Source organism: Maylandia zebra, linkage group LG2, assembly GCF_041146795.1.
Source record: "Maylandia zebra isolate NMK-2024a linkage group LG2, Mzebra_GT3a, whole genome shotgun sequence".
NCBI classification, from domain to species: Eukaryota; Metazoa; Chordata; class Actinopteri; order Cichliformes; family Cichlidae; genus Maylandia; species Maylandia zebra.
The window spans coordinates 6,147,551-6,219,639 of record NC_135168.1 but is presented as its reverse complement, the minus strand read 5'-3'; the positions used below and the strand labels follow the sequence as shown (position 1 = coordinate 6,219,639).

At 42.0% G+C, this 72,089-nt stretch overlaps 1 protein-coding gene, 1 long non-coding RNA gene and 1 pseudogene across 3 annotated transcripts in view; 2 read left to right on the top strand and 1 right to left on the bottom strand.

Moving 5' to 3' along the window:
• Nucleotides 1-6,236, top strand: part of LOC112433505 (uncharacterized) — a 37,612-nt gene extending 31,376 nt beyond the window's left edge. The window contains exons 13-14 of the mRNA XM_076876331.1: nt 5,554-6,080; nt 6,171-6,236. Of these exons, the coding sequence (XP_076732446.1) occupies nt 5,554-6,080; nt 6,171-6,236 (593 nt within the window). The remainder of the gene's footprint in view (nt 1-5,553; nt 6,081-6,170) is intronic.
• Nucleotides 6,237-14,605: 8,369 nt separating this feature from the next.
• LOC111501701 (general transcription factor II-I repeat domain-containing protein 2 pseudogene) lies at nt 14,606-18,861 on the bottom strand (annotated as a pseudogene).
• A 34,505-nt stretch (nt 18,862-53,366) lies between these two features.
• On the top strand, nt 53,367-68,689 carry LOC143420508 (uncharacterized). Of its 2 annotated transcripts, none has more exons than XR_013100338.1 (4): nt 53,367-53,502; nt 55,776-55,881; nt 64,660-66,180; nt 66,506-68,689. It is a non-coding gene; the product is annotated as an uncharacterized LOC143420508 (long non-coding RNA). The 2 variants fall into 2 exon arrangements; XR_013100344.1 differs by having other exon boundaries at nt 55,429-55,881.
• Nucleotides 68,690-72,089: the final 3,400 nt, after the last annotated feature.

Genomic DNA, 72,089 nt, shown 5'->3' with positions numbered 1-72,089 from the left:
ATTGATTCACAGTGTACAATTCTTTCTAATCTATTAACATCTTCCTCCAAATCCTGTTTCTGCTGTTTAATGACATATGTCTGAATACAGACAGTGGAAAAATGTCAGTTTTAGTTTTACTGGATCTCAGTGCAGCATTTGATACAGTTGACCACAACATATTACTCAAACGACTGGAGAACTGGACAGGTCTTTCAGGAACTGTACTAAACTGGTTCAAAACATACTTAGAAAACAGGAAATACTTTGTATCAATAGGTAACTTCACATCTGAGCAGACAAGTATCACATGTGGAGTTCCCCAAGGTTCCATCTTGGGACCCTTTCTGTTTAACATTTACATGCTCCCACTGGCACAGATTATAAAGAACAACAAAATAAACTGTCATAGCTATGCAGATGACACACAAATATATATCACAATGTCACCAGGAGACCAAGGCCCCGTACAATTTTCTCCAGCTAAACAAAAACAAAACTGAGGTAATAGTCTTTGGCGCCAAAGAAAAACGATTACAGGTCACCAGAGAACTTCAATCTATACATCTAAAAACCACAAACCAGGCGAGAAATGTGGGTGTAGTGATGGATGCAGACCTAAACTTAGAAAAACACATTAAGACAATAACAAAGTCAGCTTACTATCGCCTCAAGAATATTTCAAGGATAAAAGATCTGATGTCTCAACAGGACCTGGAAAAACTAGTCCATGCATTCATCTTTAGTAGGCTTGATTACTGTAACAGCATCTTTACAGGTCTACCTAAAACATCAGTCAGACAACTACAGCTCATTCAGAACTCTGCTGCTCGAGTCCTCACTAAGACCAAAAAAGTGGACCACATCAGTCCAGCTCTGAGGTCCTTACACTGGCTGCCTGTCCGTCAGAGGATAGACTTTAAAGTTCTGATGCTGGTCTATAAAGCTCTGAATGGTTTAGGACCAAAATACATCAGTGACCTCCTGACCCAGTATGAACCTTCCAGATCCCTCAGGTCATCTGGATCAGGTCTTTTATCAGTTCCCAGAGTCAGAACCAGACACGGAGAAGCTGCATTCAGCTTTTATGCTCCTTATATCTGGAACAAACTCCCAGAAAGCCTCAGATCAGCTGAAACACTCAGTTTATTTAAATCCAGGTTGAAGACTCACCTGTTCTCAGCTGCATTTGAATAAAGCACCAAATCCACACTTTAAGCTTAAATTTCAAAACTTACATTTAACTACTGATTTTATCTACTGTTCTGATCTGTTTTGATTTTATATACTGTTGTGTTTGTTTGTTTGTTTGTTTGCTTGTTTTAATCAATTTTAAATCATGCTTTTTATTTGTTTTTGTTTCTAATGTCTCTGTAAAGCACTTTGAATCACCTTGTTGTTGAATTGTGCTATACAAATAAACTTGCCTTGCCTTGCCATCAGAAGGGCTCAAACCTCCTGCTGTTTCTACTGGACCATAAATTCTACTTTATGATCATCTTCAAAAATAAAAACGTGAGTTTATTTGTGAACTCTGTGAAATGTGTCTGATGTTTAGTTTGAACCAATCCTGTGTCAGCCGCAGCCACATCATTGCCACACATACAAATGGGTGCGTTCCTGTTTAGACCTGCTGGCTGTCAATGGGCTTCATTCCATTTCAGACTGCCGGTGGTCGGCTGTGATCTAAACTCAACATGGCTCCTGTGTTAGAAGAGCCTCTGATTTTAAACTTTGCACATTTAATAGTTTCTTTCCAACACTGTGGAGCTACCAGCCCAGTATATGTAGCCCACAGTAGATGGAGTTATCAAGCTGGACTGACAAACATCAGGACTCATGTGATCCCTACATGTGGACCTTTCATAGATGGATCCAAGTGCAGATTCAACTCTGCATCACATTTGACTTCAGCTGTTACACACTTTCTAGCTGTGTCACTTCCTGCTTTTTGGATCAGATAGTTTATTCATGTCCACAAATGTTTGGCTGCATGTTTTTATCATCTATATTTCCAGTCTTCATACAGCCGATATTTCATGTGAACTCCAACCTGCCAGCTGCCATCATGTTTTCAGGGTTCATTCAGTGTTGAAATGTAGGACAAACAGCAGCACATGTTCTCTAAATGTTTGCTGCAGTCATTTTAAATGAAGCTGATACTACATGAGACATTTTCCATATTTACTGTCTTTGAACAGAGAATAATAAAGCCAGCAAACATATACAGGCTGTGCAAATACAAACTTCTGTGGTGCATTTGATGACCTGCAGAGGAGAACAAGTCGGGCTTTTCAGCCCTAACACAACCTCTTTGTTCTCAATACTACAAAACCTTCAAAGGCTGATATGCAAGTTTGCATGAATCACCAACACAGTTGTGTTTGTTTCTAGTATAATTATAAATAAGCTGGTCAAATATCTGCTGACTGATTAGATCCAGTATCTGTTACAGATGAACTGGATATCACAGCGCATGTTGTTAATCCGTCATATCAAACTAAACCGTGTTGCTGGTGTAAACATCCTCCAATAAAGTCAGATGAGGGCTAATGTTGCCAGGTAACGATGATGTCACACAGGATCTTCTGATCTTTAGCATCGTAGCGCTCGGAGTCTGATGTTGGCTCATGTGTTGTCACCAACATGACGTTCTACTAGTCAAGGCCTCACCTTAACCCACTGATGCTGATAACACAGACCCACTAATAGAACTGTTTTATCAGGGTTTGATGCAGCGTCAGCATTAATGTCACATTTAATCAGACCACATTTACATTACAAGCCCACTACAACCATATGGAACTCCAAAGTGTTCAAAATTAAATAAATAAATAAGTCATGATGAAATAAATAACTATGTGAATAAATAAGACACAGATATGTAATGTGAGAATGATATTGTGAAATAATTGAACACATTTTGAAAAAAAGCTCATTATTGTGAAATATATTGCATTCTGCTATATAAATTTACTTATTATTGTGAAATATTATTTCATGATCATTATTTTTCACAATAACAGAGATTATTCCTGAGGCATTTTATTTATTCCCAGCCATTTTTAATCCAAAATGTCCTTTTTTTTCCAAAGTCAGTCTTTATTTCAAAATCCCGTTTTTCCCAATGGCCTATTTATTTCATTATTATTACACATTATTTGACCACGAGCAATCTTTTCTGGTTTGACGCCGTCTTTGTAGCCAGAAACCAGCTCTCTCCTCGGCTTCCTCCACTACAAGCTTCCCCCACGCTGGTCTCCTCTGTCACTATAAAGGGGAGAGTCATGAGCTCCATCACCCTCACCTGTGCCGTCCAACGTCCCGCCACCAGCCTCCACTGCAGCAGGCCAGAGACCACACCCCTGCCACAATAAGTAAAAGTATATCCTTGCTGTACCCTTAATGCTAAATGTGCTAAATTAACCGCTGCCTTTGCCCCTTTGGGATTATTCTTATGTCACTGGGATGTTGACCTTTGACCTTCACATTAGAGAGATGGGCAGACATAATTAGTGTATGAAATTTAAAGTAACAGGTAATCAAGAGAGTGTAGCAAATGTAGTCAGGTTTATTACTCTGTATCACACATGAGTGCCCGAGGGAGGCGGGGCTGACTGGGGAGACACAGGAAACAGAGAGACAGGGCTGACTCGACATGAAACGATGAAACGTGGGACACGGGAACAGAAACTAAACACAGGCTGAAATGAACACTGAGGGAGGGAGAACTAAGATTACTGAGAGCCTGATAAATAAGAAGAACAAAAACCAAGAAAAACAAGAGTCAAAGAAAACCAAAAACACAAAGCATTGGGCCAGGACCCACTGCTGTGACATTTATATGTGATAAAAACATTAAAAACTGCTCAGATGTTGAAATCTTTCTACGTATACTTTAGGTTCAGCTCTCCAGCCTGGCATTTGGTTAAGCATGATTCAAACATTTGATTTTGTTTAACTGGTTTTAATTATAGTTACTTTTTGTGAACATTTGTTGCAGCATTTAAAAATACATCATTTATTTTCAAACTTTTATTTGATTTAGAGCATCATATTTGACCAACGTAAATGTTTTAATTTCATATAAAATAACTGAAGCAGTGAACTAAATATCTGAAATCTTTCCTTCCTTAAAAGTTATAATCCTACTTAAGTTATAGTGCAAACGCTTAAGCAACAAATATACTTGATGCTAATTAATTAATATTTCCCTTTGATGTTGCAACTATGCGGTCACTTCTGTCTTTAAACAAAATAATATTTTCCAGTTACAGAAATCATAAAGTCCAAACTACACTGAAAAAAATATGTTGTTGGATTTACTTAATTCAATGGTGGACATTTGTTGCACACAGATGTTTTGCTTTGGCAGCAACTTAAACAATTGAGTTAAATTAACACAATTTATTCAAGTTCAATAAGCCTGTGCAATTTGTGTTGATAAAATGTGACTTAAACATGTTTTGATGAAGTAATTTGAGCTCTTGGAATATTTTAATCCTTCACAATTTTCTCACTTTATCCCAACACCATTCAATAACTTTTACCCAATACTACTTGGTCACTTAAATACTACATGTTATCTTCAAATTACATTTTGCTATTATATTCTAGTATCAAATACACAATTTCCAAATGGAGGCCTAATAACAGATTATATTGTTCTCTTCCAAGATGGTTGCTGGCATCCACCAGTAACCTTTCAAAACAAAATGTCTAATTTCACTGCATTGACAGTAGGTAAAGAATTAAACTGACATTACTCCTCCACTGAATCTACATAAATCAACAGTTAAATAATGTCAGTTCTTCCGTGTTCTCTGGAATCAATCACAGCAAAGAAATTAGACTGTTTCTTTTGAAAAATGTTGGGAAAGAACAAATCAAGATCAAAAATCAAGGTTCAGTTAAACAACAATTATAACTAAACAATTTGAGATAATGTTAGTTTCCATTAACATTAAATTAGGTTACTGAATTGGCAAACACCTTCCTATCAACATTACCCATTTTACCCCAATAACTAAAGAAATTAGCACTTGCAGGTCAAAACCTTTATTCAAGAGATGCAAAAATAACATTGATACAGTGACTGTCAAAAATTACAGCACTGATCATACTGTGACATGTTGGTTCAAAACAGCACACTTAGAAATATTCAACGTTCTTTACTTCAACTGAATGAAACTGAAAACACCATTTCACACGACCCATATGGGATATTTAGACTGTATAACTGTTCACGCTACATCTCTTCACTAGTAAAAGAAAGAAAAAATACAAAGAGAAATTTAAAAATGCTGCCAAAGTGCTGCACAGAGCAAAAGGAAAAACAAACAACAACAAAAAAATGGCCCTGTCCTCATGGCAGTTGCAGTGTATATAAAAATGAGCCCTGCGATCTGTTCCTGGAATTGAGCTTCAAAAATGCAGCAGAACAAGTGTGAGATTTAAATGTCTTCTCACCTAGAGCTGATCACCTTGCATGCATAACAGTGAGCTTTCCTTGCAGGAGCAGTTTTGTCTTAGTTGTGAGCTTTTCTTGTACCGGACTCTGCGCCCCAATTTTAGTGTCAGACCACACCTTCAGAGTATTCCATCAGAACCAACCACGACGCAAGAGGAACACTGATGACGTGCAACCCCATGACCCAATCTGGGGCAGTGATGTACCAGCGGAGTTCAAGTTGTGGACCACCAGACAGAAGGTCCTGCACTCACTGTTCCCATGGGTCGGAACTGGAAAAAACACGTTAAGAATTGAGACTCTTGACTACCGATTTGGACTTTTCCTGAACAGCTCAACAAAGATAAATAAGGCTCAGAATGAGGAAATCGACGCGATCAGAATAGTGGTCATGCAACACAGGGTCGCCCTGGACATGATTCTCGCTGAGAGAGGGGGCCTCTGTGTCTTATTCAACACCACTTGTTGCACCTATATCCCGGACAACGTGCACTCCTTGACCATGACCACCGCCCTAGACAAGTTGCAACAACTGAGTAATGCGCAGCAACAAGACTATGTCACGAACAATGAGGACTGGCTGACCTGGCTGCTGAGTGGCAGCTGGAAGACCCTCGTGATAAAAGGACTCGTACTGATAGGAGTTCTGCTTCTATTATTGTGCTTGTTTTCTACATGTATCCTACCATGCATAAGATCCATGATTGACAAAATGGTACAGGCCACAGTAATTACCTATGTTGGACTGCCACTAGAAGATGAACCGGATGAAGAAGATTTAGTATAGAAACACACACACACATACTGAATGATGCTACAATTGAAAATGTTATAAGCAAGTGATTGTTGGCTGATAATAAAGTATGATTAAGTGAAAAATATTAACATCAGGAGGGGATGTTAAAGAAGAAACGCTTTTATGAGTTTTATGTTGCATTAAAGTATATGTTCATATTTTACTCTTAATAGGAAAAGAACAAAATGTACTACTCGCTCTGTTTATAGAAAGAGGAAGTTCACCCTATGACATTTATACGAACTTAGACACACACACACACACACATATATGCAAAATTAGAGGAAACTGCTATGCTTGTTTCACCCTGCTATAAATAATAAACGACTACTGCAGCTCGGTGTGAGTCCTCTCTGAGCCCTCACCCGTGCAGCACGTTAACTGTCTCCAAGTGTCTCAGTGTTGTTTATTCACCTGTTTGATAACTGTAAATCTCTGACAAGAGTTTATTTATATCATCTTCACGTGAACACATTCAAGAACATCACAGATGAAGAAACATTAAAAACTTCCACACTACATGAAGCAAGAAAAATAGTTTATTCCTTTATGTAGAAAAAACAGAAACATCAAACATCTCCAAGACTCTCTTTGAAAGAACTAAAAACCTTTGTTCTCATGGTCCAATCATGAGTGAACTCCCCGATGAAGCCTTGTGTGCTAAAACATGTCAGAGTTTTAAAGGTTAAACATGAGTTTCCAAAACGTTTTGCTGGAGAACAATGAACTATTTGACTGAGTTTCAATCATTTACAGACGAGCAAAACCAGGACAGAGAAAAAAGGACAAAACTGACTCAGTAAAACAACAGAAAAGAAGATCCCATGTAGATCTGTATTATGTAGAAGTTCAGCCCAGCAACCAGTTCAGTTCAACACAAGTTTAAATGATTCTATCTGAACTCTGTGGAGCCTGATCTCAAGCTTTTTGAGTCTGACACAGAAACCAGAGGATCTTTCTGTGTCTTCAGATTCACTGTGATCCAGTGATGGGAGTGATTTCAGCCCTGAGTGATCGCGCTGATGTTTGCACAGAGCAGACAATGAGGTGAATGTTTGGGCACATTGGTAACAGTGAAACAGTTTATTAGTAACGTGGGATCGTTTGTGTGCAGAGTATGAACTGAGATTCCTGAAGCTCTTGTCACACTGGTCACAGCTGTAGTTTCCTTCCATGTGTGCACGTTCATGAATGTTACGATGACCTGACTGTGAGAAGCTTCTGTCACAGTGTCTGCACTTGTGTGGTTTCTCTCCTGTGTGGACTCGTTTGTGTGATTTAAGGTCCCTTGCAGTGGTGAAGGATGACCCACACTGATCACAGAGGTGCTTTTTAACCCCACTGTGAATCAGTTCATGTTGTTTTAAATCTCTTGGTGTGGTGAAGCTTCTCCCACATTCTTTGCAGTATTTCAGTTTGTCTCCAGTGTGTCTACGTTGATGTACTTTTAGGGTCTTTTGCCGACTGAAAGTTTTTCCACAGAGGTCACAATGAAAGTCTTTCCCACCACCACAGTGATGACAGGGTTGAGAACTGGATCCATCTGTGTCGCTCTGCTTCTAAACAAAGACACAAAGACAGTGTAAGTCAGTCCTTCAACATTTGTATCCTGAACGTCGCCTGAAATAAAGAGCATCTCTGCAGACGTCCAACTACATTTGACTGTTTCAGTTAACACACTCAGTTTACTGGGCTGCAATAACTACAATACTACCACCATAATACTACAGTAATACTAAAATCATAACTGAAAGGAAAATCTGAATAATCACTCAGAGCTGCTTTTCCATGCAGTAGAATTGCTAACATGCTAACACAGTTTAATGAGCAGAGTTGTTCCAAACAGTCAGGCTAAAATGACAAGATAACAATATAAATACATACCTCACAGTAGCTGCACTTGTAGAGTCTCTTTCTGGTGTGGATCTGTTGGTGTTGTCTCAGGTGACGTGGAGATTTAAAAGTCTTCTCACACAGGTCACATTGATAAGGTCTCTCCTCAGTGTGGGTAAACATGTGTCGTTGTAAGTCTGTGTGAGTTATAAACTCTTTGCCACACTGTTCACAGCAGTACACATCATGTCTGTTGTGAATGCGTAGGTGTGTATTTTGGTGCCCTCTCTGGCTGAACGTTTTTCCACACAAGTCACAGCTGAACGGTCTCTCTCCAGTGTGGATGACCTGATGCTGTTTTAGTTTATCCCTCACAGTAAAACCCTTCCCACACTCGTCACAGCTGTATGGCTTAATTCCAGAGTGGGTAACTAGATGCCTCTGTAAGTTGCTACTTTGAGTAAAAGCTCTGCCACACTGATCACAGCTGTACGCTTTAACTCCACTGTGGATGAGTTGGTGTGTTTTTAGGTAACCCTTCCTGGAAAAAGACTTTCCACACAAGTCACAGCTGAACGGTCTCTCTCCAGTGTGGATGACCTGATGCTGTTTTAGTTTATCCCTCACAGTAAAACCCTTCCCACACTCGTCACAGCTGTATGCCTTAATTCCAGAGTGGGTAACTAGATGCCTCTGTAAGTGGCTACTGTGAGTAAAAGCTCTGCCACACTGATCACAGCTGTACGCTTTAACTCCACTGTGGATGAGTTGGTGTGTTTTTAGGTAACCCTTCAAGGAAAAAGACTTTCCACACAAGTCACAGCTGAACGGTCTCTCTCCAGTGTGGATGACCTGATGCTGTTTTAGTTTAGCCCTCACAGTAAAACCCTTCCCACACTCGTCACAGGTGTGTTTTTTCTCTCCCTTTCTTCTGTGAGGTTTGTCGGCCTCCTGAGAGCGCTGACTTCTGGCTCCATGTTGGTCCTGCAGTGACAGAGATACAAACAGAGGCAGTGAGTGAAATGCAGTCGTGGAACAAACTCAACCTTCAAACTCCATTAACACTAGTTTTAAACCTGAAGGTGGAGCGTGGCACCAAACACCTTAAAGGTCTCTTATCCCCACCTGCTGGTAGTTCTAACACATTACATCCAACCTGCTGTTAAAGATTGTTCATGACTGTTCAAACACTAAAATCATGCACACACACACACACACACACACACACACACACACACACACACACACACACACACACACACACACACACACACACACATTATTTTATAATTTAGATTATTTTGTTGTTTCCTATTACATATTTCTATAATTTGTATAGATTTATACAGAATTATTCAGTGATAATAAATCCTATGTTTGTTTATTCTAAAGGAACCCCGTTAGCTTCCACAACAGATGTTGCTCGTCTTCCGTCAAATACTCACATAAAATATTACACAATAAAGTGGATTCAAGATATCCACATAATTTCACTCTTACATCCACAGTGAGGTTTCACAATTGTTCAAATATAAGCAATCAATAATAATAATAATAATATCAATAACATTGAGGCACATTACACAAATTTCAAAAACAAATCATGTCTTACAATATTTACAACAACTAAAAGCTCTGTAAATCGGCTTTTAAGTGTTCATTGAAGTTTTGAATAATTCTCTAATTTTTTAAGGCAACTTATTCCACTTAAAAGTTGCTCTAAATGTAACAGTTTTACAAAACGTTACTTTTAACTCGAGCATTTACTAAATTGCAGCTTGTTGAAAACTGTGTAATATGATGATGTATTTCATCTGGATACTGCAGCTGAGCAGAATAAATGTGGTGTGTTTAACAGAATTGCTTTCTTTAGAACTACAAGTAAGCCATAGAATATTTTAGCCTGTACAGGAAGCCAAGAAAGGTTATTATGCATTTTATCAATATTAGTATAGTATGAACATCTTCACACTAATCTGGACGCCTTATTCTGGACTAACTGAAGTCTGTTAAGATCTGTCTTATTAGCTGCTGACCAAATGATTGAACAATACTCCAGATGAGACATTACTAGTGCATTAATGACATCTTTCATAATGAAGAAGTGATACACAAAGAGCATTTCATAGCCATAGCTATGCCTTGTCGGCAGAGTTATGTGACATTAGTGATGTTTGTACTTTCAGCGTTAACTTGGTTTTAAAGCCTTTAAAATATACGCCGTTCAATAGTCGACCTTCATCTGACAGAGAATGTGATGATTTTGTGGATAATTAAAGTCAGTCATATATCCACAAACACAACAAGCTGAAAGTCAGTGATGCTGCTCGGTTTGCAGTCCTGAACATCACGGCACAAGCAGGATTCACTGCACTGTTAATGTTAGCTGTGTTATATTGCTGCCTCTGTTCGGTGGTGTCGAGCCAAACGCACTTTAACGTGTGTTTGAACGAGCTGACGGTTCACTCGTTAAGCTGAAAGAAAGATGCTTTAATCACAGCAGTCACACATGTGTCCACTGCACCATCTGGAACTCTTCTTGTTTACACTCGTAATAACACAAACACTAAATCCTGCTTCTCTGGTGCTGTTGTGTAGCAGTGTGTACACCTGAGACTGTCACCTGTCTGTCTGTCCTGCACTCTCTCTCTGTTTCTTTCTCTCTGATTGTGGAATAAAAGTATGAACATGTGTTTATAAGTTACACTTGTGTTTGAATCCTGCAGCTTATCACACATTTGATTTCCATGTGTGACGACTGCAAGTGTCCAGAGTGAGGACAGACTGAGGGAGCCACTGCTGCACATCATCTGTGAGGCTTTGCAGCCCTGATGATCCACCAGGACAAACTCAGCAGTGTGTGAGGAAGAGGAGGAGGAAGAGCCAGCAGCAGCTGACAGATGGAGAGAATAGACAGACTGTTCCCTGTTTGTGAAGGACTGCTAGGAAAGTTTAACATAACTGTCTGTGCTGAATCAGTCTTATTAGGTAATGTTCAAATAATGTGATCATCCCAGTGTTTTCAGTGTGGGAGAAAGTACTCAGGGCCTTCAAGTTACACACTATGAAAGGCAGCAACAAGTTTAATGTTCAGAAACCTAAAGTCTGTATCAGCAGCAGAATGGAGCTAAAATAAATGTTGGTTTCAGTTCTATGAAGCTTTGAGTATTTTGGATCAGTAGCTGCTGTGTTTGTTGCATCATATTGCTGTAATTGTTTATATGCTTTATGTATATTTCAGTAAAATCATAATTCACGTCGGCAGTAATGACACCCGGTTACGCCAATCGGAGGTCACTATAATCAATATTGAATCTGTGTGCAACGTTGCCAAAACAATGTCGGACTCTGTAGTTTTCTCTGGTCCCCTCCCCAATCAGACCAGGAGTGACATGTTTAGCCGCATGTTCTCCTTAAATTGCTGGCTGTCTGATTGGTGTCCCAGAAACGATGTGGGCTTCATAGATAATTGGCAAACCTTCTGGAGGAAACCTGGTCTTGTTTGGAGAGACGGCATCCATCCCACTTTGGATGGAGCAGCTCTCATTTCTAGAAATATGGACAAATTTATTAAACCCCCCAAAATATGACTATCCAGAGTTGGGACCAGGAAGCAGAGTTGCAGTCTTACACGCCTCTCTGCAGCTTCTCTCCTCCTGCTACCCCCCCAAAAACCCATCTCCATAGAGACTGTGTCAGCTCCCAAAAAGACAAAAAACAAACTAAAAACCAGCAACAAACAACTTAAACATAAACAATTACAAAGAAAGAACAATACAGTATCCACATCTGAACCAAAGAGTAAAACAGTGAAATGTGGATTATTAAATATTAGGTCTCTCTCCTCCAAGTCTCTGTTAGTACATGACTTAATAATTGATCAACAAATTGATTTAACTTCCATGTAGATGCTAAAAATGACAGCCTCAACATGGCATTTAATCTGTTATTAGACTCAATTGGTTTCTCTCAAAATGTAAAAGAACCCACCCACCACTTTAATCACACTCTAGATCTTGTTTTAACATATGGCATAGAAACTGAACATTTAACAGTGTTTCCTGAAAACCCTCTCCTGTCTGATCATTTCCTGATAACATTTACATTTACAATAATTGATTACACAGCGGTGGAGAGTAGACTTTATCACAGTAGATGTCTTTCTGAAAGCGCTGTAACTAAGTTTAAGAATATAATCCACCCACTGTTATCATCTCCAATGCCCTGTACCAACACAGAGCAGAGCAGCTATCTGAACGCTACCCCAACAGAGGTCGATTTTCTTGTTAATAATTTCACCTCCTCACTACGTACGACTCTGGATACTGTAGCTCCTGTGAAAACTAAGGTCTCTAATCAGAAGTACCTGACTCCGTGGTATAATTCTCAAACACTTACCCTAAAGCAGATGACTCGTAAGCTGGAGAGGAAATGGCGTGTCACAAATTTAGAGGATCATCATTTAGCCTGGAGAAATAGTTTGTTGCTTTATAAGAAAGCCCTCCGCAAAGCCAGAACATCTTACTATTCATCACTGATTGAAGAAAATAAGAACAACCCCAGGTTTCTCTTCAGCTCTGTAGCCAGGCTGACAAAAAGTCAGAGCTCGTTTGAGCCAACCATCCCTTTAACGTTAACTAGTAATGACTTCATGAACTTCTTCACAAATAAAATTTTTATCATTAGAGAAAAAATGACCAATAATCATCCCACAGATGTAATATTATCTACAGCTACTCTTAGTACCATTGATGTTAAGTTAGACTCTTTTTCTCCAATTGATCTTTCTGAGTTAACTTCAATAATTACTTCCTCCAAACCATCAACGTGTCTTTTAGACCCCATTCCTACAAAACTGCTCAAAGAAGTCCTGCCATTAATTAATTCTTCGATCTTAAATATGATCAACCTATCTCTAATGATCGGCTATGTACCACAGGCCTTCAAGCTGGCTGTAGTTAAACCTTTACTCAAAAAGCCATCTCTAGACCCAGCAGTCTTAGCTAATTATAGGCCAATCTCCAACCTTCCTTTCATATCAAATAGGGCTGGGCGATATGACCCAAAATTCATATCTCGATATTTTTTAGCTTGTTGGCGATATAAGATATATATCTATATATAGAGCAGATGTACATAAAATTTACTCAAAAATAAATTATGAGCATTTATTAAATAATAATGCTCCATAAATAAAAGAAAACAATGTTGTTTTTGTGCATAACAAAAAGCTCACAATTGTGCAGTCAAAATGTAAACTAAAAGACGCTGAGCACAATAACAAAGACAGATTTCACAGCTGCTCAGTTCCCAACTTGTACTGCGTGACTGACAGCCTGGAGTTTGAAATCCGCTTCGCAACCACGTCTCTTAACAGGTGCCATTTATGGTCCTTATACACAGTAGGGTAATATTGTAATATTGTGTTGAAGCACAGTACGTATCACTCCGCGAGGCTCAGCCGTAATGCTCTGACAATCCATCAAGCGGTGCAGCTCCGTAGCTTACCAAAGTCGTACTAAAACATTTTTTGACAGATTGCTGAGCGCCGTGTTCCACATAAAATCGGTTCGCAGCCATCAAGCATAACCAGAATTCATACATAAGGCGCGCTGTCAACTTTTGAGAAAATGAAAGGATTTTAGTCCGTGCACCACCTCTGGGCTGCATGCCGTTAGCGTGGTTAGCTCGTTAGCGTGGTTAGCTAGCTAACACGTTGACGGCGTCCAGCCCCACACACGGGTCGATGCGCAGTAACTCGTTAATGGAGATTTGCCGTGTCCATCTTGTCGCTTCCTGCAGGTGAAGCAATGGGGGAGGAGGGGGAGTTGTGTTCAGTGAAGGAGAGGCGAGGCCGAGTAACGTTGTGAAGACGAAAGTGGACGAAAGAGAGGCAAACTTGCGGCTCCACAGGTATAATTATAATGTAACATAGACTATATCGATATAAAGGATATTGTCACATCTTATATCTCGTATAAAAATATATCGATATTTTTTAAAAACTCGATATATCGCCCAGCTCTAATATCAAACATCCTTGAAAGAGTAGTTGTCAAACAGCTAACAGATCATCTGCAGAGGAATGGTTTATTTGAAGAGTTTCAGTCAGGTTTCAGAGCTCAGCACAGCACAGAAACAGCTTTAGTGAAGGTTACAAATGATCTTCTTATGGCCTCTGACAGTGGACTCATCTCTGTGCTTGTCCTGCTAGACCAGGGGTGTCAAACTCAAATACACAGTGGGCCAAAATTCAAAACTGGAACAAAGTCGCGGGCCAACGTTAATATTTATTGAAAAAAATCTTCCTCCAAATATAACAAGGAACCTTTTCTTACAGACTCAAATAAGTTTTGCTGAAAAACTGAATATGGAATAAGAAACGCTTAATACTGAACGATATATAACTTATATAAACATATATAACTTAATATTGCACACATGCAAAATTGAAATTCCAATTAAATAACATATCACTGGAATGCATTTCTTAAGTAAAAATTGTATTTGCAGCCTTCTGATTTAAATTTTAGCAGTAAACTTTTTCCCCAGGCTAATAATAAATGTAAAAATAAAATAACAATAATAAACCACTTAACTAATAAAAATATCATTAAACGTGAAACCATTCAAGCCCATGTCTGGGAGTAGCAAGACAAATTGCACAAAGAAAATGGTAATTATAGCTCAGTTTGCTACACACTGATCTACTCTGATGCGTCCAAGCCAGACACCTGGCATCTCTTCTTGGATGCTAGTTCCTCAATGTCTGGGCTCAGGCTCTGAGCTGAGGAAATCCTCAGGATCGAGTGAAGGTGTTCATCGGTCAGACGTCTCCTGTGAGATGTTTTGGCCATCTTCATTGAGGAGAATAGTTGCTCACATAGGTAAGTGCTGCCGAACATGGAGAGCATCTGAGCAGCGTGGGTCCGGAGCCCAGGCATTGTGTCAGGGATGAAATGTGGAAATTGTGAAGCGCCCACAGCATCATACTTTGATTTCAGCGTGTCACTACACTGGAGTTCAATCAGCTCCATTTGGAGGTTTGTTGGTGCTTTTGCCACGTCAACTGCAAAAGGATTACTGAGCAGTTCAAATCGACATTTCTGGGCGTCAAAGTCGGCAAACCGCCAGGTAAACTCAGTACTGAGTACACAGAGTTTTTCAGCAAACTGTGCACATGGGAACACAGCAGTAGAGATTTGCATGTTCATCGTTTGGCAGCAGGGAAAATGGCCCAGGTTTCCTTGTAGCATCTGATTCTGCCACAAGCACAATTTCGTTTTAAAAGCTCTCACTGCAGTGTACATATCTGTGATGATACGCCCCCGTCCCTGAAGCTGCAGGTTCAGCGCATCGAGATGGCTCGTGATATCACACATAAAGGCCAGCTCACACAGAAACCCTTGCTCCCTGAGCTCAGCTGTGTCTTGCCCTTTGCTTTCCAGAAACTGAAATATTTCCTCGCGTAGCTCGAAACATCTGTTCAGTACTTTCCCTCGGCTTAACCACCTCACCTCCGTGTGATACGGCACGTCTCCGTATTCCGAACCACACTCCTCAAGAAAAGATTTGAATTGGCGGTGATTCAGACCTTTGGCTCTTATAAAGTTAACTACTCGTGTTACTGCGGTCATAACATGTTCCATCTTTAGGGCTTTGCCACAAAGTGATTCTTGATGTATGATGCAGTGATAAACAGTCAGCTCACCTGCACAGTTCTCCGCTCGCATCTTCTCCCGTACCCTGCCCACCAGTCCGCTCCTTTGACCACACATCGCTGGTGCACCATCTGTCGTTAACCCCACAAGTTTTTCCCATGGCAACTTCATTTCAGTTAGACATTTGGAAACCTCTTCAAATATTTCCTTCCCTGTGGTTGTTCCATGCATTGATTTTAATCCTAAAAGTTCTTCCGTAACACAGAGAGTTGAGTCCACACCGCGGATGAAGACTGAAAGCTGGGCAGTATCAGAGGCGTCGCTGCTCTCATCCATAGCGAGGGAGAATGCAACGAAACTGTTTCCCTTCTCCATCAGCTGGTTATTTAGATTGTTGGCAAGTTCACGTGTGCGATCAGCTACTGTGTTTCTGCTCAGGCTAACATTTGAAAATACTTGCTTTTTCTCTGGGCACACTTTCATCATACAACTTTTCACAAACTCTCCCTCACTGAAGGGCCGGGCTGATTTTGCGATCTCTGCTGCCACAACAAAACTAGCCTTTACAGCAGCCTCACTTTGTGATATGGCTTTTTTGAACATAGTCTGTTGTGAAACAAAACTTCTTTTCATCTCTTCTGCTTTCCGGCGCCTTTGAGTCATGTCCAGGTCCTTGTACTTCTCTTGGTGTTTCGTTTCATAGTGTCGTCTAATGTTGTACTCCTTGGTTAAAGCCACATGAGCTCCACATACAAGACAAACAGGTCTGTCTTTTACATAGGTAAACAGATATTCTGTCTCCCACCTGTCCAGGAAGCTCCTGTTTTCGTTCTTTCTTTTCGCCATTTTGGGAGAGGTAGCGCGGCAGTATTCATGCGGTTGCTATGACTACAGTAAACAGAGGAGAGGGCGTTAATGGGTCCTGTCCTGACTGACGCGCCAAAACGCCAACAGAGCATTCTGGGAGTTGTAGTATTAGCAGTACATGCGCTGCATAAGACCGGCGGGCCAGCTCTAATAGTAATTTGGTATGGCCTCGCGGGCCAAATGTAATTAGGCTGCGGGCCAAATTTTGAGTTTGACACCTATGTGCTAGACCTTAGTTCAGCGTTCGATACTGTCGACCATAATATCCTATTAGAGCGATCAGAACATGCTGTAGGTATTACAGGTACTGCGCTGCAGTGGTTTGTATCATATCTATCTAATAGACTCCAATTTGTGCATGTAAATGGAGAGTCCTCTTCACACACTGAGGTTAATTATGGAGTTCCACAGGGTTCAGTGCTAGGACCAATTCTGTTTACATTATACATGCTTCCCTTAGGCAGCATCATTAGAAGACATAGCATACATTTACACTGCTATGCTGATGACACCAAGCTCTATCTGTCCATGAAGCCAGATAACACACACCAATGAGTTAAACTGCAAGAATGTCTTAAAGACATAAACACCTGGATGGCCGCTAACTTTCTGCTTCTTAATTCAGATAAAACTGAGGTTATTGTACTCGGCCCTGAAAATCTTAGAAATATGGTATCTAAGCAGATTCTTACTCTGGATGGCATTACCTTGGCCTCCAGTAACGTTGTGAGAAACCTTGGAGTCATTTTTGACCAGGACATGTCCTTCAACGCACATATTAAACAAATATGTAAGACTGCGTTCTTCCATTTGTGCAACATCTCTAAAGTTAGAAATATCCTGTCTCAGAGTGACGCTGAAAAACTAGTTCATGCATTTATTACTTCCAGGCTGGACGACTGTAATTCATTATTATCAGGATGTCCAAAAAACTCGCTGAAAAGCCTTCAGCTGATCCAAAATGCTGCAGCAAGAGTCCTGACAGGGACTAGAAAGAGAGAGCATATTTCTCCTGTTTTGGCTTCCCATCATTGGCTTCCTGTTAAATCCAGGATTCAAAATCCTGCTCCTCACATACAAGGTCTTAAATAATCAGGCCCATCTTATCTTAATGACCTTGTAGTACCATATCACCCTATTAGAGCACTTCGCTCTCGCTCTGCAGGCCTACTTGTTGTTCCTAGAGTATTTAAAAGTAGAATGGGAGGCAGAGCCTTCAGTTTTCAGGCCCCTCTTCTGTGGAACCAGCTTCCAGTTTGGATTCAGGAGACAGACACCATCTCTACTTTTAAGATTAGGCTTAAATCTTTCCTTTTTGCTAAAGCATATAGTTAGGGCTGGACCAGGTGACCCTGAATCCTCCCTTAGTTATGCTGCAATAGACGTAGGCTGCCGGGGGATTCCCATGATGCATTGAGTTTTTCCTTTCCAGTCACCTTTCTCACTCACTATGTATTAATAGACCTCTCTGCATTGAATCATATCTGTTATTAACCTCTGTCTCTCTTCCACAGCATGTCTTTATCCTGTCTTCCTTCTCTCACCCCAACCGGTCACAGCAGATGGCCGCCCCTCCCTGAGCCTGGTTCTGCCGGAGGTTTCTTCCTGTTAAAAGGGAGTTTTTCCTTCCCACTGTTGCCAAAGTGCTGCTCATAGGGGGTCATATGATTGTTGGGTTTTTCTCTGTATCTATGAAGCGCCTTGAGGCGACTTTTGTTGTGATTTAGCGCTATATAAATAAAATTGAATTTAATATATTCTGAGCTAAGTTGATCTATAGTGTTACATCATATTCTATAAGGATGTTATGTGTTTGTAGACTTTCTGCCCAGTTTGACCCATTTAGCAGAAGTCAGCCTGTTTAAGGCTCTGATGTCTATTCTGTGTGACTTAAAGCAGTTATGACATGGTCCGATTTTCTCACCCAATAAAGGAATATTTCATATATCAGTCTACTCTTCATTCTATCAGACACAGTTATCACACCTCCTACATTTGCTTTTACACATATATGTAAGCATTGAGCCAAATGTAATAATGCCAACATACTGAAGGAACAAAATTTGTCTCTTATATATGAGACATCTGTATACACACTGTCACAGATACTTGTCTGTGAGTGAAGTGATTAATATAATAACTATAATATTGGCCATATCATATTTACACTGACTTTAGTCTCATGAACAACATCAGCTAATTGTTATTTACAGCTAATCTTAAACGACTGTTCAGCACAGAAATGAAGCCCAACAATCATGTTTCACAGTCCTGTGGTCTCAGCCTCAGATACTCATCAGATCACACAGAGCTCATGTAGAAACAAATGAACTAAATATGTTCTCCTTCATTTCTGTCAAACAAAGCTGTATGAAACGTTTCCAGCTGTTAGTATCATGGTTGCTAGGCAACCTGGGCAGCGCGACGGAGGCTAGACGTCCCATTTCACGAGCCTACGAGCCTCGCACTTCGGCCTTAGCGGTCTTTGAGTACGCGGCCCTTGAGGACTTTAAAGCTGCAGAACCTGAATCGGGATACAGCCATGATGATCTCCAGCCTCGTGCTCGCCAACATTCTCACCTGAGTTAAGAAGACGATCACTGAAATGGTCTCAGCAGGTCCTTTGATGACAGCAATGAAATGCAGTGGTAAGGCTTTTTGGGGATTAAGTTCGTTTTCATGGCAAAGAAGGACGATGCAGTTCATCTGATCACTCCTCATAACATTCTGGAGTGCAGGCAAAATGCTATTATAAAAACTTAAGCAGCAACTTCTCCAGGTTCCAATATTTATGCAATTCTCAAACCTTTTGGCCACGACTGTATAACCTCTTCTGAAGTTTAGTGGATATTATACATGGTTATGCTCAGGATGTGTCGGCCAGTTTCCACTGGAAACGCCTTTTGGTTAAACTGTCAGCGAGCAATTTGCATTTGCACGGTTACATTTTTATATAACTTTAATGCACATAAACAACAGCTGCTTGTTTCAGTGAAAATACATTGATGGGTTTTTAATAAAGTTGTGCAGCTGTAAAGTATTTTGTCTGGTGTCAATTCTATCGTCAGCTACATCGTTATGGCAAATGTTCAAATGTATATGGTGATAAATATCTTTGGTCATATGGTCCTGCTCTGTCTGTCACCTTCTGTGTTGAGCTCATTGTTTCCTCTGTAGTGGCTGAGCTGAGTCCAAGTAGCTGAAAATGTTCCTCTGCTGCTCCGTCAGACTCTCCTCCTCCTGCTGATCAGCTGGGACACAAAACAGCTCTTTGTTAGGCTCCACACTGCACTGAAGAGTCAAAGTGTCTCATATGTTCATCTGACAAGTAAAAGAACACATTTTTGTTTCCCGAGGTGGGCAACTTGTTGGAAACAAACACAAAAGCTTTGAGCACTGATACCTGCCATTGCTGGCATTGAAAGATGCAACGCCAGCAATGTGGATTGTCAAGACTCAAACCAATCATCAAGCAAAGACAACAGGGATCATTTGTTTCTGTTTATTTAGCATTCACAGCATTTGTAGTTGCCTTCTGTGCAGGGGAAGTCCACGCACACTGTGTGGTACCGCCATCCGCAGAAGGTGCATTCAACCTCTGTAAGAGAAACGAGATTGTCTGAGACTGAAATGATATTCACTAAAGAAGTGGTGATTTGTAAAACTTCACATTTTGATCCGGGACGTACTCTGCATGAAAACAAGCGCTCACTCTTCCTGCTCAACAAATGACAAGGGCGGAGCCTTATACCACGTGATACAGAAGCTGTGCCGTGTGATGCTAAAATTAGCAGGGAAAAAACCACGGAGAGCACGTCAGGGATGACGAGAAAGTGACAGGAGAAAATCCGTCCCGGTCAACCACCCAAACATCAATAACGGGAACCTTATACAGCGCTTCCCTATACACGTCGAACTCCCGCAGGCACAAAGACATTACGGAGGCTATCACTTATCACCTGACCAAAGATATGGCTCCATCAACACTGTGCAAAACGAGGGATTTAGGAAAACGATCAACACCCTAGACAAACGCTACACAGTGCCGTCCCGCAACTATTTTTCTATTGTTGCACTACCTGCTCTGTACACGCAGCGTCGAGCAACGGTGGAGACGGAATTTCAAGCAGGACAACATTTTGCTGCAACAACAAAACGTGAGACATTTGTTGTTTTATGTTTATTTATTGTTATGAGAGAATCATGATCTCAATTCTAAGCCAAAACATCGTGATTCTCATTTTATGCAAAATCGTGCAGCCCTAACATTAACACAAAACTGTTGTTTCACCAGAGAAACACACATGAAGAGAGAGAGAGAGACAATAACAGCTACCAAACAGTCGTCATAATTCGTCACACAATGAGAAAAGGACAAATCAACAAGTAACAATGACTAATTAATATTAAAATCTGTAACATAATGTATTGTTTGGAGTTTAGTCTGATTGGTTCAGGATGACCTGCCATTATCCAATCACACGTCTGCTTACCTGCATCTTTTCTCTTTTTTCTAACCTGAGCACCTGATGGCTTTGAACTTTTGTTGTCCATCTTCCATTGGTTTGAATTTTGCGCTCCAGTACAAACACAAATCCCCCAACCCGAGGATCAGCACAATTAACCTAACAGCAGGCACGTGCAGAGGGGGGGGCTAGAGGGGCTTGAGCACCCGCCCCTTTCCTGATGGGTGCCCAAGGTGCCCTTTTGTTGAGGCAACTTTTTTTTAAAAAATTATTATTTTATTTTTTTTAATGTGTGTGTGCGTGCGGAGTCCTGTCTGTGCCCCTCAACAATAATATTTAACTATTAATCACATTTTGCTAAATAAAAGGATCTGGCTTCCATCAGTCACATGATCACATTTAACCAATGATCGCCCTTGACGGCAGAACGCGCTGGTTACGAGCCGGGAACGAGCTCACAAAGAGCACGCGCATTTTTAGCGGTCCGGAGCTGTAGGAGAAACACAAGTTAACTCAGAGACACAGACTGATGCGACACAACCAGTAAGTAGGTGTACAGCGCACACTGTAGTGTGTAGCACACAGGAGTATCAGCTTATTACGTACACGTTGGTAAGCTGTCTTGTTGCTACTGACGAACTGAAACAAACGAGCGTGCTGTGTGTGCAACAGCGCGACAAACATTACCTGTCCTTTTATTAACTGCACAGGTAGTGCTGGTCACAGCTGCTGGCTACCTGTGTAAGGCTGTCATGGGTCTGTAGCTCTGTCACCGTTTTAGGGAACATATTTAGTTTTAAAGTAAGTTTCCGGGCTTTTCCTGCCTTTCTGGAGGGATTATATTTCACTAAAAAACGATCTAATATGCATGTCCACATAATTATGCATTATTATAATTATAATATATTAAAAACACACGCTGTATTTTAAAGAACATACATTAAGAAGCAGATTATATTAGATTTATATTTTAAATAAGACAAAAGTTGGATGTTACAGCAGTAAAATGATTGTATCTCTACAGTTTAAAAATGTAATAAGCTTTGCCTCTGCACAGAGTGGATAGTGAAACAAATGGAATCATCATAAATACATTATTTCATATTTATTACTTCCCCCTCCTCTTTGCTTTATTATTGTAGCTCTAGTAATAAATAATAATGTAAGGATTCTGGATCAGCACCATGATGCCCATAGTATATACAGTATTCTGAAGAAGGTCTAAAATGTCACTGTGTGTGCGTGCATGTGTGTGTTTTATTTAGATGGATTTTTAAAAAAAATATTACTCATGATATAACATTGTGCAGACATGGCTGGTAAGGACATGAGGAGGAAACAGCAGGAGCTGTGTGAGGCTACTAAAGGCAGGGCTATAACATTTTTCTGTCATCATTTTATTATAGATTAAGTGCAAGAGTTGTTAGGTGTGGATAATTAGATTATAGTTTATTGCAATAGCAAGTTGTGCCTTGTTCTCACATAGCAAGTGCAGAGTGATATATGAAATGATGGGATGGAAGGAAGAAGAGAAGCAAAGAGTGATTCACAGGCAGAACCTAAATTATTTCTCACAGTTTTTTGTTGCCTTATGGTTCCAAGCGCTGTCACCAATCTTTGCACTTTGTTATTATCTCATGACACTTGTTTAATCAGCTACCATCTCTCCTGTGGACTTTTTACTGTCTACAGTCTCAGACCAACACAGCCCTGCCCTCATAGCTGGACTGGCCATCGGGCATACCGGGCATTTGCCCGGTGGGCCGCTGGCGATTTTTTGGTTTTTTTTGGGGAAGGGTATAAACAATGAAAGGTGTTGGATTGGCCAATTGGTCATGATCGACTCTGGGCTGGACCAATTACAGCCGAGGAGGTCGGATGCACCCTCCCCCTTGTTTAGCAATCTTATAGACGAACTAAAGAAAATGGAGAACAAAAAAAGGAAAGGAGGTGCCGAAAAAATTAGGGCCAAAAAGAAACAAGCCCTTCAGGCAGACGCTGCCAAATGTGTGAAAATTACTGAATTGTTTGGTGGTAGCTATGGCATAGCTTCCATAGATTTAGCAAGATCAGCAAGTGGTGGAGGCCAGCAGGTGGATGAAGGAAAGGGGAGGCAAGAGAGAGAGCTGGAAGAGCAAGAGAGAGAGCTGGAAGAGCAAGAGAGAGAGCTGGAAGAGCAAGAGAGAGAGATGGAAGAGCAGGAGAGAGAGATGGAAGAGCAAGAGAGAGAGATGGAAGAGCAAGAGAGAGAGCTGGAAGAGCAGGAGAGAGAGATGGAAGAGCAGGAGAGAGAGCTGGAAGAGCAGGAGAGAGAGATGGAAGAGCAGGAGAGAGAGATGGAAGAGCAGGGGAGAGAGATGGAGCAAGAGAGATGGAAGAGTAAGAGAGAGAGATGGAAGAGTAAGAGAGAGAGATGGAAGAGTAAGAGAGAGAGATGGAAGAGCAAGAGAGAGAGCTGGAAGAGCAAGAGAGAGAGCTGGAAGAGCAGGAGAGAGAGATGGAAGAGCAGGAGAGAGAGATGGAAGAGCAGGGGAGAGAGATGGAGCAAGAGAGATGGAAGAGTAAGAGAGAGAGATGGAAGAGCAAGAGAGATGGAAGAGTAAGAGAGAGAGCTGGAAGAGCAAGAGAGAGAGCTGGAAGAGCAGGAGAGAGAGATGGAAGAGCAGGAGAGAGAGATGGAAGAGCAGGAGAGAGAGATGGAAGAGCAGGGGAGAGAGATGGAGCAAGAGAGATGGAAGAGTAAGAGAGAGAGATGGAAGAGTAAGAGAGAGAGATGGAAGAGTAAGAGAGAGAGATGGAAGAGCAAGAGAGAGAGATGGAAGAGCAGGAGAGAGAGATGGAAGAGCAAGAGAGAGAGATGGAAGAGCAGGGGAGAGAGATGGAAGAGCAAGAGAGAGAGATGGAAGAGCAGGAGAGAGAGATGGAAGAGCAAGAGAGAGAGATGGAAGAGCAGGGGAGAGAGATGGAAGAGCAGGAGAGAGAGAGCCAGGGCATCGATTACTTTGCTCGCCCTGAACCTGCCATATTACAGGCCTTCTTAGATTACCACCCACAGCAGAACAGTAGCAGTGCAGTTGTGATGAGGGTGTTCAGCTGTAAAGATGGCACCAACAGGAAGTGGCTTACTTATTGCAAAGAACGCCATTTATTGTTCTGCTTTGTGTGTCTGGCATTTGCAAGGCTGACTGACACCAGCACATTTATAACAGGCATGAGTGACTGGCGACATATACATCTGCGCACAGAGGAGCATGAAAAGAGCACTACACACCAGACCTGTGCTGAAGCTTTTTTCTTAAGGTGCTCAAAAGGCAACATCAGGAGCTTGTTTGCTGGCAGTCAGTTGTCAGCTCACAGAGCACAAGTGAAAAAGAGACGGCAAGTTTTAGAGCGTATAGTGGATGTGATCAAAGTACTTGGGAAGAGGGGACTCAGCTATAGGCATGTGGAGAATGAGGCTGCATACACTTTAGGTGATAACACCATCGATCATGGTAACTTTCTGGAACTGATTGTGTTATTAGGCAAGTATGATATGTGCCTTGGAGAACATTTGAATGACTGCATTGAAAAAAGCAAGAAGTTGCATCAGACCAGTGGATCAAGAGGTAGAGGATCTCTCATCACCCTACTCTCCAAAACAACTGTCAACTCAGTGATTGATGCACTTGGCCATCTCCTTCAAGAGAGCATCGCCAGTGATGTCCAGAAAGCTGGGATGTTTTCTGTTCAGCTAGACACAACCCAAGACATCACAGGTTATGATCAGTGTTCAGTAATCATCAGGTATGTTACTGAGTCTGTGCAGGAGAGGCTTGTCTCCATAGTGAGGTGCGAAGCATCCACGGGGCAGTACTTTGTAAACTTGCTTTCCGGAGTTTTAGAGCATCTGAATCTAGACAAGGCCATGTGCATTGGGAATGCATTGCATGCCGGGAACTCCTGGCAAAACAATCCAAGTACCGCATCAAATACAAGCATTTGCAATTGCAGCACCGCAAAACGTTCATTCTCCGGTTCCAATACCTTCTTGTCTTTTCTTTGCCGCACAAAAAAGGTATGTACAAAACGACGGAGAACAATGCCGGTCCGTACAAAGACAGACTCGATGAAAAGACAAAGAAAAGATACGAGGAAAAATCAAAGGAGTGAAAGGGTCAGACCCTTACGAGCACACAGAGGGACAAAAGACGTTAGCGTGCTGCCCAACTTTCACCACGCTCAGATTTATAATTATACGGTTCTTGGAGTGAGTGCATACACTCATGAAGTTTAGTAACTTCAGGTCACTGCAACAAGCCCAGGTACAGTTTACCGACGGATGGGTAGAGGACCTTGAAATGCACCGAAAGACCATCGTACGAACAAAGGTAAGTTTACCTTTGTTCGTCTCACAAATCGTCGTCATAAATACACATTCGTTAACCGTGTATTAATATAACCTTTGAGCTCAACGGTAATTAATTAGTAGTGGAAAAATAATTGTAATATTTCAGCCATTTCTGCTGTCCAACTACTTCTTACAAAATACATTTTTAATGTTAATTAGATTTTTTTTACGGCAGAAATAAAGGTTATATAAAAGTCACTGCCACAGACTGATTGCGGCTTCTACCTTGTTACACTAATGTTGTTTGTAGCTCAGTATGACTTTGTGTCATCCATGAGGGATGCATTTGACATATGTTTCACATATTATAGCCCAACAAGTTATTTATAGCAATTTAAATACGAGCAATCAGTTTCTTTGCAAATACCGGAAATCAGTTTTTGGCAGACAATCACTTTTTGGCACAACACCGGCTATTGCAGTTAATAATACAGCAGCTTCTTGCCATTTTTTGTGTTTCTTTTTATCGCTGTGTAACTGAGTTCAATTGAAAGCCTGCAAGTACCTCTTGCCAAAAGTTCCCAGAATCCTTTGCGGTTTTATCCATGAATGACGTCACATTTTTGGTGGGTTGGTCTCCAGTCAAAATGCCCGGGCCGATTTTTTGTCCCAGTCCAGCCCTGCCTGCCCTCCAGCACTATCCACAGCAACCCCTCAACAGCAACATTGTACCCATCAGGTAAAGCATCGGCTACGTTTGCTTTGCCTTGTTGCCCATATTAGATTCTTGATGAAAGTGTGTTGTTGTTATTCAACCTGGTTCAATGTGCCCCTTTTTAACTTTGAGCACCCGCCCCTTTAAACCTCTCTGCACAGCCCTGCCTAACAGACCTACACCTTAGTTCACAGATTCACTTTGTCTAAGGTTGATTTCTGGGATTTCACACAACCCAGGATTCAGATCGTGAATCCATGATGGGCTTGGATTTACATCATTATCAATGAAATGTGCTCTACTTGGAAGCAGCCGGCCCCGCCCCTTTTGACGGGTTGTGTGAGACTTTAAATCATCAAACTGTAAATTATAAATTTAAATTGTTATTGATCCTTTACCCCGAGTCCTAAAGTGTAGATTTATTTTCTTACTCTTCTTATATTTGTTGTTTGTTTACTTGCACCGCTGTAACTGCAGCCTCGTCGTCTCGTCTCTCTATATGCTGGACTGTCTGTAGCGGAGATGACAATAAAGTTTACTTTGACTTCAGCAGCGCGCAGGCGCACCGAGGGCTCTCGCGCTCACTTTATAGAATTTAGAAAAAACATGGGTGCAGATTATAAGTCTGTATCATAATATCTGTTTGTTGTTTTTATTTTGTTTTGCGAGTTGGTTATTAGATGCCGCTCCAGCCAGCCAGAGACTCCCCGCCGCCCCGCCCTCTCCTCCCTGTGCCGCCAGCAGCAGGCGCACCTCGCAAACGGAGGGCGCCCTTACTCCCAGCAAATGGCTGATAGAAAACCGATCGGTGCCTACGAATTTCCCAATATGCGCTGGCATGACGTCGGGGAAGCATGGGTACGACCGATTATTTTATTTTTTTCTTGCCCGTGATGCCCCCCCCCACCACGATGCATTCTATTGGTTTGCACACTTACACACACCCAGCTGTGGTTTCCTGTTTTGCTGGACTCTGGAGAGCCCCGCCTTTAACGCTCTTCTCTCACAGAGAGCAACAGAAAACTTGGAAAAACTCCAGATTGACTGAACTCAGTTCAAAGTTACCTTGACACCTTTAGATGTGAGACGTAGTGATGGTCCGCTTGAAGCTGACGCTCCGGTGCGTGTGTCAGAAAGATCAACGCGCTGCTTCAGAAGCACCGTGTCGAGGCTTGATTCGTTTGGCCAGAGTCACGTGATCAGTGACGTCTGAAGCTTCGTTTAGAACGTACCTTTTTTTAAATCGAACTTTATTGAAACACAATGAGTATACAACATACAAACAGATGAAGTTTACAAAAGAACAGAACATGAACATACAGAACCAGGAGTAAAAAAATGATGATATGAGTAGGCGAAAAAAATCAACATATAAATATTGTTCTGAGAGGCTTTTTGTTGGTTGAGTCTGAAATTGATTGTATGTACAATTCATATCCTTATAAAAAGGCAGAAATATGGTGTTTTATTAATAAACTTACATTCATGGATATAAAATAGCTAAAAGTATTAACAAATTTTTTATAAAAAACATTTATCATTCTTCCTGGGGAACTTAAAGAAACAGAATAAAACATTTTCCATCGTAAAGAAAACTCCCTTAAAATATGGACAATAACAAAACTGCTAAATTCTTCCAGAATCTCTGTGTAGAGGAACCAAAAGAGATGTGCCACAGTTTCTGGATGATCCCCACAGAAAGTTCAATTAGTATTTATGTCTCTTTTAAATGTTACCATATAGTGACTGGCTGGGTCACATTTATGAAGAATTTTATATGAGATTTCCTTCACCTTGTTCACAATTAGATATTTATGGGATCATCCAGACTGTCTTCCAGGTGATATCTGGAACATGTCGGTTCCAGTAAGATATTCTATATATGGGAGAGACATGATATCTTCTTGGAATAAACTACGTATTCTCTTATTGCTGTTACCAAGTTCCTGTGAAAAGCAGATTTTTCCCACTGCTGACTCAGCTGGATCAGGGAGAGTGACTGAGGCAGATATTGAGCTGTCAGTGTTTTTATATAACATTAAAGTCCCTGAGGGTATGGCACCAAGCACCACTGAGAATTCCCCAACACTGACGGGAAAATTATATAGTGTAAGGAATTCATTGTAAGTAAGTAGTACTCCCTCGTTAAATTTTAAAACTTAGTAGCGGCCGCCATTGTTGGCAGCTGAAATTTGGCTGGGCCGCGCTATGAATTCTGGGATATGGTGGGCCACGAAGGACACACCCGACCCATCCTTCAAACTCGGGGGAATGAAGGACGCATTTGAAGGAGTCGAGGAATCGGGACAGCCTTCGTCGCCTGGCTGTGACGTCATCGGCCTTCAAATGCGGCCTCCGGAGGATGCAGCCGACGTTTTGGGACACAGCTTGTGTGTCTTTGTTGGTCATGTGACCTCCCAGGGACTACACATGGAAACGAGCAGTTTAGCTCAAATCTGGCAGGTTTCCATCGTCTGTTTTTGTCCTGATGTCCATGAACATGAACACTGTCCCTGTCAAACACGTCCAGATAATCTGATCCAGTGTTGTTCTTCTTCTGTGGTGTTTGTGATGGAGCTGCTGATCCTGATGTCCTCCACCAAGGGGGCAGCAAATTCAGCTGACTGTCATCATTTATTAAAAAGATGTAACAATGTGACATAATGCAATATAATAGTGTCAGTTACACATTGTGGGTTGCACTGTGGCCAGAATGGACATTACCTCCTGCCTAATGGAAGCTGTCAGCCATCCTGCAACCATGAATTAGATAAGCAGAAGTGAAGGGATTGTTAACAACAATTTAATAATAAAATGTAATGTGATAGTTGCACTTTATTAGCTCCCCACAATCGTATGAATAATAACCATGAATGCACTGCATGCTCATAGCAAGTTCTTTAGGTTTAAAGTGAGATCCTGCTTTAAAGGGCGCTTCATCTGCTGGGAATGACATGTTTCTTCTAGTATGTAAGGCTCAGCCCATCTTACTGGGACTTACTTTTGTAGATCCACATGCTCTAAACCTGCTGCTCCATGATTGGTGCAGAAGCTTTAAGCTACTATTAACAAATAATGACCATGGACTTAGTTGTTACTACAATAACTTATCATTGAGCAACTTTTAATTTTACTTGTAAAACTATGCAAGTAGAATTGAATGGGGCACAGTGAGCTGAGCACAGGCCCACTCTGTGACACTCAGAGGTTTGTGGATATCATACTGAGAGTATTGGACACAGTGCAGCCAGCTTGCAGCCACTTTCCCACCACTTTAGCACAATGTTTACATGAGACTCAGCCACACTAATGTTCCTGGGCAGACATGTGGTGCAGCATGGCTGATGGCACTGTACCTGCAGCTGTCATGGACAAGAACCACTCAATACCTCACCCAAGCCAAGCCTGTGCTGATGTTGTGATCTGAGACCGAGACACTAACCCAGGATCATGATATGATGTTGTGAGAGTTTCACTAAGAATTAGCTCTGATTACAAGATTTCAATCTATGGTAACTCTAATTTGTATTTACTTCAGTTTGTTCATCTTGGAGCTGTGTGCAGCTGAGGACAGTCTTATTATTACCAGGTGAGGATATGTAACAGCCACAGTCTGTAGAGATGATGTCACCATGGAGTGGTGATGTCACTGGAGCTGCCAATATGTGCTCCAGCCAAAGCTACACCAGAGGGTTGTGCTGTGTAACAGGTTGGTGCAGGTGGTGTTATCTACATTTGAACATTAGGCAACAGTCTCATGAAGACACTTTCTATTGTTCACTAAAGACCAACAATAACAGAGACAAAGGGAGAGCAGCAGAACTAGTGCTAACAATTAGCACTGCTAGCCTGCCCACCAACACCAGCTAATGTTCTAAAAACGATGATCAATGATTTTGCTGTAACGGCTCCAGCTGTCTGTGTCAGGGACACGTTGGAGATGAAGTGAGTGATCCAGTGACAAAGGTTTGGAAAGCTGCAGTCAGCTGAGACTAAAGGAGTCACCTGACCGAGAGACCAAATGTTTCACTGAGAACGTCCAGATGAACAGAATCAACCTTTGGGATAATCTGTTCCACACATCCATGTTTCACTTACTGCATTATATTTCCTCATTGCTGTGCACACAGGCCTGTGGCTTATAACCAACTCCAAGTTCAGACTCAGAGGCTGCTGAAGCTGTTTTCTGGAACAGAGACGTGTTGGATATAAAACCAACTCTTCTTTATGTGTCAGCACTGAGGAAAGGAGCAGCTTCGTTTCTAAGTGTATGAAGGACTGTAGCAGTGTGTGTGTGAGCTTTATTTCACAGACAGAACCATGTCAAAAACACAACTTCAGGTAAAAACAATACAAAATCAAAGAGTCTGATCAGAAGGATTAAACAGAGGAGTGTGGGACTGTTTTTAACAGACAGCAGGTTAAGCCAGGCTGGAGGAGTAAACTGAGCCTCGGTGTGAGCAGCAGTGTGTTTGACAGGAAGCTGAGATAAACAGTCTGGAGCCCATTTAGTGCTTCATATGAAAGTGTGAGGATTTGAAAGCAAATCTAAAATCAAGCAGGAGTCAGTGTGAGAATGATTTGTGCTTTTCCTCAGTCAGATGCTGGGAGTTTCAGTTCATCCATGTTCAGCGTGCTGTGCTTTGTGTAACAGGAGAATATGACAGTATAAATCAAGTCTTCATGTCACTGAAAGCCTCCACAGTCTGCTATGGAGGTGCATCAGTTTGGATTTACAAGAAGAACATTTCTTAAACCTGCCACAAGATGGCGCTCCAACAGAAGGGATGTCCACAGTGTAACACAGACACACACATACTGTGTGAATGTGTGAGTGAATGGGCTTTCAACACAAGGCTTCTGCTGCTACCTTTAATTACATAATTAGCTAACAAGAACAAACTGTTAATTACCACCAAAGAACGGCTCCAGATTTTAGCTGCTGACCATTTTGTGAAACGTTGATTACATCAGCTTATTGTTGATTTTTCAACCTTAATATCAGCTGCTTTAAAGGAGCCTCGTTCTCTGGCAGTAACACTTTTCTTCACTAGATGCAGTGCAGGCACAGTCTGTGTTTCTAAACTACACACTAATGTTCATTGTTGTGCAGCTAAATCCTCCCTCTGGATGGGAAGAATCCCTGTCAGGCTTCAAACACCTGGCTTGGTGTTCTGGAGCTAATGTGTCACCTGTGAGGACTCTGAGATGAACACACAGCAGACACTTCAGTTCTCCGTCTGTGTATCCTCAGTTTCCCAGCATGCCTTGGCTGTGGTGGTGGAGGTGAATGAGGGGGAACATGCTGCTCTGTCAGCACTCAGGTTTCATACCTGGTGATCTCAGAGGACAAAGCGGCGTTACAGCAGCGCACGTTGATGAGACCTGATGCTCTGAACAGTTCAGACTTCAGCCTCACTCTGAGAAAACAAACGACTGACTGTCAGCAGCAACTACACCTGCTCCATCAGTGACGGAGAGAAGAACTGAGACTGAGAGACATACAGCTGCAGGTCAAAGGTCAGAAACGCCCGCTCTTTGTACGGGTCAGGAGTTAGTACTGCAGAGGTCAGAGGTCAGCTTGCTGACAAACCATTTGAAACAGTTTGGAGCTAAAAGCACAACAGCAGAGGAAAGAAGAGACACTGCAGAGATGATGCAAAATATTGTGTTTTGTTCTCAGCTGTCAAAAAGTGTAACACACGTGTTCCAGCACAGCCTTTGTGTACTTTCACTTCTCCATACTGTCCATTGGAAATCCTGTTTGTTACTTTTTGATTTCAGTCCATGTGTCCAAAGCAAACTTCTGTCCCACACTTTCTCTGCTGACTCTTCACCGATGCTCAGATGATCTCAGATGATTTCACCAGAACTCATCAAAATTCGGGCTCCACAGAAACCCAGACGTCACTAAACAAGCGTAACAAGCAAAGTGAAAACTGGTCGTTCAGCTTTATTGACCAAAGATAAGCTCACATGTCACCTCATGACACAGACACTTATTTCCACAGCATGCACGAGGACTGACAATAAGTGTCTATAAAGCCACTTCTATCTGCCACACCTGTGCTTCTGTCATGGTTGCTCTCCTCTCACTCTGTCATTTATCCACAGTCTGCCTCCCTCTGCTCCGTCAGCTGACGTCCTCTCTACACCACCTGCTGTGTTTTATCCTGCAAAAACACATTTAAGAAGCGTTGCACCGAGTAACGGGAGGAACTGCTATAAAATCCATTTAAAGGAGGTGGTGCTGAGTGCTGTGACTGGGGTCCCACCACTGACATCACGGGTGGAGGACATGTTGGAAAACTGCTACAAAGTGCTGTGCAGCCAGCAGAGCTTACAGTCTGTCCTGTGTGTCATACAGGCTCTCACACTTAGTGTTTCTGTGACACATTGAAGAGAAGTTTGTGTTGTTCACAGTTGTGCTTGTACTGAGTGACAGCTGACATGACCTAACAGGAATAATGTGTCTGTGCTGAATGAGAAGTAACACACAATGAAGTCTTGATGCATCTCAATCATCCAGGAAAGTGAGTCTGTTGCTTCTGTTCATCTGGACGCAGCGTTTTGTGGGAGAAACGTGTCGTCATCATCAGGTGACGTCTTCAGTCTCAGCTGCAGGTTTCAGTCTTACAAACAGGACATTTGCATAAAGACTGAAAGCAGCTGCAGGAACGATGGGCTGGGAGCTCCGTTCCTTCATCTTAATTATGCAGATTCTCAGGACCATTGATCAACAACCACTGATCCATGTCCATGAGTCCCATTCACAGAGATGTGGGAATGGCTGCAGTCACAGCATGTAAGATGGAAATAAATGAGAAGTATTTAGCTGAAGTGGATTTGATTTATGTTACTTCTTTTTTAACTTGTAGTTCTACATTGGAAGATTATTGTGATATTGAAATATAAAAATACATTTATATTCTATTATTTTCTCAAAATAAGCGTCACACTCGTGGAAGCCGGTGTAGCCGCCGAAACGCCTGCATTTATGGAGACTTTCAGCCCCAGGTAGGCCAGTTATGGATCTTCGGATCCACATTATGTCAGCAGCTGTTCTCCACCGTGAACTGTGTTCAAACAAACACGCTCACGCCTCACAGACGACAGCTTACAGTCCTGTAGAGATAAAGTGACTTCGTACAGCCCCGTCTTCAGTCTTGTGGAGATGATCTTGACGCTTTGGTGGATGTTACTAGCTCCTGTGCAGTATTTTGTAAAGACATGATTATACCCCGTAAGCGCGTTAAAATGTACGCTAACAATAAGCCATGGGTCACTAAAAGTGTCAAATCCTGTTTAAGGAAAAAGAGACAGGCCTTTAAAGAGGGGCTGTTACCGATTTTCAGACAGCTACCAAGGAAATGAAAATCGAGATCTTGAAAGCAAAAGAGACAAAAACCTTCTTGAAAGCAAATTTGCTGCAAAAACTTTTGGGTCTGCCTGGACTTGTATGAAAACCATATCAGGGTTTCAAAATCCCCAGAGCAGCAGTCAGGTCATTTTAGATGTTTTAATTCAGACAGAGATTTTCAAATGCTTTAAACATGTTTTATGCTCGTTTTAGTTCTTCTGATTTCAGCGAGGATATTTGGGAACTGAAACAGAAACTGAGAGATACTCAGCACTTTATCATTGAACTCAGCGATGTTAAAAAGGCCTTTCATACAGTCAATGTGAACAAGAGCCAGGTCCTGATAATATTAGTGGCCGCCTAATTAAATCTTGTGCTGATGAACTCAGGCCTATATTTCAGGTTATTTTTAACAAATCCTTGCAAACACAACATGTGCCCTCTCTTTGCAAAGAAGCAGTCGTGGTTCCTGTCCCTAAATCTAAACGACTTCAGGCCTGTTGCCTCACTTCAGTTGTCATGAAAGTCTTTGAAAAAATCCTCAGAAATGTGATTATGAAGAGACTGAAGGTCAGCTGGATCCAATGCAGTTTGCATACAGGCCCAACAGAGGAGTGGAGGACGCACTTTTGACTTTACTAAATCTGATTCTTAAACATGTAGAGAGTAAAGGGACTTTTGCAAGACTTCTTTTCATTGATTTTTCTTCAGCTTTTAATACAACACAGCCCCATATTTTAATTAAAAGACTTTTAGAACAGTTTGAAATCAGGAAAAACCTGGTGGGCTGGATTTTAGATTTTCTAACTGACAGGTCACAAAGAGTGAGAATAAATGGGGTTCTGTCTGACCCAGTGTTCTCCTCCACAGGTTCTCCTCAAGGCTGCGTCCTATCGCCCTTATTATTCACTCTCTATACAAACATGTGTCAGGGCAGACATGAAAACAGGGTCATTATTAAATATGCAGATGACTCTGTTATTGTCAGCTTACTGAAAGAGGGTGAAACTAACCACGGCCCAGTCATTGATGACTTTGTTCAGTGGTGGGAGGAGTCTTATCTCCAGCTGAACATATCTAAAACAAAAGACATGGTTGTTGATTTTAGGAAACAACAAAATGGGCACGGAGTCACTTTAATTAAAGGTCAGAAAATAGAGCAAGTACAATCATATAAATATCTTGGGACCATAATCAATGAAAAACTGAACTTTGATCAAAATTGCAAATCAGTTTGTAAAAAGGGTCACCAGCACCTTTATTGCCTTAGGAAACTTGTTCATTTCCACATTGACCAAAACATTTTAACTTTGTTTTATCGTTCTTTTATTGAGTCTGTTTTATCCTTTTGTTTGGTGGCATGGTTCGGTCAGACCTCTGTCACAGAGAAAAACTCTCTGAATCAGATAGTGAGATGGTCCAGCCGTCTGATAGGTGAGCCACAGTCTTGTTTAGCCTCCCTGTACTCTGAGCAGGTACAGAGGATGGCTTTATCAATCCTTAAAAATGGTTCCCATCCTCTAAGGGGTGAATTTCAGCTTCTTCCCTCAGGACGGAGGTTTCTATTTCCGAGATGCAGGACAAAGCGTTATAAAAATAGCTTTGTCCCTGTTGCTGTCACTGAATTAAATAAGAACTGTTTTTGATTCGAAATATTAAAGTATGTGTCACAGTGAGTTTTATATATTTACTAGGTATGTGTGTTTTTAAAGGGATGTCAAATGCTGTCATTTGTCTGTAAAGCAAATTTACCTTGCCTTTGGGTATAAATAAAGTTACCTTACCTGCAGACGCTGTGCGCAGAGGTTCAGGAGCAGAAGTCCCGTTGTAAACATATCACGGCAGACCCGACGATGTTTGCATGAACGCGCTTTTTTTAAAAGTCAGGTCAAGGCTCCAAAAGCCCAAAGGCGATATAACAGTTTGTGTTTGCTACATGGATCATTGTAGTTCAGCTTTCCTTTGTTATATTTCTTTAAGAGCTCAAAATGTGTTCATTACATAAATCAAATGTAATTTTCTCTGTAGCACTTCATGGATTTCATAAGCAACACACTGTAGTTGTTCACACAAAGCATAAAGGTAAAAACAATATACACAGTGTTATCTTCATTTTAGATGTCACAAAGTATTTGCAGCTCCCAGTGTTTTCCCGAACCCTGACCCTTTGCGTGGAAACCGGGTCCAAAAGTCTCTTTGGGTGTTAAAGGTTGCTGACCCCTGCACTAGGCCCAACTGACACATATATTTGATTCCAAATACAAAAAATAATGTGTAACCTGCTGGAAGAATGTAGGAGGTTGAGACAGGATCTCAACACTTGGTGTCTGCAACAAAAGACAACAATATGTGGGGCGATCGTGGCTCAAGAGTTGGCAGCTCGTCTTGTAATCGGAAGGTTGCCGGTTCGAGCCCCGGCTCGGACAGTCTCGGTCGTTGTGTCCTTGGGCAAAAAAGCACTTTGGGGTCCTTAGGGACGAGTAAAGCGCTCTACAAATACAGGCCATGTAATGGCAGAAACATTCTCTAGTGTAAATCCTGACTAGTTCATTAACTACAGATCAGTTTCAGTGAACATTATTCACAGAGGGATCTGAGTTCCTTATACCAGACTCTACAGAAACTGTAACACTGTACAGCTCTGCGACTCAACAATATGACAACAATGTAACACACACTAGAATCATCAAATAAAGCCCCACTAACCACTAGAACTAGAACTAACTAACTAGCACTGGACACTTGCATATTAGAGATTTCTACCACCATAGGAGGCGAGATATCATCCTTGAACCAGAGCATCCAGCCCTCAATTTCGGACATAAAAAGCGACGTGGCCAGGCATGATAACACTTTGACTGAACTGCAGGACTGTGCCTCGAACCACTCTGACACCATCGCCACTCTCCAGGCCACTGTGGAGCGTTTGTCTGCGGAGGTAAAGAAGCTAGATGAGAGATGTGGAGCTCTTGAGGCACTCCAGGAGGAATCATTTAAGAACTGCAGGAATACCAGAAGGCACAGAGGGACCCAAGATGACTGAGTTGGTTCACACCTGTTGGCGGAGGCGCTATCTCTCGAGGAGAAGCCACTCATCGATCGAGCACATAGAGTGAATCGCCAGCGTCCCAAACAAAGTCATCTTCCTCATCATCTTGAGATTGCACTACTACCACATTGGTGAGGAAATTCTGCTGAAAGCTGCAGAGAACAAGAACCTGATGTATAAGGGTTTTTAAAATAAACATCCTCCCAGATTTCCCTCCCTCTGTTGGAAACGCAGAGCCGCATTTGCAAATATGAGAGGAAGACTACGTGGGATGACCGGCGTCAGGTACAGACTGCTATACCCTGCAAAGCTGTTAGTGACCCATGGTGATGTGAGGAAAAGCTTTACCCATCCCAAAGAGACCGTAGACTACGCGGAGAAGCACCTCTCCCACCCACCTTCAAATGTATTAAAAGCAAGGATATATCTATATGTCTAACGCTGACACAGCACTGTGTTTCTTCTTTTCCCTTTATATTCCATGTAAAGGTGAATATGGAGCGTTTATGGAGCTCGTTTATTGACCAGCTGTCAGTTAGAAGGTAAGAGTTGCTAGGTTAACAGAGGTTAGCAGTAACAGTACGGGGAAGTATATTGTGTTGTTCTTTTGTTGGTTTTTATTTTATCGTACTTTACTTTGTTATTTTGATTTTACCTGTTGTGAGTGCTTCCCGTAATTCTCCTTTTTCTTGCGCCGCTGCGGCCAGAGTTCACAACATTACATATTTTTGTATCTATAAACAGGAAGCTGACACTCTCCAGACTTTATCAAAGGTGTGAGCGTCACAGCAGAGGCCTTTGTGTCAACGTAGCTGAAGACAAAACACAGAAACACATGAAGGAGATTTTCCTGGCCTGGATTTTATACAAATATTCTGCAGTACATCAAAAATGAAAGAAAACCATTAGTCAACATATGAACATCACCTCTGAAGTTACAGAGCTTTGATTGGAGACACAGCTGAGCGTTTTGCATTTTGTATAATTAATTACATAATTAATTATGTAACCATAATTAAATGGTTACATCATCTTTAAAGTCCCCAGAGATCAGGAAAAGGGCCTGAGGGTGCTGTGTTTGGAGTCTGCTGGTTACAGTGTGCAGGACCTCACAGGCTGCTGCAGCGTTAGCAGAGGGCGGGACATACACAGCTATCATAATCACGTGTGTAAACTCTCGTGGTAGATAGTACGGTCTCATGCTAACCGCTAGCAGCTCAATGTCCTTACAGCATAGCGTCTCTTTGATAGAGAAATGCCCAGAGTTACACCATCTATCGTTCACAAACACAGCCAGACCCCCTCCTCCCTTCTTACCACTCTCCGCTGTTCTGTCATAAGAGGCTCAGCAGCTAAAGCAGCACACCTGGGTCTCCCAGCCTATTAAAAGCAGCCCTTTGCTTCACCTGCTTCACTAAACATTATTATTTTAAGCAGAGTGGTGTGATTTATGTAGGCATTGCTGTGTGACAGGATGACTTTTCTTGCACACCCACCAAATGAGGGCGCACATGCTTCCACGCCCACTGGTGACTGCACACATCCTTTCAAGGAAGCATTTCATTCATCCCTAACAAATGGAAGAAAACACTGTGCAGCGTGTTCAGGTTTGAACGTGGCCCTGGCCTCTCTCTGCATCCACCTGGCACATGCAACACACATCCACTCCCTGCTGAGCTGCTTGTATTTGATGTGTTGAAGTTTTGGTAAAGTTTGAATAAATTCCACTTTATTTATAGGAACATTTCATCTGTGGACTCCTGCTTCCCCTCTCCTTGAGCCAGTTTGTGACGGGAACATGACATAAGAAAAGTAATTTATCCCTTTTTGATTCTGTGTATCTGGCGCTCATCCAGTGAGTTCACACTTGGCAGAAACAGACTGAATTTGTCTGGAGAACTTTGGCTTCAGCCAAGTTAGATAAACACACTGTGTCTCTGTCAAAACAGCAGTGTAGTTGTGGCACCCCTGTGAGGGAATGACCACATTAATATTATTTTGTGTAAAACACTCATGTAACGGGACATTTTTCATTGCTATATGTATTTATTTTCAGTTTCTTTAAGAGGATAGAAAATCCATGTAACAGGGATTCATTTTATGTTAGAAAGCAGTGAGGACGGAACTTTGGTGCTTGCTCCGGGGTTTCGGGGAGCAGTAAGTGGAGCCCACCTTCCGCTGCTTCCTCAGACACGTTCTGGAGGAAAGCAGAGACGCATCGTGTCTTCCTTACTCTGCTCTTCACCTGCTTTTACAGGTCGGTACACGGTGCTCGCACCGAAAATGTTGTTTATTGTCACCATGGTTACCCACGTTAATGTGAATGGGAGAGTTAAGGCGGTCCGCCAAAGTTATTTATATGTAAACACGGGAGAAAACCAGAGGAGTGTCCCGCGCGACCGCACCGCGAGCCCGCTCGTTAGGTGGAGCGCTCGTGAAGCAGAGTCAGTGCGCTCCTATGCTCTGTGCAAACGTGTTGTAATGCTCCAATCAAATCAGTTCTGTGAGATGTGAATGTTAATAGTTCTGTTAAAGTGACTGAGTAGATTAGCTAGTGTAACACAAGCACTCTGAGCAACTCTGTGTAGCTAACAGAGGCATTCATGGGTTGATTCAACAAGCTGTGTTTCATGATGCACTAAATAGTGATTTTGCCAGTAAATTACTGGAGGGAACAAATGTAATGTATTTACCAATGCTGTTATTGAATAGAACTGTTTAGCCAGTAAGACACTGCAGAAGACAATGTGATGTGTTTATTGATATGATAAAAGGATGTAGCTGTTATGGAAAGAAGTGTGAACTTGAGAAACTGAACCAGTTAAAAAGAGTATATTTCACTGATGTTGTGAAATAAGTAAATGTAATTGATGTGAATGAGGAACCAGCTGAACAGTATATTGAAAGCTCATGTTTAGTGTTTTATAGCATTTATTTGTGTGAAATAAATCAGACTCAGACACGTTCTGGAGGAAAGCAGAGACGCATCGTGTCTTCCTTACTCTGCTCTTCACCTGCTTTTACAGGTAACATATTTGTCATCGAGGTCTTCATCCTTGGGACCCGTAACATAGTAACTTCTTCATTGTTATACTTCTATAGTTTTCCCATTTTGTGAGCTGTGGATGTGGAAAGTGTCTCAGTGACACATCCACATGAAAACGGCGTTACCTTCGTTCATTTGCACGTCAAATGAACGAGCTGTTTGGACTTTAACGTCACAGCTGATGCTTCGATACTCGAACTCAAGAGTTCAGCTTCCACTCAGAGGTACAAGTACACACAGCAAAGATAAACGTGTACACAAGGTTGAACCCACAAGTGCACAGCTCCAACCAGAGATGGGAAGTAATCCGATTACTTTTTTCAAGAAACGAGTAAAGTGAGGGATTACTATTGCAAAAAAGGTAATTAGATTACTGTTACTTTCCCGTAAGCACGCTGCGTTACTGCGTTACTAAAACCGCAGCTGTGTGCAGATGAACAATGGATAATCTATCGAGTGTGGAGAGAGTGTGAGCGTGCAGCGTTTAAAGCGTGGAAGCACTGACCTTACTTTGAGTTTGACTCTGTAAAAAGTGACAAAAACATTAGCATCCGCTGTTCACTGCGTGGGAAGACAACATGCTCACTCACTATGTGTTAATGGGCATGCTTATTTATAACTTTGATAAAATGTCATAAAAATAATTCCATGCCAGCTCACCATTGGTGATCAGGTAGTTTCTGTTCCAGTTCCAGTCCCATAAATCATGAAGCTTGCTGCCAGAAAAGCTTCAAATCTCCTTTGAAAGCTGTTTGTGGTCTTGATTGTGGGAGCTTCAGTTGTCTGACTCCAGCTGCCACACAGTGCTCACTGATATCATTTGCAAAAACCCCAGTGTGACAATATTTATCAGTGAAGCAGAAATCAGGAAGTGACGACTTTTCTTTGAACATTTGCTAAGGCTAAGCTGTGCTTTCTACCACAGTTGGGAATTTCCTGGTTTACAACAAATTATTGTGTCAACACCGCATAAGATTTCAAACTACAGGAAAATCACTGGAGTTATAAGAGGCAGACAACCACACACACACCACATGCATGCTGTTGCTATTTATTGTGGATTAACCTGTCAAGGGCAAGAACAAAAGAATTCTGCCTCAAATACAGGAAATCATAGCTTTCCTGTATTTCCTCCATTGTTGGCATGCTGGTTAGTGCTGTTGCTCCACAGTAAGAAGGTCCTGGGCTAAATTATCCATGAATGTAAACGGCTGTGTGTTTCTATCTGATAGACTGGTGAGCTGTCCAGGGTGTACCCTGCCTGGTAACCTATCACTTCAGGGTTATTTCCCAGCCCTGCTGCAACCAGGATAGAGATAGGAGGATGGTAGTTGTTGTAGACCCATTCAATTTCAATTGAAGGATTAAAATGTTCCAGGAGCTCAACTTACTCCATCTGAACATGTTTCAATCGTGTTTTATGAACACAACATGCAGGTTTACTGAATATGAAAAGGTTGTGTTGATTTAACTCAGTTGTTTAAGGTTCTGCCAAAGCAAAACCTTTGTGTGCAACCAGTGTCCACTATTGAATCAAGTAAATCCAACATGTTTTTGTCAGTGCAAAAGGAGTTACGGTGCCTGTATTCCTGCACAATATTGTCCCGGGAGGGAGGAAAACTTTCTGGTGAAGTTTTGGTTGATTTTTGGGTTTTGCTTGACACTAGGTTGATTTTATCAGTGAGGTTTGGATTGTTTTCTTTCTCTAAGAGAGAGAAAGATGGTTTTATGCTTGGACATGTTTGCAATGGGCCCCAGTATTGGAAACAGTGGCAAAGTGTTTTTCTCCATGATTATAATGGGCTTTGGAGAAATTCACTTATATGTGACATTGATCACATGAGAAGTCCTGAGCCTAAAAGGATTGCAGCGAGTCAATCCAGTCCAAAAACAAGGAGCTGTTTTCCTTTAAAATGATGACGTCATCCTGCTGGTGATGGAGGCTCGAATAGGCTGCGCGTGAGACTCCATTATCAGCAATATCTGGTATGAATGTGTGTGGATGTATGCATGTGACTGGACTGTGATGGACTGACGACTAAAAGTTTTACTGACTTGATACTGAGACAAAAACGGTGCCGACTTTAGGATTAGTGAATGTCCACAACAATTCACCCAGCCTGTAGAAGAAGGGTGGAGGTTTTGTCTTGCTTTGTTTGTGCAGGAGCAGAAGGATGACAGAGACTAAAGGGGGAGGCTGTAGCTTCACATGAGTGTGAGCTGCAGACTGAACCCTTTGGTTGCTAATGTTGAGTCACTGATGTTTGCATTAAGAAAATTGTGTTTTATTAGCTGTGTTTTAATTAAGGTATCACATTATATTGTTGGGAATGTTAAATGCTAAAGTGAAGAAAAGCTTTGATTTCACTCATGACTGAACATGTTATTATTAACCATAGCAGGCCACTGTAAAGAGTCAATTAACTGTTATAGAGGAAAAAAAGGCCAAAAACTCTGTTAATACCTATGAATAACAGGCAATGATAGACTTGTCACATTCAAAATAGAGATATGTAATAACAAACACGGGTCCGTGTCATTTAGGTTCTCCATTGAAATAGTCAATCATTTAGAAAAGTAGAATATATATATATATATATGTCTCAACGCTGTTTCTCAATAATATTAAAAACCTAAAAACTATTGTTGTGGAAGATAGAAGTCACTGTGACAGCCCTCTGACTGTGGAGGACGTTTGTAATCCTATTTCTGCACTTAAGGCCAACAAATCTCCCGGCACAGATGGTTTAACTGCAGAGTTTTATGAATCATTTTCTAATCTCCTGGCTCCGTTCTTACTGCAGCTTTTCATAGGAAGTGTAGAGAATAACATCCTCCCTCCTACTCTTACTCAGGGTCTCATAACACTTATTCCAAAGCCAAACAAAGACTTACTTCTTATTGATAATTGGAGACCCATCTGTCTGCTCAATGATGACTATGAGATTATGGCTTTAGTACTTGCTAACAGAATGAAAGAGTTCTTGGACACAATTATCGATGAGACACAATCAGGCTTTATGAGAAACAGACACCTTTCTAAGAACATGAGACTGGTTTTAGATCTACTTGATTACTCTGATTTGGTATCTGACTATAGCTTCATTCTCTTCCTGGATTTTTAAAAGGCTTTTGATACAATTGAACATCAATTTATTTTCCACTCTTTGGAAAAATTTGGCATTTTTCTGTAAAGCTATCAAAACCTTGTACACGAATGGCAATAGCTCAATTAAAATGATTAAGACTCCACCCCGAGATTTGACCTGTTATACAAGGAATCAGCACAGCTGATAAGGAGCTCATCATCAGCCAGCTAGCTGATGACACCACACTCTTCTTGAAGAATGCAAATCAAATCCGTCCAGCCCTTAGTGTTATTAGTGATTTCTCTGAGGCATCTGCTTTATGTCGAAATCTAAAAAAATGTGAATTACTAGCAATTAAAGGCTGCACTGCAAATGCTCTCTGTAACATTTCTGTTAAACAAGAAGTCACATATCCAGGACTGTTAATATCCAAAGACCAAAAGTCAAGATGCTCGTCAAACTTGTCAAACAGTGTTGGGGAATTCTCAATGGTGCTTGGTGCCATACCCTCAGGGACTTTAATGTTATATAAAAACACTGACAGCTCAATATCTGCCTCAGTCACTCTCCCTGATCCAGCTGAGTCAGCAGTGGGAAAAATCTGCTTTTCACAGGAACTTGGTAACAGCAATAAGAGAATACGTAGTTTATTCCAAGAAGATATCATGTCTCTCCCATATATAGAATATCTTACTGGAACCGACATGTTCCAGATATCACCTGGAAGACAGCCTGGATGATCCCATAAATATCTAATTGTGAACAAGGTGAAGGAAATCTCATATAAAATTCTTCATAAATGTGACCCAGCCAGTCACTATATGGTAACATTTAAAAGAGACATAAATACTAATTGAACTTTCTGTGGGGATCATCCAGAAACTATGGCACATCTCTTTTGGTTCCTCTACACAGAGATTCTGGAAGAATTTAGCAGTTTTGTTATTGTCCATATTTTAAGGGAGTTTTCTTTACGATGGGGAAATGTTTTATTGTTTTTCTTTAAGTTCCCCAGGAAGAATGATAAATGTTTTTTTTATAAAATATTTGTTAATACTTTTAGCTATTTTATATTAGGGCTGCCACAAACGATTATTTTGATAGTCGACTAGTCACCGATTATTTATGCGATTAGTCGACTAATCAGATCATCATCCACTGGACGTAAAACTACAGCTTATTGCACCAGCAGCATCTGCTCTTATATAACTATCATTAGCTTACAGCTTTAAGCTTTTAAGGTGCTAACTAAAAATATGATGATAAAAAGATGATAGTTTATTCAATTTTAATGAAATTTGCAGATTGTTTCGGTGAAGTTTAATAAACTCCTTGCTATCTAAAATATAACAGGACACCGGAGTAAATTCTCCAGCATCTCACACTTCTGATAATCAGAATAGAATAGAATAGAATAGAATTCAACTTTATTGTCATTGCACATGCACAGGTACAGGGCAACGAAATGCAGTTTGCATCCATCCAGAAGTGCTTTAGTGATATAGGTATATTACAATATATATTAGCAATAGTATAGATATGTAAGTATATTACAGAAATGGGTCTATTATGGTATGTTATAATGTACACGGTATGAAGTATGTTGTGAATATTCTATAACTAAGTATGTACAGGCTGTAGTGAGTACAAGCTATGAACAGGATATAAATATGAAAAACTATACAGAATATGAAATAAATAACTTTACAGAAATCTGAGATATACAGCTATACAGAAATGGGAACTATGCAAGTTGTAAACAGTTGTAGGATTAAAGATTATTGAATGTACAGAATGATTATTTACACAGAGCTATACAGTAGTGCAGTTAAGATAAGTGAGGGTGTAGATCGTTTCTACAGAGGCTATATAAAGTGCTAGTGGTTGTGAGTGGTGGTTCACTCCATGTTATTATTGCGTGTTTGAGGGTACAGTTGTCCATTGTGGGGGTGTGTATGTTCAGTCCATGAGTTTAACGTGGGTCAGATGTCAGGAGGCAGTCAGCTGTCTGCTTGACATTTATTCAGCTGTGTAAAAATTATAACTTTAATCTCAGCCAAACCGATTTACTCAGGAACAAATAAAATACTAAAAAAAAAAAAAAGCCAAACAACAACATTTTTAATTTATCTAAGTGACTCATATATATTTAACCTGAGTAGCGAAAGACGGCGGTGGGTTTGAAAACGATTAGCCGGGAGTCCGGTGTTCTCACAGCGCTAGTGACCTAGCCCCCGGCTAGCTATCGAGCTAGTGGGTAACAGACGTCTCCGAAAACGTCAGAGCGCTTTTGAAAATATGTGGTGTCCTGATAAACTGAGCCGATATTTGAGGTTTTTGAGGCTACATTCTCGCCTGAAAATATGTTAAACGTTTATTTTGTGACCCAGAAAGAATAATAAGAGTAATATTAAAACTAACTAGCTACCGCCATTGTTGGAAACTAAGCTGGGCCGCGCTATGAATTCTGGGACAAAGCTGCTTCTTCTTCTTCTTCTTCGGGGTTTAACGGCAGCTGGCATCCTTGTACATGCAGTGCTGCCATCTTCTGTTTCAGTCTGTTATTACACTCTTAAATCCTGCTACTTATTCCTGCGTCTTTTGGGATCTTACAAAGCTTCAAATGACGCGTCGACTATTAAATCAGTCGTCGACGATTTTGATAGTCGACGTAATCGTGACTAGTTGACAAATCGTGGCAGCCCTATTTTATATCCATAAATGTAAGTTTATTAATAAAACACCATATTTCTGCCGTTTTATAAGGATATGAATTGTACATACAATCAATTTCAGACTCAACCAACAAAAAGCCTCAGAACAATATTTATATTGTAACAGTTGCTATTGTAATGCAGTGTATCACCACATGGCGGCGCCTCCTGTCTCACGACTGGTGTCACCCCCTTTTTGTTCTTCTTCGCACTCCTCCTGTAATGGATGCTCCCGTGTGTACGCGGACTAGTGTGCTCTTTAGTAATGTGTGGTAGAGGTAGCACTTTTATTTTTGATATTGTAAATAAATGAGTACTTTTTGGAAAGTCAGAAGCTGTTGCTCATTCGCTATCCACCTGCACACCTCCACTGCACGTTACAACTGGCGCCCGAACTTTTTCCCCTTGGACTTCAGACGATTTTTGCATCCCGCCGAGGATTCTTCTCTTCTAGCACGTGAACTGTCTCGGAAATCCCCCCAGTTTTGCGGACTCTCGGACGTTTTCTCCCGCCATGGCTACAGCCTCAGCTCAGGTGGGACCCGACTAATTTCTGGATACCGTGGTGTGCCGCTGCTCCGCTTGGGAGAAAGAAAAAGAGAGAAGTGCAACCTGAGGACTGGTTAAATGCAGTTGGCACATACAAAGCCTCATTGAACCTAACTGATGGGCAATTGCCAAACGAACTGCCACACTTTCTTGCAAAAGAGCCCGGGAAATGGTTCAAGGCACTGAGTTCCCACATCACATCATGGGCTAAATTCTGTCAACTGTTTAAGACAGTTTTTCTGCCCTCCGACAACCAAGAACGCATCCTGAGAGGAATTTTGGATCGTGTTCAGGCTCAGGACGAGCCGCTCCCAACCTTTGTCGCCCACATGTTGAGTGAGTTTGACAAACTGAAGAGCCCCCCACCTGAAAAAGACAGAATTGACCTAATTAGTAGACATGCTCTCGAAAAATACAGAGTTGCCCTGTATGGCGCTAATGTCACTTCTGTAATGGACTTGCTGCTACGCGCTCATGAGCTTCACTTAGTGCTTGGACCACAAAGACCACAGCCTGCTTTATGTAGCAAAGACAACTATAAGCCTGAACCTTACTGCTTCAAATGCTCTCAGCCAGGGTTCACTACACGCACCTGCCCAAACTGTAACACCCAACCTCATTTGCCACAACGAGCCTCGAACACCGCTAGGCATGGCCCAGTCCAGCCATTGCCAGCACCTGGCCCCTCTGACCCTGGCCATGAAAAGGTGGAATTAAGCAGCACCACATCCCAGCCACAATACAGGCAGTCGGGAAACTACAGGGGGGGGGGAGGACATTTCACAGAGGCCAACCTTCCCCCAGTTACTAACGGAGCCTCACACGCCCGATTCACTACAGGGTGGACACAGTCTTGGACACTTGGAAGACAATTTTTCACAAGTCCACTGGAATACCCCACTAAGAACGAAAGTGAACTTCAATGCTTCATCTGTGGATGCTACCCTCGACACGGGTGCTTCCCTCTCGGCTGTACGAACAGATCTCATTCAAGTAAATGACTCTTACCCTAGAAACACAAGTGAGTGGAATGGTCCTGCAGTTAACCTCGCCAATAATGCTCCCTGTATCCCTGTTGGTGTTATTTGGCTCAATATTGGATTCATGAACAAGAACTTTTACCAGCGTTTTGCCATAATACCAGATTTGTCCTCTCCTTTCATTCTGGGAATGGATTTTATGGCAAGAGCTTCTGTTTCTATTCACATTCCCACTAGAACAGTCTACGTTGAGGACATCCCCTGCCCACTCGCAGACAATGAAGAGGACCTTCAAAATGATTACTCACATTCACCTGGAACACTGATGTCTTTGGACTTGGTTCGCTCAGACTTAACAGCCAAACTGTCTGAAGCAAGTCTCTCAGAGAACAACAAGGATGCTTTACTAAATCTGCTCAGCACGTTTAGCTCCTTGTTTGATGGTCAACTTGGTCGAACGGCTCTGAGCACGCCATAGAGACTGGCAATGCAACACCTGTCAATCTCCCACCCTATCGCACGTCACCTGCTAAGAAACGTGTGATTGAAGAACAAGTGCAACAAATGTTGAAGGACAACATCATTGAACCTTCCACAAGCCCTTGGGCAGCTCCTGTAGTCATTGTAAATAGAGCTGCCACGGAACCAAGGTTTTGTGTGGACTTTCGAGGGCTCAACCAAGTTACCCGAAAAGACTCGTATCCCCTGCCTCGTGTAGATGAGTCTTTGGACTTTCTGGCAAGAGGAAAGTTTGTCTCGACATTGGACTTAGCGCGAGGCTATTGGCAGGTTGCTGTAGCAGAGGACTCGAAGCCTAAAACTGCCTTCATCTCTCACTGCGGTCTCTTCCAGTTTCGGGTGCTGCCCTTTGGGCTCTGCAACGCACCTGCAACTTTTCAGAGACTCATGAACTCTGTGCTTGCTGGCCTCTAGGGCTGCCACAAACAATTATTTTGATAGTCGACTAGTCACCGATTATTTTTGCGATTAGTCGACTAATCAGATCATGCATCCATTAGATGTAAAACGTACAACTTATTGCACCAGCAGCCTCTGCTCTTATATAACTATCATTAGCTTACAGCTTTAAGTGTTTAAGGTATGTGCTAACTAAAAATAAAGACAAGATGATAGTTTATTAAATTTTAATGAAATTTGCAGATTGTTTCGGTGAAGTTTAATAAACTCCTTGCTATCTAAAATATAACAGGACACCGGAGTAAATTCTCCAGCATCTCACACTTCTGATAATCAGCTGTCTGCTTGACGTTTATTCAGCTGTGTAAAAACTATAACTTTAATCTCAGCCAAACCGATTTACTCAGGAACAAATAAAATGCTTAAAAAAAGCCAAGCAATAATATTTTTAAGTTATCTAAGTGACATATATATGTTTAACCTGAGTAGCGAAAGATGGCGGTGGGTTTGAAAACGATTTGCTGGGAGTCCGGTGTTCTCAGCTGCTCTAGTGACCTAGCCCCCGGCTAGCTATCGAGCTAGTGGGTAACAGACGTCTCCGAAAACGTCAGAGCGCTTTTGAAAATATGTGGTGTCTTGATAAACTGAGCAGATATTTGAGGTTTACACGGCTACATTCTCGCCTGAAAATATGTTAAACGTTTATTTTATGACCCAGAAAGAATAATAAGCGTAATATTAAAACTAACTAGCTGCCGCCATTGTTGGAAACTGAGCTGGGCTGCGCTATGAATTCTGGGACACAGCTTCTTCTTCTTCGGGGTTTAACGGCAGCTGGCATCCTTGTACATGCAGTGCTGCCATCTTCTGTTTCAGTCCGTTATTACACTCTTAAATCCTACCACTTATTCCTGCGTCTTTTGGGATCTTACAAAGCTTCAAACGACGCGCCGACTATTAAATCAGTCGTCGACGATTTTGATAGTCGACATAATCGTGACTAGTCGACTAATCGTGGCAGCCCTACTGGCCTCATTTACAAAACGTGCGCAGTCTACCTGGATGACATTGTTATCGCCTCACCTACCTTTGAACAGCACTTAGTGGATCTAGAGGAGGTGCTGGGCAGACTCCAGGCTGCTGGCTTGTCATTGAAGCTCAAAAAGTGCCAATTCTGCCTCGATGAATTCACCTTTCTCGGGTACCGCATCACATCATCAGGTGTTAAGCCCGATCCGGACAAAGTAAAGGCGGTTAAGGAGTTTGATACCCCAACCTCAGTGAAACACGTCCGTCAGTTCCTTGGCTTGACTGGCTATTATCGACGCTTCATTCAGAATTATGCCCGCCATGCCGAACCTCTTCACGCCATCACCAGAAAGGACAATGCTTTCCACTGGGACGACAGCTGTCGAAGGGCCATGGACACTTTGAAGGATCATGTCACATCAGCCCCGATCCTGTCATTTCCAGACTTCAACCGTCCCTTTTCCATTCACGCCGATGCATGTGACATTGGTCTTGGGGCAGTGTTGATGCAAAAGGATGACAAGGGTCGTGAGTACGTTGTGGCTTTTGCTAGTCGCTTCCTTCACAAAGCTGAACTCCCCTACTGCACTTCAGAGAAGGAGTGCCTCGCTGTGATATGGGCTCTGGAACACTTCCGCCCATATGTTGAAGGTGTTCATGTTACTATCTTCACTGACCACAACAGTCTCAGGTGGCTCATGTCTCGTCAAAACCCAACGGGCCGACTCGCCCGCTGGTCACTTCGTTTGCAGGACTTTGATTTCACAATAGTGCACAAACCTGGTGCACAGAACAAAGTTCCCGACGCACTGTCACGCAACCCTTTGCCTCTGACCTGTGACAGGCCGACTGATCTTTTACCAGATCATGCTGTTATGGGCAGCCTGGACATTCGTACTCTGCCCCCCGTCATTCTGGCTGACCGTTCACAATTCAGACAGCTGCAGTTAGACGATCATGTCACAGGTCCACTCCTCAGAGACATTGAAGCAGACTCTCTGAACAGCTCGGACAATGCCACCTTGTTACAGTATGTTGTGTATGACTCTCTTTTGTATCACAGAGAACCCAAGTCCACATGTGTTTTGCACCCTTTGAAAGAGCTGAAACTGTTTGCCCCTACTTCCATGAGAGGCACCTTGCTGGACTATTACCATGACCACCCCACAGCAGGTCACTTGGGTGTTTCTAAGACATTGGCTAGACTGCGTTTTAGGTTTTTCTGGCCCAAAATGGCAGCTGATGTGAAACGCTATGTGATTTCATGCTCAGTGTGCCAACTCACCAAGCCAAGTCAGAAAAAAGCAGCCGGTCTTATGGTTCCCATTGTCCCCCAGAAACCCTGGGAGTATGTGGGTGTGGATTTTGTTGGGCCACTTCCCCGCACCCCCACTGGTAATGCTTATTTGATCGTGTTTGTTGACTATTTGACTAAATGGGTTGAAGCCAGTGCTGTCAAAGAAGCTACATCTCAGGTAGCAGCTGGTAAATTCGTCACTGACATTTTTGCTAGGCATGGTACACCCACTTACCTCATTTCTGACAGAGGGTCTCCTTTTGTGAGTGAGCTTTTTGAACATGTTGTTTCTGCCTTAGGCTCGGTGCACAGACTCACTACGGCATATCACCCTCAGACAAATGCTACTGAACGCGTCAACCGGACTCTGAAAACTGCAATCCGCGCTTATGTAGGTGATAAGCACACATCATGGGACAAGTTTCTCCCTCAGATTTGCTTTGCTCTGCGCACCGCCCCCCCATGACAGTTAGGGCTGCCACGATTTGTCGACTAGTCACGATTACGTCGACTATCAAAATCGTCGACGACTGATTTAATAGTCGACGCGTCGTTTGAAGCTTTGTAAGATCGCAAAAGACACAGGAATAAGTAGCAGGATTTAAGAGTGTAATAACAGACTGAAACAGAAGATGGCAGCACTGCATGTACAAGGATGCCAGCTGCCGTTAAACCCCGAAGAAGAAGAAGAAGCAGCTGTGTCCCAGAATTCATAGCGCGGCCCAGCTTAGTTTCCAACAATGGCGGTAGCTAGTTAGTTTTAATATTACTCTTATTATTCTTTCTGGGTCACAAAATAAACGTTTAACATATTTTCAGGCAAGAATGTAGCTGTGTAAACCTCAAATATCTGCTCAGTTTATCAAGACACCACATATTTTCAAAAGCGCTCCGACGTTTTCGGAGACATCTGTTACCCACTAGCTCGATAGCTAGCCGGGGGCTAGGTCACTAGCGCTGTGAGAACACCGGACTCCCGGCAAATTGTTTTCAAACCCACCGCCGTCTTTAATTGTGTTGTATACTCATTGCATTTACTTGCAATGAGCTCAGGTTAAATATATATGAGTCACTTAGATAAATTAAAAATGTTGTTGTTTGGCTTTTTTTTTTTTTGTATTTTATTTGTTCTTGAGTAAATCGGTTTGTCTGAGATTAAAGTTATAGTTTTTACACAGCTGAATAAACGTCAAGCAGACAGCTGATTATCAGAAGTGTGAGATGCTGGAGAATATACTCCGGTGTCCTGTTATCTTTTAGATAGCAAGGAGTTTATTAAACTTTACCGAAACAATCTGCAAATTTCATTAAAATTGAATAAACTATCATCTTGTCTTTATTTTTAGTTAGCACCTTAAAAGCTTAAAGCTGTAAGCTAATGATAGTTATATAAGAGCAGATGCTGCTGGTGCAATAAGCTGTAGTTTTACGTCCAGTGGATGATGATCTGATTAGTCGACTAATCGCATAAAGAATCGGTGACTAGTCGACTATCAAAATAATTGTTTGTGGCAGCCCTAATGACAGTACAGGTATGACTCCTGCCATGATGCTTTATGGTCGTGAGTTAGACACCCCGCTTGACCTTATCACTCAGCCTTCTACAGCAGGTGTTGATGAACCGGGTGTGCCTTACCCTGAGACTCTGAGAGCCTCCCTGCAGGAAGCTCACGACCACGCCAAAGCAGCTTTGGACTATAGCCATGACAGACAAAAACATTACTATGACTTGAGACATCGACATGCCACGTTTCGTGTTGGTGACCTTGTGAGAGTTAAGACGCACCCCAGGTCAGACGCTCAGTCTAACTTTACTGCTAAACTTGCACCACTGTTTTAGGGACCATTGTGTGTATCTCAGAGACTCAGTGATGTTAATTACAGGCTCACTTGGGTGGACTCCGGTGTGGATGCAGGTGTTTATCATGTTGTGAACATGCAACCGTTCCATACCTGGGACTCTCTCACTTCCAAAGAACATTCTGTTTCATTGCCTGCTGAGAGAGAGACCACAGAGGGTCTGAACTCTGACTCTCAGGCCCACCCTGGCCCCCCTGCAGACACTGACATTGACTCTGAGCCATTCCCCTTTGATTTACCGGACATTGACTCTTCTTCTGGTGTGGGCGCTGTTCCAGAGAGTGTTTCACCCAGATCTGTCCAGCACCCAGCTGCTGGTGGACATTACAATCTCAGGCCCAGACGTTGCCCCAGAGTTACGTCTGGCTGGAGCAACAAAAGATGGACTAATGATTTTCACACAACCAGGATTGATCTGAAGTGAAATGTTTTGGTTAAACCTGTTTGATGCTGTCTTGTTGCATTGCTACTTTGAGTCATGATATGTAGATGTTTCTGTTTGCTCTACTTAATCCAGTTTTATGGCTCTTTCGTGCGTTAAGGTTCATTCTTGGCATTTACTTAGAAAAAAAAAAGAACAAAAGAAAAAAACTAAGAAAACTGATTTTCCACTGTACATATTCGTCTTATTTTCACCAATTTCATTTTTAAATGGTCTTTTGCCCTGTGTGTGTGCACCAATCTTAGCTGTAACCTCTATGTATAGGGTACTGTTAGGTGTGGTGTGTGCTTTTTCAGCTGTGTACGGCTGAGGACAGCCTTTTTCTCACCAGGGGGGGACTATGTAACAGTTGCTATTGTAATGCAGTGTATCACCACATGGCGGCGCCTCCTGTCTCACGACTGGTGTCACCCCCTTTTTGTTCTTCTTCGCACTCCTCCTGTAATGGATGCTCCCGTGTGTACGCGGACTAGTGTGCTCTTTAGTAATGTGTGGTAGAGGTAGCACTTTTATTTTTGATATTGTAAATAAATGAGTACTTTTTGGAAAGTCAGAAGCTGTTGCTCATTCGCTATCCACCTGCACACCTCCGCGGCTGGCTTCATCTCCACTGCACGTTACAATATGTTGATTTTTTTCGCCTACTCATATCATAATTTTTTTACTCCTGGTTCTGCACATATCTTTCTTTCTACATAGCACTTTAATTCTTATTGTTTGCACTGAAGCACCGCAGCAATTTCCTAATGTTGTAAACCTCAACATCTGGCAATAAACCCCATTCTGATTCTGATTCTGTATGTTCATGTTCTGTTCTTTTGTAAACTTCATCTGTTTGTATGTTGTATACTCATTATGTTTCAATAAAGTTCGATTTAAAAAAAGGTACGTTCTAAACGAAGCTTCAGACGTCACTGATCACGTGACTCTGGCCAAACGAATCAAGCCTCGACACGGTGCTTCTGAAGCAGCGCGTTGATCTTTCTGACACACGCACCGGAGCGTCAGCTTCAAGCGGACCATCGCTACGTCTCACATCTAAAGGTGTCAAGGTAACTTTGAACTGAGTTCAGTCAATCTGGAGTTTTTCCAAGTTTTCTGTTGCTCTCTGTGAGAGAAGAGCGTTAAAGGCGGGGCTCTCCAGAGTCCAGCAAAACGGGAAACCACAGCTGGGTGTGTGTAAGTGTGCAAACCAATAGAATGCATCGTGGTGGGGGGGCATCACGGGCATTGGCAAGAAAAAAATAAAATAATCGGTCGTACCCATGCTTCCCCGACGTCATGCCAGCGCATATTGGGAAATTCGTAGGCACCGATCGGTTTTCTATCAGCCATTTGCTGGGAGTAAGGGCGCCCTCCGTTTGCGAGGTGCGCCTGCTGCTGGCGGCACAGGGAGGAGAGGGCGGGGCGGCGGGGAGTCTCTGGCTGGCTGGAGCGGCATCTAATAACCAACTCGCAAAATAAAAACAACACAACAAACAGATATTATGATACAGACTTATAATCTGCACCGATGCTTTTTCTAAATTCTATAAAGTGAGCGCGAGAGCCCTCGGTGCGCCTGCGCGCTGCTGAAGTCAAAGTAAACTTTATTGTCATCTCCGCTACAGACAGTCCAGCATATAGAGAGACGAGACGACGAGGCTGCAGTTACAGCGGTGCAAGTAAACAAACAATAAATATAAGAAGAGTAAGAAAATAAATCTACACTTTAGGACTCGGGGTAAAGGATCAATAACAATTTAAATTTATAATTTACAGTTTGATGATTTAAAGTCTCACACAACCCGTCAAAAGGGGCGGGGCCGGCTGCTTCCAAGTAGAGCACATTTCATTTATAATGATGTAAATCCAAGCCCATCATGGATTCACGATCTGAATCCTGGGTTGTGTGAAATCCCAGAAATCAACCTTAGACAAAGTGAATCTGTGAACTAAGGTGTAGGTCTGTTAGGTTAATTGTGCTGATCCTCGGGTTGGGGGATTTGTGTTTGTACTGGAGCGCAAAATTCAAACCAATGGAAGATGGACAACAAAAGTTCAAAGCCATCAGGTGCTCAGGTTAGAAAAAAGAGAAAAGATGCAGGTAAGCAGACGTGTGATTGGATAATGGCAGCTCATCCTGAACCAATCAGACTAAACTCCAAACAATACATTATGTTACAGATTTTAATATTAATTAGTCATTGTTACTTGTTGATTTGTCCTTTTCTCATTGTGTGACGAATTATGACGACTGTTTGGTAGCTGTTATTGTCTCTCTCTCTCTCTTCATGTGTGTTTCTCTGGTGAAACAATAGTTTTGTGTTAATGTTAGGGCTGCACGATTTTGCATAAAATGAGAATCACGATTTTTTTGGCTTAGAATTGAGATCATGATTCTCTCATAACAATAAATAAACATAAAACAACAAATGTCTCATGTTTTGTTGTTGCAGCAAAATGTTGTCCTGCTTGAAATTCCGTCTCCACCGTTGCTCGACGCTGCGTGTACAGAGTAGTGCAACAATAGAAAAATAGTTGCGGGACGGCACTGTGTAGCGTTTGTCTAGGGTGTTGATCGTTTTCCTAAATCCCTCGTTTTGCACAGTGTTGATGGAGCCATATCTTTGGTCAGGTGATAAGTGATAGCCTCCGTGATGTCTTTGTGCCTGCGGGAGTTCGACGTGTATAGGGAAGCGCTGTATAAGGTTCCCGTTATTGATGTTTGGGTGGTTGACCGGGACGGATTTTCTCCTGTCACTTTCTCGTCATCCCTGACGTGCTCTCCGTTGTTGTTTCCCTGCTAATTTTAGCATCACACGGCACAGCTTCTGTATCACGTGGTATAAGGCTCCGCCCTTGTCATTTGTTGAGCAGGAAGAGTGAGCGCTTGTTTTCATGCAGAGTACGTCCCGGATCAAAATGTGAAGTTTTACAAATCACCACTTCTTTAGTTAATATCATTTCAGTCTCAGACAATCTCGTTTCTCTTACAGAGGTTGAATGCACCTTCTGCGGATGGCGGTACCACACAGTGTGCGTGGACTTCCCCTGCACAGAAGGCAACTACAAATGCTGTGAATGCTAAATAAAGAGAAACAAATGATCCCTGTTGTCTTTGCTTGATGATTGGTTTGAGTCTTGACAATCCACATTGCTGGCGTTGCATCTTTCAATGGCAGCAATGGCAGGTATCAGTGCTCAAAGCTTTTGTGTTTGTTTCCAACAAGTTGCCCACCTCGGGAAACAAAAATGTGTTCTTTTACTTGTCAGATGAACATATGAGACACTTTGACTCTTCAGTGCAGTGTGGAGCCTAACAAAGAGCTGTTTTGTGTCCCAGCTGATCAGCAGGAGGAGGAGAGTCTGACGGAGCAGCAGAGGAACATTTTCAGCTACTTGGACTCAGCTCAGCCACTACAGAGGAAACAATGAGCTCAACACAGAAGGTGACAGACAGAGCAGGACCATATGACCAAAGATATTTATCACCATATACATTTGAACATTTGCCATAACGATGTAGCTGACGATATAATTGACACCAGACAAAATACTTTACAGCTGCACAACTTTATTAAAAACCCATCAATGTATTTTCACTGAAACAAGCAGCTGTTGTTTATGTGCATTAAAGTTATATAAAAATGTAACAGTGCAAATGCAAATTCCTCGCTGACAGTTTAACCAAAAGGCGTTTCCAGTGGAAACTGGCCGACACATCCTGAGCATAACCATGTATAATATCCACTAAACTTCAGAAGAGGTTATACAGTCGTGGCCAAAAGGTTTGAGAATTGCATAAATATTGGAACCTGGAGAAGTTGCTGCTTAAGTTTTTATAATAGCATTTTGCCTGCACTCCAGAATGTTATGAGGAGTGATCAGATGAACTGCATCGTCCTTCTTTGCCATGAAAACGAACTTAATCCCCAAAAAGCCTTACCACTGCATTTCATTGCTGTCATCAAAGGACCTGCTGAGACCATTTCAGTGATCGTCTTCTTAACTCAGGTGAGAATGTTGGCGAGCACGAGGCTGGAGATCATCATGGCTGTATCCCGATTCAGGTTCTGCAGCTTTAAAGTCCTCAAGGGCCGCGTACTCAAAGACCGCTAAGGCCGAAGTGCGAGGCTCGTAGGCTCGTGAAATGGGACGTCTAGCCTCTGTCGCGCTGCCCAGGTTGCCTAGCAACCATGATACTAACAACTGGAAACGTTTCATACAGCTTTGTTTGACAGAAATGAAGGAGAACATATTTAGTTCATTTGTTTCTACATGAGCTCTGTGTGATTTGATGAGTATCTGAGGCTGAGACCACAGGACTGTGAAACATGATTGTTGGGCTTCATTTCTGTGCTGAACAGTCATTTAAGATTAGCTGTAAATAACAATTAGCTGATGTTGTTCATGAGACTAAAGTCATCTCACTGTGGTAATGTAAATATAATATGGCCAATATTATAGTTATTATATTAATCACTTCACTCACAGACAAGTATCTGTGACAGTGTGTATACAGATGTATCATATATAAGAGACAAATATTGTTCATTTAATATGTTGGTACTAAATTTGGCTCAGTGCTTACATATATGTGTAAAAAGCAAATGTAGGAGCTGTGATAACTGTGTCTGATAGAATGAAGAGTAGACTGATATATGAAATATTCCTTTATTGGTTGAGAAAATCAGACCATGTCATAACTGCTTTAAGTCACACAGAATAGACATCAGAGCCTTAAACAGGCTGACTTCTGCTAAATGGGTCAAACTGGGCAGAAAGTCTACAAACACATAACATCCTTATAGAATATGATGTAACACTATAGATCAACTTAGCTCAGAATATATAAAGCATATAAACAGTTACAGCAATATGATGCAACAAACACAGCAGCTACTGATCCAAAATACTCAAAGCTTCATAGAACTGAAACCAACATTTATTTTTAGCTCCATCCTGCTGCTGATACAGACTTTAGGTTTCTGAACATTAAACTTGTTGCTGCCTTTCATAGTGTGTAACTTGAAGGCCCTGAGTACTTTCTCCCACACTGAAAACACTGGGATGATCACATTATTTGAACATTACCTAATAAGACTGATTCAGCACAGACAGTTATGTTAAACTTTCCTAGCAGTCCTTCACAAACAGGGAACAGTCTGTCTATTCTCTCCATCTGTCAGCTGCTGCTGGCTCTTCCTCCTCCTCTTCCTCACACACTGCTGAGTTTGTCCTGGTGGATCATCAGGGCTGCAAAGCCTCACAGATGATGTGCAGCAGTGGCTCCCTCAGTCTGTCCTCACTCTGGACACTTGCAGTCGTCACACATGGAAATCAAATGTGTGATAAGCTGCAGGATTCAAACACAAGTGTAACTTATAAACACATGTTCATACTTTTATTCCACAATCAGAGAGAAAGAAACAGAGAGAGAGTGCAGGACAGACAGACAGACAGGTGACAGTCTCAGGTGTACACACTGCTACACAACAGCACCAGAGAAGCAGGATTTAGTGTTTGTGTTATTACGAGTGTAAACAAGAAGAGTTCCAGATGGTGCAGTGGACACATGTGTGACTGCTGTGATTAAAGCATCTTTCTTTCAGCTTAACGAGTGAACCGTCAGCTCGTTCAGACACACGTTAAAGTGCGTTTGGCTCGACACCACCGAACAGAGGCAGCAATATTAGACAGCTAACATTAACCAGCCATCACTTCCTGTTCCTGCTCAAACACAGTGGTGTTTCTGAGTAGCTTATTTGCTTAGCGATTTAATTAACAACTTTTAAATACATTCTTCTTTCATAGTATAATCTTCACGTGCTTCATCCGAAGCACACTTTCTGTGTACTCACTACCTAATTTATAGCCAAAGTATTCACTCACTGTCTCTGTACTGTCTCGCTAGCCTAGCTTAGCTCGTAGCCGACTCATTAGCACCATGGCTACTTCACCTGTCCCTCCTGCACTTTCTTGCTCATTGTGTCAGATGTTTAGTTACTCCTCGGCCTCCTTTAGCAGTAATGATATCTGTAACAAATGTAGCATATTTGCAGCGCTGGAGGCCAGGATTACTGAATTGGAGACTCGGCTTCGCACCCTTCATTCACCCGTAGCTAGCCAGGCCCCTGTAGCTGGTGCAGCCGAAAATAGCGTAGGCCCCGCTAGCTGTTCCCCGGCAGGTCCCAAGCAGCTGGGGAATCAGGGAGGCTGGGTCACGGTGAGGAGGAAGCATAGTCCTAAACAGAAGCCCCAGGTACACCACCAACCCGTTCATGTGTCTAACCGTTTTTCCCCACTCGGCGACACACCCGCCGGGGGTCAAACTCTGGTAATTGGCGATTCTGTTCTCAGACATGTGAAGGTAGAGACACCGGCAACCATAGTCAATTGTCTTCCAGGGGCCAGAGCAGGCGACATTGAAGGAAATTTAAAACTGCTGGCTAAGGGTAAACGTAAATTCAGTAAAATCATAATTCACGTCGGCAGTAATGACACCCGGTTACGCCAATCGGAGGTCACTAAAATCAATATTGAATCGGTGTGCAACTTTGCCAAAACAATGTCGGACTCTGTAGTTTTCTCTGGTCCCCTCCCCAATCAGACCAGGAGTGACATGTTTAGCCGCATGTTCTCCTTAAATTGCTGGCTGTCTGAGTGGTGTCCCAGAAATGATGTGGGCTTCATAGATAATTGGCAAACCTTCTGGAGGAAACCTGGTCTTGTTAGGAGAGATGGCATCCATCCCACTTTGGATGGAGCAGCTCTCATTTCTAGAAATATGGACAAATTTATTAAACCCCCCAAAATATGACTATCCAGAGTTGGGACCAGGAAGCAGAGTTGCAGTCTTACACGCTTCTCTGCAGCTTCTCTCCTCCTGCTACCCCCCCCAAAACCCATCTCCATAGAGACTGTGTCAGCTTCCAAAAAGACAAAAAACAAACTAAAAACCAGCAACAAACAACTTAAACATAAACAATTACAAAGAAAGAACAATACAGTATCCACATCTGAACCAAAGAGTAAAACAGTGAAATGTGGATTATTAAATATTAGGTCTCTCTCCTCCAAGTCTCTGTTAGTACATGACTTAATAATTGATCAACAAATTGATTTACTCTGCCTTACAGAAACCTGGTTGCAGCAGGATGATTATGTTAGTTTAAATGAATCAACACCCCCGAGCCATTCTAACTACCAGAAATCTCGAAGCACAGGCTGAGGGGGTGGTGTGGCAGCAATTTTTCACACCAGCCTATTAATTAATGAAAGACCAAGACAGACTTTTAAATTATTTGAAAGCCTGATGCTTAACATTGTCCACCCCAGCTGTGAAACTCAGAAACCAGTCTTACTTGTTATCATCTATCGTCCACCTGGGCCTTACACAGAGTTTCTGTCTGATTTCTCAGACTTTATATCTAATTTAGTTCTGAGCTCAGATAAAATAATTATTGTGGGTGATTTTAACATCCATGTAGATGCTAAAAATGACAGCCTCAACATGGCATTTAATCTGTTATTAGACTCAATTGGTTTCTCTCAAAATGTAAAAGAACCCACCCACCACTTTAATCACACTCTAGATCTTGTTTTAACATATGGCATCGAACCTGAACATTTAACAGTGTTTCCTGAAAACCCTCTCCTGTCTGATCATTTCCTGATAACATTTACTTTTACAATAATTGATTACACAGCGGTGAAGAGTAGACTTTATCAAAGTAGATGTCTTTCTGAAAGCACTGTAACTAAGTTTAAGAATATAATCCACCCACTGTTATCATCTCCAATGCCCTGTACCAACACAGAGCAAAGCAGCTATCTGAACGCTACCCCAACAGAGGTCGATTATCTTGTTAATAATTTCACCTCCTCACTACGTACGACTCTGGATACTGTAGCTCCTGTGAAAACTAAGGCCTCAAATCAGAAGTACCTGACTCCGTGGTATAATTCTGAAACACGTACCCTAAAGCAGATGACTCGTAATCTGGAGAGGAAATGGCGTGTCACAAATCTAGAGGATCATCATTTAGCCTGGAGAAATAGTTTGCTGCTTTATAAGAAAGCCCTCCGCAAAGCCAGAACATCTTACTATTCATCACTGATTGAAGAAAATAAGAACAACCCTAGGTTTCTCTTCAGCACTGTAGCCAGGCTGACAAAAAGCCAGAGCTCTTTTGAGCCAACCATCCCTTTAACGTTAACTAGTAATGCCTTCATGAACTTCTTCACAAATAAAATTTTTATCATTAGAGAAAAAATTACCAATAATCATCCCACAGATGTAATATTATCTACAGTTACTCTTAGTACCATTGATATTAAGTTAGACTCTTTTTCTCCAATTGATCTTTCTGAGTTAACTTCAATAATTACTTCCTCCAAACCATCAACGTGTCTTTTAGACCCCATTCCTACAAAACTGCTCAAAGAAGTCCTGCCATTAATTAATTCTTCGATCTTAAATATGATCAACCTATCTCTAATAATCGGCTATGTACCACAGGCCTTCAAGCTGGCTGTAGTTAAACCTTTACTCAAAAAGCCATCTCTAGACCCAGCAGTCTTAGCTAATTATAGGCCAATCTCCAATCTTCCTTTCATATCAAAAATCCTTGAAAGAGTAGTTGTCAAACAGCTAACAGATCATCTGCAGAGGAATGGTTTATTTGAAGAGTTTCAGTCAGGTTTCAGAGCTCAGCACAGCACAGAAACAGCTTTAGTGAAGGTTACAAATGATCTTCTTATGGCCTCTGACAGTGGATTCATCTCTGTGCTTGTCCTGCTAGACCTCAGTGCAGCGTTCGATACTGTTGATCATAATATCCTATTAGAGCGATTAGAACATGCTGTAGGTATTACAAGTACTGCGCTGCAGTGGTTTGTATCATATCTATCTAATAGACTCCAATTCGTGCATGTAAATGGAGAGTCCTCTTCACACACTGAGGTTAATTATGGAGTTCCACAGGGTTCAGTGCTAGGACCAATTCTGTTTACATTATACATGCTTCCCTTAGGCAGTATCATTAGAAGACATAGCATACATTTTCACTGCTATGCAGATGACACCCAGCTCTATCTGTCCATGAAGCCAGATAACACACACCAATTAGTTAAACTGCAGGAATGTCTTAAAGACATAAAGACCTGGATGGCCGCTAACTTTCTGCTTTTTAATTCAGATAAAACTGAGGTTATTGTACTCGGCCCTGAAAATCTTAGAAATATGGTATCTAATCAGATTCTTACTCTGGATGGCATTACCTTGGCCTCCAGTAACGCGGTGAGGAACCTTGGAGTCATTTTTGACCAGGACATGTCCTTCAACGCACATATTAAACAAATATGTAAGACTGCTTTCTTCCATTTGCGCAACATCTCTAAAATTAGAAATATCCTGTCTCAGAGTGACGCTGAAAAACTAGTTCATGCATTTATTACTTCCAGGCTGGACTACTGTAATTCATTATTATCAGGATGTCCAAAAAACTCACTGAAAAGCCTTCAGCTAATCCAAAATGCTGCAGCAAGAGTCCTGACAGGGACTAGAAAGAGAGAGCATATTTCTCCTGTTTTGGCTTCCCTTCATTGGCTTCCTGTTAAATCCAGAATTGAATTCAAAATCCTGCTCCTCACATACAAGGTCTTAAATAATCAGGCCCCATCTTATCTTAATGACCTTGTAGTACCATATCACCCTATTAGAGCGCTCCGCTCTCGCTCTGCAGGCCTACTTGTTGTTCCTAGAGTATTTAAAAGTAGAATGGGAGGGAGAGCCTTCAGTTTTCAGGCCCCTCTTCTGTGGAACCAGCTTCCAGTTTGGATTCGGGAGACAGACACTATCTCTACTTTTAAGATTAGGCTTAAAACTTTCCTTTTTTCTAAAGCATATAGTTAGGGCTGGACCAGGTGACCCTGAATCCTCCCTTAGTTATGCTGCAATAGATGTAGGCTGCCGGGGGATTCCCATGATGCATTGAGTTTTTCCTTTCCAGTCACCTTTCTCACTCACTATGTATTAATAGACCTCTCTGCATTGAATCATATCTGTTATTAACCTCTGTCTCTCTTCCACAGCATGTCTTTATCCTGTCTTCCTTCTCTCACCCCAACCGGTCGCAGCAGATGGCCGCCCCTCCCTGAGCCTGGTTCTGCCGGAGGTTTCTTCCTGTTAAAAGGGAGTTTTTCCTTCCCACTGTCGCCAAAGTGTTTGCTCATAGGGGGTCATATGATTGTTGGGTTTTTCTCTGTATCTATGAAGCGCCTTGAGGCGACTTTTGTTGTGATTTGGCGCTATATAAATAAAATTGAATTGAATTGAATTGAAATTAACAGTGCAGTGAATCCTGCTTGTGCCGTGATGTTCAGGACTGCAAACCGAGCAGCATCACTGACTTTCAGCTTGTTGTGTATGTGGATATATGACTGACTTTAATTATCCACAAAATCATCACATTCTCTGTCAGATTAAGGTCGGCTATTGAACGGCGTATATTTTAAAGGCTTTAAAACCAAGTTAACGCTGAAAGTACAAACATCACTAATGTCACATAACTCTGCCGACAAGGCATAGCTATGGCTATGAAATGCTCTTTGTGTATCACTTCTTCATTATGAAAGATGTCATTAATGCACTAGTAATGTCTCATCTGGAGTATTGTTCAATCATTTGGTCAGCAGCTAATAAGACAGATCTTAACAGACTTCAGTTAGTCCAGAATAAGGCGTCCAGATTAGTGTGAAGATGTTCATACTATACTTTTTTTTTTTTTTAATAGGACAGGGGGAAAGAATGAAAGAAAGAGGGGGAGAGAAAGAAAGAAAACCAAAGGGGAGAAGAGACGGTGAGAAGGGGGGGAAGAGAGGGAAAAAAAAAAAAACAAACAACAAAAAAAAACTCCTGGGTCACCTGTATGGAGAAAAAAAATAAAAAAACAAACAGAGGAGACAGCAAACAACAAAGAGCAACATAATAATAGAAAAAAAGCACCATCACAATAAACTAGCTAGTCATAGATATCAATAGTTACTAAATAATAGATGATATTGTTCAGCACGCAAGATAGACAGCGCACAGTGTGCTTTGAGGCAGCAGCCGAGAAAGCTTTAGTCCACGTCTGTGAATACCCATGTGTACACCTGTGTGCATACCTGTGTGGATCAGCATGCTTGCATTCCAAAGGTTTCTCCATGTAATGATCTGCTAGGGAGTGTGGGGGAGCCACAGCCCTGTCCTTTATGGTATCAAGCGGGTATGGAGGATGGTCATACTATACTAATATTGATCAAATGCATAATAACCTTTCTTGGCTTCCTGTACAGGCTAAAATATTCTATGACTTACTTGTAGTTCTAAAGAAAGCAATTCTGTTAAACACACCACATTTATTCTGCTCAGCTGCAGTATCCAGATGAAATACATCATCATATTACACAGTTTTCAACAAACTGCAATTTAGTAAATGCTCGAGTTAAAAGTAACGTTTTGTAAAACTGTTACATTTAGAGCAACTTTTAAGTGGAATAAGTTGCCTTATAAAATTAGAGAATTATTCAAAACCTCAATGAACACTTAAAAGCCGATTTACAGAGCTTTTAGTTGTTGTAAATATTGTAAGACATGATTTGTTTTTGAAATTTGTCTAATGTGCCTCAATGTTATTGATATTATTATTATTATTATTGATTGCTTATATTTGAACAATTGTGAAACCTCACTGTGGATGTAAGAGTGAAATTATGTGGATATCTTGAATCCACTTTATTGTGTAATATTTTATGTGAGTATTTGACGGAAGACGAGCAACATCTGTTGTGGAAGCTAACGGGGTTCCTTTAGAATAAACAAACATAGGATTTATTATCACTGAATAATTCTGTATAAATCTATACAAATTATAGAAATATGTAATAGGAAACAACAAAATAATCTAAATTATAAAATAGTGTGTGTGTGTGTGTGTGTGTGTGTGTGTGTGTGTGTGTGTGTGTGCATGATTTTAGTGTTTGAACAGTCATGAATTATCTTTAACAGCAGGTTGGATGTAATGTGTTAGAACTACCAGCAGGTGGGGATAAGAGACCTTTAAGGTGTTTGGTGCCACGCTCCACCTTCAGGTTTAAAACTAGTGTTAATGGAGTTTGAAGGTTGAGTTTGTTCCACGACTGCATTTCACTCACTGCCTCTGTTTGTATCTCTGTCACTGCAGGACCAACATGGAGCCAGAAGTCAGCGCTCTCAGGAGGCCGACAAACCTCACAGAAGAAAGGGAGAGAAAAAACACACCTGTGACGAGTGTGGGAAGGGTTTTACCGTGAGGGCTTCACTAAAACAGCATCAGGTCATCCACACTGGAGAGAGACCGTTCAGCTGTGACTTGTGTGGGAAGGGTTTTACTGTGACGGCTAAACTAAAACAGCATCAGGTCATCCACACTGGAGAGAGACCGTTCAGCTGTGACTTGTGTGGAAAGTCTTTTTCCTCGAAGGGTTCCCTAAAACAACACCAACTCATCCACAGTGGAGTTAAAGCGTACAGCTGTGATCAGTGTGGGAGAGCTTTTACTCAAAGTAGCAGCTTACAGAGTCATCTAGTTACCCACTCTGGAATTAAGGCATACAGCTGTGACGAGTGTGGGAAGGGTTTTACTCTGAAGACTTCACTAAAACAGCATCAGGTCATACACACTGGAGAGAGACCGTTCAGCTGTGACTTGTGTGGAAAGTCTTTTTCCTTCAAGCGTTCCCTAAAAAAACACCAACTCATCCACAGTGGAGTTAAAGCGTACAGCTGTGATCAGTGTGGCAGAGCTTTTACTCAAAGTAGCCACTTACAGAGTCATCTAGTTACCCACTCTGGAATTAAGCCATACAGCTGTGACGAGTGTGGGAAGGGTTTTACTGAGAAGGATTCACTAAAACAGCATCAGGTCATCCACACTGGAGAGAGACCGTTCAGCTGTGACTTGTGTGGAAAGTCTTTTTCTTGGAAGGGTTCCCTAAAAAAACACCAACTCGTCCACAGTGGATTTAAAGCGTACAGCTGTGATCAGTGTGGCAGAGCTTTTACTCAAAGTAGCCACTTATACAGGCATCTAGTTACCCACTCTGGAATTAAGGCATACAGCTGTGATCAGTGTGGCAGAGCTTTTACTTTAAGTAGCAGCTTACAGAGTCATCTAGTTACCCACTCTGGAATTAAGGCATACAGCTGTGACGAGTGTGGGATGGAGTTTACTCTGAAGGCTTCACTAAAACAGCATCAGGTCATCCACACTGGAGAGAGACCGTTCAGCTGTGACTTGTGTGGAAAGTCTTTTTCCTGGATGCGTTCCCTAAAAAAACACCAACTCATCCACAGTGGAGTTAAAGCGTACAGCTGTGATCAGTGTGGCAGAGCTTTTACTCACAGTAGCCACTTACAGAATCATCTAGTTACCCACTCTGGAATTAAGGCATACAGCTGTGACATCTGTGGAAAAACTTTCAGCCGGAGAGGGAACCGAAATACACACCTACGCATTCACACCAGACATGATGTGTACTGCTGTGAACAGTGTGGCAAATACTTTACAACAGACGCACACTTACAACAACACATGTTTACCCACACTGAGGAGAAACCTTATCAATGTGACCTGTGTGAGAAGACTTTTAAATCTCCACATCACCTGAGACAACACCAACAGATCCACACCAGAAAGAGACTCTACAAGTGCAGCTACTGTGAGGTATGTATTTATATTGTTATCTTGTCATTTTAGCCTGACTGTTTGGAACAACTCTGCTCATTAAACTGTGTTAGCATGTTAGCAATTCTACTGCATGGAAAAGCAGCTCTGAGTGATTATTCAGATTTTCCTTTCAGTTATGATTTTAGTATTACTGTAGTATTATGGTGGTAGTATTGTAGTTATTGCAGCCCAGTAAACTGAGTGTGTTAACTGAAACAGTCAAATGTAGTTGGACGTCTGCAGAGATGCTCTTTATTTCAGGCGACGTTCAGGATACAAATGTTGAAGGACTGACTTACACTGTCTTTGTGTCTTTGTTTAGAAGCAGAGCGACACAGATGGATCCAGTTCTCAACCCTGTCATCACTGTGGTGGTGGGAAAGACTTTCATTGTGACCTCTGTGGAAAAACTTTCAGTCGGCAAAAGACCCTAAAAAGACATCAACGTAGACACACTGGAGACAAACTGAAATACTGCAAAGAATGTGGGAGAAGCTTCACCACATCACATCACTTAAAACAACATGAACTGATTCACAGTGGGGTTAAAAAGCACCTCTGTGATCAGTGTGGGTCATCCTTCACCACTGGAGGTCAGCTTAAATCACACAAACGAGTCCACACAGGAGAGAAACCACACAAGTGCAGACACTGTGAGAGAAGCTTCTCACATTCAGGTCATTGTAACATTCATGAACGTGCACACATGGAAGGAAACTACAGCTGTGACCAGTGTGACAAGAGCTTCAGGAATCTCAGTTCATACTCTGAACACAAACGATCCCACGTTACTAATAAACTGTTTCACTGTTACCAATGTGCCCAAACATTCACCTCATTGTCTGCTCTGTGCAAACATCAGCGCGATCACTCAGGGCTGAAATCACTCCCATCACTGGATCACAGTGAATCTGAAGACACAGAAAGATCCTCTGGTTTCTGTGTCAGACTCAAAAAGCTTGAGATCAGGCTCCACAGAGTTCAGATAGAATCATTTAAACTTGTGTTGAACTGAACTGGTTGCTGGGCTGAACTTCTACATAATACAGATCTACATGGGATCTTCTTTTCTTTGTTTTACTGAGTCAGTTTTGTCCTTTTTTCTCTGTCCTGGTTTTGCTCGTCTGTAAATGATTGAAACTCAGTCAAATAGTTCATTGTTCTCCAGCAAAACGTTTTGGAAACTCATGTTTAACCTTTAAAACTCTGACATGTTTTAGCACACAAGGCTTCATCGGGGAGTTCACTCATGATTGGACCATGAGAACAAAGGATTTTAGTTCTTTCAAAGAGAGTCTTGGAGATTGTTGGGTTTAGATTTTATTATTGTCATTTGTATTAGGAAACATTTAACCATATATGCTTAGAGGTGTATAATCAATTGTGTAGTGATAAGTTGTGTAGTGATAAGTTGTGTGATCTTTAACAGGCTACAGAGGCTTGGTGTGTATTCCACACTAGAATGCACACCTACATCCTGGGAGCACGGGAAGAGGTCGCATCTTGTCTTAATTGTTTTATGGTAGGATTAACGTAGCTACGTCTGTTCTAGTCTAAGTGCTTTTCTGTTTAGATGAACTGCTGGACTTCCTTACCGGGGGGGTCTAGTCTACCCTCTTCCTGACCAAGGATGTTATATGACCCTTTTGACACACACACACACACACACACACACACACACACACACACACAGTATTCTTTGTTCACATGTATACCTATGTAAGATGTTATATGTTAATGACCCTATGCATATTCATGTAACCACAATAAAAGGAGTGCTGTGGGGAAACCTGGCTGAGAGTCTGACAGTGGTCAAGTGGTGGAACGACGCTTGGCTCCAGCCAGGTCTCCCTCATGCATGAGTAACCAGAGAACTTTGGTGCCTTGAGTCTTGCTTTTTGCTGCGTAGCAGATTGTCCTTAACGTTCCAGCGAATAGGTTTATGCTACAAACCTATCATTAATTGGTCCTTCGAGAGCCGGATCCCTGGAGTCGACGTTCACCGAGGGGAAAAGAGACACACCGAAAGACTGACGTCAGCCAGGACTTATAGCGGTCCTGCAACAAAGTCCCGAGGCGTGAGAATTCGTCATCGGGCCGGTGGATTAGCCGTCTGTTTTTTCTCCTCGATGGATGATGATTGACGGGATTCGAGACTGATGCTACACGCAATGAGCAACACCAAGTAAGTTTACAGAGGCCGACTCTATAACCGTGTCGTTGTGCAGTCTCCGCCATTTTGCGAGGCGTTGAGAAGTTCGTTACTTAATAAGTGATAATAATAAGTAATTATAATAATAAGTGAGTTTTTCGCTGCTTTGTGGAGCGATAACTGGGTTCCTCGCTGCTTTGTGGAGCGAGAGGTGAGTTCTCCGCCACTTTGTGAGGCGTTGAGAAGTTCCGCGGGGTCCAGAGTGTGCTGGACGATAGGCCTATTTTGTGTTGTTGTTGTTGTCATTATTGTCATTGTTGTTGTTGTTATTATGGGTTCCCAAGCAACCAAGAGTGTGTCAGAGGGTGTTTATGATGAAATTCGCTCCCGGTAGCACAAAGTATTTAGGACATTGGCGCAAGAAATATGATTTTGAAGGTAAATTGGTTGTAGGACAATGTCAAATGTTAGTAGATCAGTTGACAGTAAAGGCAGCTTGTGCGAAAGGAAAATTGAAACAGGAGAAGGAGTTACAACTGGCGTCCGCTAAATTGTGGTTGGAGCAGGCGCAGAAAAGACAGGAGGCAGTGAATGCGAAGAGAGCAGCTTTGCAGGCATTAGCTGTCAAACCTGAAGATGAGACGGTGCAGTCTACTTCAGAGGTGCTGACGTTAAAGGACCAACAGCGTAGAGCAGCATTAGAGAGAGAGAGAGAGGTCAGAGAGGAGGAAGAAAAGCAGGAGAAGAGAGAGAGAGAGGAGGAGGACAGAGTACGGCTGGAGTTTGGGGATGCCGCAGCAGAATATTTAAGTCCTTATAACACTAGATCCAAATCTAAAAGCCATGAGGCGAGTGCAGCTGGTATGCCTGTCTACTCTTTTCATGATACCTTTCCCATGGTGGAGGTTGCAAATCCCCATTTTGGTGTTGAAAATGACCAAAGCCGTGTTATTTGTGTTTACAGGCCATGGACTGAATCTGAATGTGCAGAGGCATGTAAAGATTTAGGAAACCCGTTGACTAATGTTGATGAATTTATCGCCCGACACAAGCAACTCTGCTCCTCGTATCGTTTAAACGGTCAGGAAACAGAAGCCACCTTTAAGAAGTGTCTCACATATAACTGGGCTAGGGTGCGAGGCACCTACACAGGGAGGGATGGTGATACAGTCCTAGCCTATGGCAATGCAAATTTAAGAGGCCAAGTTGATGGGGTTTATGAGCGTCTTAGAAATACTTTTAAAGCTTCTGTAGATTACAACAAAATCGCCCAATGCATGCAGAAAGAAGGAGAAGATGTTCATGAGTTCAGGGCGAGATTAGAGGAAGTTTTCAAAGAACATAGTGGCCTTGAAGAGAGTGCAGAGAAGGCCAGCCCATATCAGCAGCAGTTAAAACATGCTTTGATGAATGGCTTTCATTCACCCATTGCTGATTTCATCAGAAAACAAAATGTTAGTCATAACACTGACGGGTCCGTTGAATGCATGAACTGGGCCCGCCATGCACAGGAAGTCATTAAAAATAAAAAAAAGAAGTCACAAAGCTCTGAGGCCGCTGCTTTTTTAGCAGGTGAAATTTTGTTTCAGGGACAGGCTGGAAGAGGGCAAAATAGAGGCAGGAATAGGAGAAATAGAGACTCATGGCAATTTGGGAGGAACCGTGGGAAAAGAGATGATAGATGCTATGCATGTGGGGAAATGGGCCATCACGCAAGGGAGTGTCCTGATCGCATGCCTGAAGAGTATAAACGCCCTGATCCAAGAAACCCTTATTATAATAAATGACTAGCACCTGTTGACACTGCTAACACACATACATGTACAAATGATCCCTTACTTTGCCAGAATTTACAACAGCCTGTGTTTCAGACTCTAGATTTGACTGAAGTATTGTTAAATCTGTCAGGGAAAGAAGTAAAACCAGTTCGCACGTTAACTGTGCAAGGCAAAACTGTTCAATTTCTGTGTGATTCAGGTGCAGATAAAACTGTTTTAAAAGATCATGTGTCAGGAGTTGACCCTTCAAATGGCACAATTTACGTGAAGTCTGCAAATGGTCAGTTAAATCAGCATAGAAGTCTGGATTAGAGATCCTACCACAGGAGAGGCAGTTCAGAGTTCAGTTGTAATGTGCCCAACTTGTCCGGTGAACCTCTTGGGAAGAGATATGATGATGAAACTTGGAATTTCAATAATTCCAACATCCATTGGGATGATAGCTGCAGGAAAAGGTGAAACTGCTGAGACAATGGTTCATCAGGACAGTGGGGATTTGCATTATTACTGGACACTTGACCTGTCGGCCTCCAGACCTGATCAAATAAACTGTAAACTGTTAGCTGCAGCTGAGGAAATGTTGACAACTAGCCATGACATACAGCCACCAGAAGACTTGCATGTCACACTGAGATTTAAGACCATGCCTGGGCCTGATGAGGCCTACACAGATAAAGTGCTGAAATTAGGGCCACAGAGAATCACCATAAAAGCGATATATACTGATGGTGAAACCATGGCTGGATGTAGTGTGATCCTTTCTGAAGCTGCACAACAACTTTTTACAGGGAAAACACCACACATTTCACTGACAAAGAGTGTCACAGCTGAGTGGACAGACTTAGCATCTTTGGTGAGACAGGGGGAGAGTGTTGGAATGTGGCAGCAACCTGGAGGGGGTTGGGAGACAGACATGCAGCACAGCATCTTTCGTAAAAAGCTGGGATGGGTGACACATACTACACCACAAACACATTTAAAGGGGAGTGAGAATGACACAGCAGAATGATATGTTGTAGATGTCAAAGATCACCCGGAGCTTAAACAGGTCCCAGAGAAGCTCTGGTCTACTGGGAAGACTGATGTGGGGTTAATAACAACAGCGAGTCCAGTAGTAATAAAACCCAAAACATCTTTTAGGCCAAGAGTGAAACAATATCCCTTAAAGCCTGATGCAGTAGAAGGCATTAAACCAGTAATAGAGGATATGATTAAGGCAGGGATACTAGTTGAAGCTCCACAAGCAGCATGTAACACACCCATCTTCCCAGTTAGAAAGGCTGATTCACAGTCGTGGCGCATGATTCAAGATTTAAGAGCTGTAAATCAAGCAGTGGAGAGTATAGCTCCATGCGTCCCCGATCCCCACACCTTATTAAATCAGCTTAGGCCAGACATGACACACTTCACCGTGGTAGATTTAAGTAATGCTTTTTTCTCCATACCAGTACATGAGAATTCACAAGGCTGGTTTGGTTTCACGTATCAAGGCAAAAAATACACATACACCAGATTGCCGCAAGGTTTTTGTGATAGTCCTACAATTTTCACACAGAATATTACAAATTGTCTGTCTGATTTTGTGATTCCATCACATTCACAGATGTTGGTATATGTCGATGACATTTTAATTGCATCCAATTCAGAGAAGAACTGCAAAGACATATCATTGGCATTGCTGACTCACTTAGCTGAGACAGGTAACAAGGCCTCACTTTCAAAGCTACAGTGGGTAAAGACAGAAGTGAAATTTTTAGGACATCTGCTTAGTGCAGCAGGGAAAAGCATACATCCAGAGAGGAAAACAGCTATTTTGGCAGCACCTAGGCCAGTGACAAAGAAACACATGATGCAATTCCTAGGGTTGCTAAATTTCTGTCGATCGTGGATGCCCCATTACTCTGAAATTGCGCAGCCATTATTAGATATGATGTAAAGTAAACCTTTAGCTATGTCAGAAAGTTTAAGTTGGACCC